Raw genomic sequence first — 72,089 nt, 5'->3', positions numbered from 1 at the left:
GGGCTTCTGAAGTGTTTTCATTTCTTTTTTAACAATAGATCTTGTACAACTCTGGAAAATAAGAACTCAAACTCATCTTCGAACACTTGTATCTTGCAAACTCATCTTGAAAACTCATCATGCAAACACTCACAATTTAAATGGATATCAGAAATTTTTATTTTCAAAATAATTTCTGAAAAACTTTTAGAAATCAATTATTATTACCAGCCTGTAGGTTAGATCTTAAATGCTAGCAACAGAGATTTAAAGGTATGATTCCTTCTTGAACCTCTTCAAAGACTTTCTGCCCTTAGCTATCAACAATTCCTTAAAAGAACTTTACTGGAAATCTCCATTTATTTTGCACAAATGCTGACAGATTTAATCTTGTAAATTAACCCATGTTGTTTCCAGGTAAAGAGCTGTACATATCCTTTTCAGATACAGAATTTTGTTCTGAGTTTTATAATTAAATTCTTGACCAAACATTTTAAAGAGAAGAGAACAAAAACAAACAAACACCAACATGAAAGATCATTTACTCTGCTTATTTCTAGAGTACTTGTTTGTCTGAATCAGCACATACATTTATTACTTTATATGTTGAACACAATCAAATCAGATAGATTGTGTCTTTCATTTTAAGAAAGGGATAACAACCTTTGAAGTCTGGCTTAGTTAGCTTCTGTTTATTTCACAGCAGTGAAACTAATTTCTGCTCGGTTTTTGGAAGGTCTTCATGTGGAAAAAAATCAGTCCAAATTCCAAATAAATATGTAAGAGGCCCAGTTCCTGCAGGTCACATACAAGGAAAAGGGCTTAGGGAGTCTGTAGGCCTCTCTGGCTTTGGTTCTACTTCAAGTCACCAGAGATGAGACTGAAGGCATGGCTGTGCGGAAAGGTACAGTCAAAATTCCCAAAGGATGTGAAATAGCCGTTCTGGCATCTTCAATCTTAACTGCAAGGAGGAGTTCTTACATCCACATATTTGCTTGTCACTCTTGAGATAAACAGGAGAGAAAATTAGCCAGTATTTTACATACACGTGTGTTGGGTTTACTTGGCAAGATTTTGGCAGTGCGAGGGCCTACAGGGGTGGGTTCTGTGAGAAGCTGACAGAAGTGTCCTTCACGTCCGGCAGAGCCAATATCAGACAGCTCCAAGGTGGACCAAACACTGGCCAAAGCCAAGCTACAGTGGTAGCACCTCTGGGATAATGTATTTAACAAGGAAAAGAAAACAAAACCAAAATGGTGCAATGGCAACTGCAGTCAGGAGAGTGGAATGAGAAAAAGTGAGAGAAGCAACTGTGCAGACACCAAGGTCAGTACAGAAGGAGGTGCTCCAGGTGGAGGAGCAGTCTCCTGCAGCCCATGGTGAAGACTGAAGCCCATGGTGGTGAGGCAAGCTGGGCTAAACTTGCCCAGACTGTCTCTAGAATGTGGAGGATTAACTCAATTTAAAATTAGATTTAGAAGTCTAAATCCAACAATAGAGATAGGATTTTTATTGCTACTGCCATGCCACCTCAGCCATCTGACAATCTAGTAGCAATTTTTGTGCATACATCCCTAAAAACTTTGCAGCATTTAGTTAAACATCACAAGAAATAATAGATTTTTCATATTTGAAGAAAACATGCTGACAGAAGATGGAATGATGGTGGTTTTTTGGAAAAAACCAGACATTAACCAAATAGATTGCCACTAACTAGATGAAAGAGTAGGATCCGTATCAGTGAGGAGCACAGGGTGCATTGTTTAACGCAGATTATGGCAGATCACAAGCTTCCTGGATCATTTGTTCTCGTCATAATTTGTCACTCAGTCTATCAGATATGTGGTGTCTTTCCCTATGGCACACTCTGGCTGCTGAACTCCCATTTATAGATTTACAAAAACTAAACATTTCAAACTGCTATTGCCCAGTCATTACCCAAAATCTTGTATCTTACCTTCTAACAGACGTTCTTTGCACCCTCAAATTAACTTCCTGGGGTACAGCCAGATAACTTCAGGAATGTCTGCCCCATCACCCTATCAATCCCTGTGTCCTGCATACAAAGTTACCTCCACAGGATGAGGGGGACCCAGTTCACTTCCATGCAGCTGGCTCTCTAGTTACTTTACTTCAGCTGGAATCCCTGGGATTTCCAAGTAAAAGAATGGGCATCCCTGATCCAGTGTGGCTCCATCTGTATGACCTGCACTGTATAACCTGTGTAGCAGTGCAAATATATGGGAGCAGTTTTGTACAGCAAAATAACTTGTGCTGAAAACCTGACATCCACAGTATATATGCATTAATTTTTGTTGTTTTATTTTGTTTTGTGGGGTAGCTCTAGCCTGGCTCCAGGGACCAAATGTCCGTTTGCAGTCAGAGTGCATTGGATGAGATCCTGGAGCATATCTACTATGTAGATTTTGCAGAGAGGAATTCAGCTCAGGCACCCTGAGGCAGCTCAACACTATGAGTTAAAGTGGGCTCAGCTGAGACATTTGTTTTAAAAGCTTACTAAATATTGAACCTAACTAGAACACATGTAGATCTGCCCTCTCAAATCTACTGAAAACATGACAACAAAGACAGAAGAGCTAAGCTTGTTGCAGGATCCTGAAAGATCACAGATTAAGACTAAACAGGAATCTAGTAGGAGGAAATATTCAAGTTGGTGTGGGTAGACCTGGCAGGTCTATTTTTAAGGACAGGCTTTCTTTCCAGGAAAAGAGGGATCTGTGGTGTTGCAAGCCTTAATCCAACCCTATACAAAACTCAGTGCAGGTATCTCTCTTCACCAGAGAATTTAACACAAATCCTATACCTCTAGCTGTTCTCCCTACATATATGCCAGTCACTTCATTCAGTATAAGATATGTACATAGCATAATTTGTCTCATAATTGTTGATTTTTACTGCAGTATTTATGGTTCTGCAGAACGCAACCTGTAGTATTTTGAACCCTAAACCAGATTTTAAACCCTAGAATCACTCTACACCAGTTACCTAATTCCACTTCAAACTAAATGTTATGCTACATAACCCTGCAGTGAGCAGGTTTTGTTCTCTGACTGTCAACTTTGCCCTATACAGCAATAAATCAAAGTATCAAGTCTGTGATGACATTTTAATCTTTTAATCTCTCAACCTGTACCTGGTGCATGTATAAACCTTACTTTACTGTGGTCCTTAGAAACTATTCTGTAGCCTTTTTACTCAAAACTTTTTAGTATTTTCTTATTTTGTAATGCTTAAGAAAACACTAACATTAATTAAAAAATTAAACACAGCTGATCTATTAGTAATCACGTCCACTTCTCTGCTTAAAGACTCCCTGTGGATCACTAAATGAAGCAGTTTCTTCATCTGAAAGACTGCATTTTGTATCTCTTAAATTATTGTGTTCACACTGCAGAGATCTGAAGACTCAAGCCATGTTCATGCCACAGCCAGGAAGGAATGTATGAGCACCTAGTCATATTCAAGCTGTTGGGCCCAGTCAGTGAGCTAGATTTGGACAGACCTCTGACTTCTGTTTCTACAGAAAGACCATTTCAGATCTTTCTTCCTCTAAAATTTCTAACTTTCAGCTTGTGTATTTTTGAAGGCGTGCAAATATTTTTCCCATTCAGAACTGATTTAGCAATACTACTGTATTTTATTAATGTCTACCATTGAGTACAAAACCATTATCATTTAAAATCTATCTTCAAAGAAAATTTTGTACTTCATACTCTTGGGTAAACTGATCCGGCAACTTCAGAGAAATGTGAATACTTTTGTTATGCTCCATTGGAAAGCATATATATAAGAAAGTGAGTTATTGAAGATCTAGCATGGGCAATTATTAAAAAAAAAAAATCAAAGTATAATCTGGAAGGAAAGACTGGTCCTGATCCTTGTTTTGGGGCCCTCAGAACACAGGGTCTATGGTATCTCTCAAAATCTAGTAGTGAATTTATTACAGAAGATGAGCACTTTCCCCTTGGCAGTGCATGCCTTTACATTCAGTGCTAATCACATGCTATATTCATCACTACATGCAGGCTCCGTCATGTGCTTATATTGCTGGAGAGAGTAATTAAATGCAATGACATTTTGCTTGTGATTTGCTGGAGATTTTTTTGCACATCTTCTCTGCTGCCTTCTTCTATTAGTTGTTACTGTCTTCCAGTGAACATGTAATTTCCCCATAAGGGCAACATTAGACAAGTGAAATGATTTATAAGGACTATTTGAACCTTTGTGTACAGGCACAAACACAAATCAAGACAAATGCAGTGTGTGAGTGCAAGAAAGTGTGTAATACTTAGTGAAAGTTAGTGTTCAGAAATTTCGTGATAAACAAAGCATAATAACCTGAGGAAATTGTGACTAACAAGAATCTTCTTCTTCTCTCTATTTATCTCTTTTTTTTAATTTGTATTTCCTTCAGGCAAAAATGAGTCATGATGATGAGAACATTTGCCTTGGAATCTCCTCTTAAAGTCCACAGCCTAAATGTCAGAGCAGTTATTAAAACAAATCAAAGATTCCCATCTCTAGCGATGCCCAGCATCTGTTGTTTTGTTACAACTCTTGCATTTAGGAAATGCAATTAGAAGAAAATAATGTACTGTTCTGGATTTTCCCAGTAGGATGACAGTATTAAAAATATAATAATTTATTGCATGTTGTTGATTACAATAGCTTTTCTGGTCTTATTACTTGATATATACATGTATATACAAATACAAAAGATAGTACAAGGTATTGTTGACTCTAAACATATTATTAATGCAGCTAGTACAATAAGGTAAGTGATATTTCAGTCAGTCTTGTATCTGTGTTCTTGCATCTAGATGAAATATAAGCATGTTCAAAACCAGAGTATTTGTATGTTTATGGTATTTGTGGTTAATAATATTATTTACCTAGGCAAAATTAAGCACAAATGTGTTTGCAGAATCCCGGCCTTAATAAGCGAGTGTATGCCAGAGGAAGAAGATATGGATCCAGCCCAAAATGCATATTTTGGACATGGATATACAAAATTTTCTTAAACAACTTCATATACATACAGTATCAAAAAAACATATATGTCTCTCGGGCTGCCACGAAACATGTACATCTTATTGTTAGCAATACGACCAAGATTTCTCCAAGTCTGTTAATAAACACAAAATTATTTTGGGATTTCGCATTTTAATGATAATCCTATCACCTCCACATCTGTTTATGCAAAGTATTATTGAGTGGCTGGTGTTTAAATTAACAGTTGACTAGTTCACCAGATGGCAAACCTGAGAGATGTGTGGGGAAAAATACTGCATTTAAGAATGTTAATTGGTCCAATAACTCCTATAAGGTTTTTTTAAAAAATGTTTAAGGTAATATTCTGTTCTCATATCCCCAGGTGTCAGACAAGAGATACCACGCTGACTTCAGTCAATGTGCTTCATGTTTACATTAGTAGTAATCAAGATTGAATCTGTCCCTTTATCTACCCCACTATCTGTCTATCTCCCTATCTCTCTATTCTCCCCGTCTCTCTGTCTCTCTCTGCATAGATCATGATCACCATAGATAGAAAGATAAAATTGCACTAACTAAACATTTCAAGAAACCTTTGAAATTAATTTTTAAATATTGTAACACTATAAAATGCAAAATGAAGGACTATACTTTGTTAGAGAAGATTTTATTAGACATTTCTAATTTTTAAAAAAGGACAAATATTTTAGAAATATCATGGTTAACATTATTATCCTGACTATCTGAGCATCCTTCAAACCTGGGTATTTATATGCAAACTGAGAAAAAATACCTTCTTTTTTCATAAATGCCTTCCACCGCAGGAGAGCTAGTGTGTTGTTTGCTGGTTGCAAGCTGCATCAGGAGCTTATGACTGGTGTCATGGCAGTCCATCCTCATTGTCCACGGTCATTATGGCATACAGTGGCAGTGTCATTCAGTAACTGATCTTATATATGCAATTCAACATTACAGATTGTTCTCATCCAAAAATCAAGTCTCCTTGACGTATATATCATGTTTCCCAACCCCTCTGCATTACCCACTAAGTGTACCCAGATCCTTGAGCAAAAACAATCCCACAGATGGGTTTGCCTTTGCTTGAGGCAGGACTATTCCAGATGGTCTTCCCTAACACATTTCTCATATGTACCATAGGGACTTTATCCCCTTCTACACTAGATGGAGATTTTGATTGGACAGGGCCGGCTCAATTGGTAGAGCCTCTAGAGTTATCTAACCAAGTGGCCTTTGCGAAATGTAGGTCCCAGTGTTTGAAGGTCCCTCCACCCATTGCTTTCAATGTGGTTTTTAACAGTCCACTGTACCACTCAACCTTCCCAGAGGCTGGTGCATGATAGGGGATATGATACACCCACTCAGTACTGTGCTCTCTAGCCCAGGTGTCTATGAAGCTACTTTTGTTGTCCAACTCAGCTCATCTAGTGTGCCATGTCACCACAGGACTTGCTTTTCAAGGCCCAAGATGGTGTCCTGGGCAGTGATGTGAGGCACAGGGTGCGTCTCCAGCCATTTCGTGGTTTCCACAATTGTCAGCACTTGGCACTTGCCTCGGCGGGTTTGTAGGAGTGCAATGTAATCAATGTGCCAGGCCCCCCATATTTATATTTCAACCATGGTCCACCAAAACACAGGGGCTTTACATGCTTGCCCTGCTTGGTTGAGGTGCATTTTTCACAGTCATGGATAACCTGGGAGATAATGTCCATGGTTAAGTCCACTCCTCAGTCACGAGCCTATCTGTATGTCACATCTCTTCCTGATGACCTGAGGTGTCATGCGCCCACTGAGCCAGAAAGAATTCACCCATATGTTGCCAGTCCAGATCCATCTGAGACACTTTACTCTTGGCAGCTGGATCAACCTGTCCATTGTTGCGATGTTCCTCATTAGCCTGACTCTTGGGTACATGAGCATCTACATGATGTACTTTTACAACCATCTCCTCTACCTGGACAGTGATGCCTTGCCACAGTTCAACAGCCCAGATAGGTTTCCCTCTATGCTGCCAATTGGTCTTTTTCCAACATTCCAGCCACCACCATAGAGCATTTGCCACCATCCACGAGTCAGTGTCTACACTGAGTATTGGCCATTTCTCTCATTCAGCAATATCTAAGGCCATCTGGACAGCTTTCAGCACTGCAACCTGACTTGATGTACCTTGTCCCTTGATGGCTTCTGCAACTCCCATGTAGGAGGACTCCATATGGCAGCTTTCCGGTTTTGATTTGTCCCTATAATACTGTAGGAACCATCAGTAAAGCGGGTGTATTGCTTTTCGTTTTCTGGTAGCTGATTGTATGGTGGGGCCTCCTCAGCATGTGTCACCTTTTCCTCCCCCTCTGATGATGATAATCTGAAGTTTTCACCTTTGGCTGGGTTCGTGAGGACTTCCAAGATCCCTGGGTAATTGGAAGTTCCTATTTGAGCTCATTATGTGATCAGCTCACTTCAGCTTCCAATATAGTCAGCTGTAGGGATCTCCCTGTCACCCCAGAAATAGAGATGGACTCTGCCCCTCCATACCTTGATGGCATCAGGGTACATTCTGCACCGGTGTCAACTAGAGCCACCACCACAGAGCATTTGCCACCATCCGCGAGTCAGTGTCTACACTGAGTATTGGCCATTTCTCTCATTCAGCAATTTTACTCTTGTGGATCTGATGTGCTGGGCCACCCAATCGACAGAGTTCAATAGAGCTGATTGTCCCTTTCCCCCACCAGACTGGAGGCAGGGCTCCTCTAGTTCCGATCATGGTACTCATTTCTCACTTGTAATTAGGAACTGAAGGTCCCTTCGACAAGACTGGAAATTACATAAAATAACATAAAATTAACTCTGTCTTGGCCAAAAACAGGACAACAAGATAAAGGGAAGTTTATGGTATTCAGATCTGCTGAATAGCATGAAAGAAAATAGTAGATTAAATTACAGTGTTGTTTCAGTTTATTAGTGAGGTCTTTAATCAAATCTCAGCCTCCACAGTTGTCACATTTTGGAGCCTGATATGGATCGGGGTATGCAAGAGTATAAACTGTATTCCTTTTGGACAAGAAAAAAACCCAAAGCAGCACTTAGACCCAGAAGGAGCTATCATCCACGGAAGCCTGCTAGAACTGATGAAACACCTGAGGAGGGTATGTCAAGTCCTCAGTATCAACCTTCCAACTTTTCTTCCCCTATGGTATTGCAGTCTTTGTGAATTTAGCCAATGAATATAAGTATCCTGCCGAGCATGACCGTATGGATGGTTAACTTATCAAAGCCTAGGGAACGATGTATTGCCATAGAGGACATGTGGGCTGCAGTATTCTGTCTAATTTCTCAGGTCTGAGCAAACTAGGACTAGTTTTTAGATATCATTCAGTTCTTCCATATTATTTAATATTATATTATTTAATGTTATTTTCAAGTATTTTAATATACTTTTAAAATTTACATTTTAATGTAATTTAACTTTGTAATGAAAAACAATTTAGATTATCAGGCATCAAAAAAAAATTAGTATGGGTCAGATCATATACTGGAAAAAGTAAAAGTTATGAATATGTGATGATTATGCCTGATGACATTCTGATCTGTTCAGACTGTAATGTCGCAAAGAAAAAAACAGAAGAAAGGAAGTAAGACTTTGTAGATCAGATGAGAATCCTTAATGTAGGATGTAGAACAAAATGGATGACAATGCCTTAGTCAACTAAACTCTTAGAATTAATAATTTAATCAAAACTGAAATACCACATTCAAGACACTTTTACCATATCCCAATAATAGTACTTAAAATTTCAACACACATTTTCATTTATGGCAAACAGACAAATGCTAGAATGTGTTATACTTTAGTAACAGAGATTATTGAAATACAGAGATACATTCCTGGTTTAAAATTATATTTTCAAATTACTCTCAATAAATGAGAGTATATTCAGACATCTTTTGCCTTGAATCATTTTATGCCTTGAATCAAGCAAGCAATACTTCTGATGAGTATTTTCTTCGGAGGAAGTATATTATGCTGTATCCAATTGCCTAAGAGAGGCAAGGCTGCTGCAACTCCATGATTGTAGGTCCAATCTGTAACAAGGCTGACGATGTATCTGCAAGCACATGGACACAGACCACCCATATACAATGTATATATATACATGTACACAGCCAGTCACGCAGGCCACAGAGAGACATGGAAAACATTTACATGAACAAAGCACATTTACATGACACAGCATCAGTGTCTGTGTTTCTCTTAGACTTGATGTCCTTCAGATTGCACCATGTTAGAATGTATTTTAGAGTGATGACTGCACCTCATATAAAAATGTATATATGTTTTGATGTTTTAAAGTGTTAATGTTATTCACAAAAATCTACTAATAAAAAGAACTCTAAATAAGACTTGAATTATTCTATATTCATGTCTCATTTTACACAGACAAGCAAAATAAACTAGTATTAGACGTGCCATGGAATCCACAAGAAAAGACCCTATTTTTATTGATTACACAAGGTAGATAGGCACTCTGTGACAGAAAGAGCACTTGTTTTAGTTCCTTGTCCACATTTTACTGTATCTTCACTCAATGAACTGTGGGGCTTTTTTTTTAGGAGAGGTGCCTGAATTAAATGATGTATATCTGTCTGCTTTTCCTGATTTCTGTGCTTCTGGTCAGGTGAAAACTTTCAGGGTGAGAGGGACTATACCTACAAGATCTCTGCAGTACTTGTGGTGACAGTCAGTGAATAGGTTGGTGAGAGCCAGAGATAAGTGTGTGAGTCAGAAGCAGGATTGTGTCCCATCACAACAACAAAAAAGACTTTTCAATAATGCAGATCAGAAGTAAATATTGAGTGTTTGAGTAGAGGTTATCCTTGACTCACTATCACAGTCACAAAACACAGGAGAGTGAGCTAAAAATGTGGAGACTGACTTCAGTAGTCTTTTCCTCATGCCCGGTGAGGTAACTAGAAAGACTGAACTGATTAGCACAGAGTTACTTTGGATCTGTTTCAAAGAAAAAAAATAATTGCAATTCATTGACTCAATTTTTGATAATTTCAAAGAAAATCATGCCTAAATGTACACTATTCCCAAGTTAAGTGGTCAAGTTTACCAGCAAGCCATGGTATTATCTGAGAGTTTGAAAACACTGTATTTGCAATGTGTGATGGAAAACACAGCACTTGAAATGCATGGAAGAGATCCTCCTTGTTCACAGAGCAGTTTGGCAGTGCATTGCCTATGCCCCAAAATCGATGCAGTCATATTAAATGACTTTGCTATGTATCTGTATGTACACATATGATGCATTTAGGATTCTTCAAATGTCGCCATTTGCTGACAAAATTAAAAATACTTGCAACAATGATTTTTTAAAATTCTGTCTCTTGACAAGCTGGGAAGAACTGAAAACAACTTCAAAATGTTGCATCTGAAGTTGTTTCCTGGAGCGATATATTGTTAGCATATATTGCAGATAAGATCATCACCAGGGACAGCATAAGGAAATTAAGATGTTGCAAGAGTATTTAGTGGACTAGTGTTTAAATTCCATCTATAGAATGAAATGACTTCTGCTGTTTGACAGCATCTTCAAATAACAAATACTGAGTCCAAGTGATGCTCTGTAGTGATTGGCATACATTGTATGTCATCTGTCTCACCTTGTATTTTGGCACTAATTAATAAGTTGGAAAAATTTATTGATATGTAATACTAAATAGTTGAAAAGCTACTAAGTAGCATTTACAAAACTTTATCTTCTACCCGAGTGCTTAGTTATGTAACAGAATAGAGAAGAGTAGAGAGTCTAATTCTTTATTTAAATCTTCCAAAATCCATTACAACGAGAAATTCATACAGTGTCAAATGTTTTGTTCTATGCTAAATATCCTATTTTCTTTCTGATTTTGGCCAAGAAAGGAAACAAAAAAGCTCTTTCCCGTTTGCCATTAAACTGAAATGAGATCTTTGCTTTGGGCAATGGTTGAAAACAAGCCAAACAAGATCCAAACAGGTCAGTTCTGGCCTGCTACAGCAGGTTTTAAATGAGCTTTATATGAGCTTCTTTCTGAAGAAGGATAGTGCAAGTAACCTGATAATGGCAGTAAGAAGAAAAGAAGCTTCCAGAGAAGCCAAATGGAGATGTTTAGAGGACTAGGCTTTTTTTTCTATAGCTGTCTAGGTCTGTTTTGGGAAAGATCCATCTCACAGAATCACAGAATATGCTGAGTTGGAAGGGATCCAGAAGGATCATCGAAGTCCAACTCCTGAGGAAAGGTACTGACATTGAAGTGTCATGTGAAATAAAAGGTAATGATATACTGCTGTGCTTGCATCTAAGGAGGCATTAGTTGGATTTGGCCACCAAAGGCTTGCAGTGATCAACTAAAAAGCACCCAGATGCACGCTGCATGTTCCCAACACATATGTTTTGCTTCTCTTACTTGGGCTTGTCCCTTCCACCTGAGCAGGTGATCAGAATTATTTAATTGCATAGTTGTCTTACTGTTTCTATTCATAGTCAGTGTATGCCTGCCTCACACACTGATTATACCTGTTCAGTCACAGAATCCCAAAGGTGGCTGCTGGACTTTTTTGGTATTAATTGATACAAATGTCTGTCTCTGTTCTCTTCCCTCCAGTATACCTGATCCCTACCATCAGTGTTAGTGTAGTGACCTTTACAGACTGGACAGCAACAATTTACTTAAAGGGGGGGATCTTAAGAAATTTTGGGTCAAAGTACTGAAGGGTGTTCAACTACCAAATGGAGTGGGTTTTTGTCCCTGAATACATATAAAATGCTCCTGTTTGTACTTTTTTATTCTGCTATATAAAAACAGTCCCAGTAATATACAGAAATAATTTAAAATATTCTACAAATACTCCTGCTAGCTCTTGAATGATTGCAGCAAGCCAGTGCAAAAGCAGCATACACCTAGCAAAAGTAGAGAAAAAGAGTCAGCAAGGGTTGCTAAGCTTTTTCTGCAGTAGCTGCAAAACTCTTCTCCTAACAACCAAAAATGCATTTAGCTTCCATACCAGTTTCATACATCCATAACCATGAAAGCAATTGAATAAGTAGAGGAAGAACTTCTCAACATTATTTATATATTCATGTTACTTGTGATTCCAACAATATTAGTGATTTGACCTTACATAAGGCTTTCACTCCCATTTCCTATATTAACTAAACGGCACATGTTAACCCAGTTATCCATTTGTACTCTTGCATAAAACGTTAGCACGGGTCTTTTGTGTGTTTGCAACAACTATGAACAGACAAAATACCTGGCTGCCATATTCCCCGTTAAGTTGGGCAGTTACTGTACCTCAGCATTGTTGAAGACCTTTGAAGCATTTTGATTTAGGGCCTGCTGTTGGAAGCCAAAGGGCAAATTTTCCTACTGTCATGAGGCTGGTCTCAGAGCACATGGAACCTTGCATTTGCAGTAAACAAAGGGGAAAGTAACGTTCCTTTTTTCTGAAAAAAAATAAGTAGCATTTTCTGCACTTGTGCTGATATCTCTCGGGTAAGGGATTTCCTTGTGTGTGTTTGTGTGTGTGTCTCTGTGTGTGTGTGTGTGTGTGTGTGTACGTGATGTCAATAACTCCTCAATGCTGAATGACATTTGATTAATTACAGCAATTAGCAATCACTTTGCATCAATCACTGGATACTAATGTTGCTATAACCACAAAGTATGGCAAATGCTAGTAACCATCAAATTGCATATCTCATGCTATTTAAGTTCTTTTTGGCTACCATCCAAAATACTCTGTGACTCTTCCGGCAACCAGTATTTGAAAGCAGACCCAAACAGCAATTTAGAAATTACACAATTCAGTGTACCATTCCTCAGTAGTGTAATACATTCAAGATAATCATGCTAAGGATATGATAGTGCCCATTTTCTTCAGGAAATTATTCAAGAAAATAGGAGACCACCTACCTCACCTTTCAAGTGTGGAAGTTTCGTGAAAAAAATGGCCATAACACTACCAGCTACATTATCTAAAGGAATTGACTTTGAAATTGATAATCTGATGTAATGTACAATTTTGCCATGTCCTATGGGAGCATCCAATTAATTACATTAATTAGAACAATTACACTACATGATGGTATACATTGGACTAAGAGAAATAGTTACTAATCCATCCAGATAATTAGAACAGGTCTCTTTGAAACCTTGCACTGTTTTGTACTATGTATTTGCATATTTCTTTGTGGTTATTAAGTTCCTGTTCATGGTGAGAAGTTCAGACACTAGTAAATAATTTACAACTGGCAACTTGTTTCTCTTGGATAAACCTTAGGAGAAAAACTCATCCAAGTCTATGCCTGATCTCCTGGTTTGAGCTGTAAGCAACAGCATCAATGGACTTCATAGCAGTGTGACATTATGTGATTCATAATTGGATGTACTCTGATAAATTTAGGTGAAATATGTCTACAGAGTATTTCCCTGACAAACATAAGGTGCTTCATTTATTTTTGAAAGGGAGGTTTTTTCCTGAATATGTTTGGGTATTTTTTGTTTATCTTTTTAGTGACATTTTAATGAGGTAATTTTTCCTAACATACTGAAAATTCCCATTATAATGATAAATATATAAATAGGAAAAGATGAAGCCGAGTTCTTTATAGATAGTATGGATGTTTCCCCCCTTTGTCCCTGGAGGTCATCCATAAAAGTTTACCTAAAAGTAGATATTCCCTATCAGACATATAGTAAACTGTGTTCAGAGGTGAAGCAAACAGAATGCTTAAAATTAATTTCAAGTTTTACCAGTATAGGGATTTGGAGAAAGGATATGTATCAGGAGTAAAAGCAAAGATATTTCAAGACTTTGCTGGAGTTCTGTTTGTGCTTATCCCTCCATGGATATACCAGCAAATGTGAGACAAATATAAACACATAGGTAAATACATAGATCAAAGACATTGATATTTTAATGTTTACTCTTCCTTCTATGATAGAATTTTTTTTTTTTTAATTTCTAGAATATTTATTCCACTTGAACAGAGTGGCTTTTAGTTTGCAGAGGTAGGTGGAAGCAGGGTGCTCCAGAAGCAGGTGTTTTGCTCACTACAACAAGACAAAGTAGGAAGATCAATTCCAATTCAGAAATGGAATGGGAGTCTTACCATACAAGCTGTGGATTTTTTACTTGAAGCTGTCAGGAAGTGGAACTGTTCAAATTAACCTAAATATAAAAAGAAATATATTGAAAAATGCACACATAATTGTAGGGGAAGGTGGTAAATGGTATCTGCATGCAAGATGCAGGAATAAGAAGTAGAAGGTTTAGTATAAGAATAGAAAAGAATGCTTGTTAAGGATCTGTACTTCTTTAGCACTGGAAATCCATCCTGAAAGTAAAAATTTGGATACAGAGATGCTGATGTGCAGTGTTCTGGGACTAGCTGTTGGCAAAATTGCTGTCTATATGTCAGTCTTGAGTTTGGTTTAAACACTGACAGTCAGAGATGTGGGGAGGCAACTCAAGAGCTAAAGGCATAATAAAGTGCTCCTGGTTTGTGTTAGATAAAATTAAATTGCCTTCAGAAGAAAGGCTTTTTGAGGATTGGTGCTTAGGAAGGTACAAGCTGTAGCCTTTGGAAAGAAAATCTGTATAAAGATCTAATGCTTTTGATGCCAGGCAAGAGAATTTTTTAATGTGCAAGAGAATTCAGTGCAGGAAACAGCCAAAGGTAAAAATGGCTGCCTGAAGCTCTACATTCAGTTCCGACTTTGACAGATTTCCCACTAAGTATCCTTACCCCAACACAATATGTTTATTATGATTTCACTGACTTAATTCAAGACAGGTAAATTTTACTTTCAGTGTTCCAGCAGGGTGCTTAAACACTGACATTTAGATGCAATTTTAGTTATGCTGTGGTTCAACTGTATTAACATGGGAGCATAAAGGTGTGAGAATAAAACACTCCTTGAAGCTCTGCCTATGGCAGATACTTTCCCTGTATGCTCCACACTTCCTGCACTGGTCAGCTGAACTGATGCACCTCAGAGAGGCTGTAATTCATTGCAAGTGAAAGCTGGCAGCATAATCATTGCCTTAGTACTAAACAAAAGCAATAGAAGCTTGTGATCTTAGCCGGCATCGCTGAAGCACCACGAAGATATATTAGTTCATATCATCAGTGCAAGTCTTTCAGCTTGCCATGTCTTGGACTCCCATTCCCCCTCTCTCTGCCCTTCATCCCCTATGGTAACAACACATCTCATATTTGCAGAAAAAAAATCAGCTTATGGCTTCAATATCCACCTTGTGTGTAACATTTTCTACTGGGCAGACCACTAGAGCATGGCAGTGTTGTGTGCCCTGACAGAGGTTGTCCTTCTTCTTGGTGTGCTGGGTTCCATCTGAAAGAGCAAGGATCTGTGGCCATCCCCATACCCTGTAGGCAACAGGCAGCTCTGAAATACCTCTGGCACCTTTCTCTTCCTGACTGGCCATGGGATTTACTGCTTGGGGTCTCGAATGTCAAAATCTAGCTTGGATGAGAAATCCTTTCCTGAACAATGCCACAAAGGATTACAAGGCTATTCAGGCAGTGGAGAAGTTCCTACAGTTATTCTCTGTTCTTTTACTTGTAAAATGCTGCCAGAGGAAACATGTAGAATAGAGGATTCTTTCAGCTTAGCTGGTAATATTAAGAACTTTTAGCAGAATTTTAGTTGGAGATAACAGAACAGCATTGGACTTGATGCAGTTTTTTATGTTTTTGCTTTTCAAAATGAGGGAGGGAGGAGAAGGGAAGATCATCATCATGGCCCCTATCCATATTTTTTTCATTTTTAAAAACACAATTCTAAGTGAAAAAATTTAGTAAGTGAAAATATTTTATTAATAAAAATGTTAGAAAAAATTTTCCAATATTTTTACTCTTTCTGACTGTTGGTATTGACCAAATTCAGTTTCAATTAAGAATAATATTGTTCTTCTGGATAGCTCTTTTTCTATATTTGCAAAACAATTTAATGGTGAACACTTTTTACTCAAGAGCATTGAGCACAACTTGCTTAAATACTTTTTAATGTACATTTGAATTTACTAAACATTGACTTTTTCACATTTAATTTATAGATGCTTATTTATTTTGATTTTATTTGTAATTTGCCTAGATTTATTTCCTAAGATTTTCAGAATTCATGTTTGCTCCATTACCCTTCACTTCCTGCCTTTATTCCTGCCTTTTCTGAATTTGAAAGAGACGTTAACTGAAATGTCAAAATTTCAGAATTCTGGTGAGCCAGAAATTCCAGTTTTTTGTCAGGTCTACTGGTTTTCTTACATTTGTCTGAAATTCTGCTGAAAATAAAGAACATTTGCAGAAGATGGTGTTATGAGCTTTAATTTGACTTCCACATGAATTTCAAGCCTGAATTTATGCCTACTTATTTTCTGTCTGAATTCTCTCTCAGAATTACTTTTCAACTTCATGTAGTGCATTAACAACTATAAGGAGCCCAGTGCCAACCATTGCACCTGTACATGTTCTACTTGACAAAAATTAAATTCAGCAAAGTGGTAATGTCTGTGGGGCTGTGGTTAAATATTGCAATTCTCCACAATGCAGATTCTGAATTTCACATTTTCATTGTTTTTACAAAATATTGTTGCTGCACAAGACATAGCATGAAGTCAAAGAAAACCTGTTAGAAGAAACTGAAAAAATCCTTTTTTTCAATGTTGTGATAGGAAGATAGCCATGGTAAGTTTTAATCAGAAAGGTAAACCCTAAACTAGCCATGTGTTGCTGGGGCTGATGTTACCCAAACTCCATGTTTCAGCTCAGCTGCAGAGACTTAGTGCCAGCCTTCCACGTTTTTTTTCCTGTTGTTTTTTTAAAGCAGAGAAGAAGTAAGGGTTTTACCCATTGTGTGACATAAATGCGGACCAAGATGTGGAAATTACTTCTGAGAATAAGCAGAGGAAACAAGGTGAGCTAACAGAAGGCATGAAGAGGAATCACAAATGTGTCTTAATGGATGACTGTTGAGATCCAGCTGTTGTATAAATATTAGCATTTATCTGAATGATAAAATACCAGAGTGGATCATGCATGTGTGTGCAGTTGTCCCCAAAATCATTGCTATCAGAAGCTTTCTGGAGCTGGGTTTTTGTGAGAAAATATACATGTTTTGTATATATACATGAAGCTAAGTCTGAAATCTAAGATACCACATAGCTAAATATTTGCATTAATCAGTCATTTCCGAAGAAGAAAGAAAATTGTCCTTATGTCAATTATGAAATTACCTAAGCATTCTCAGTCACTCTTTCCTGAAAAGGCCTGGAAGATGTTTTAGGTTTTTGTGTGACTTCATGGACATTAAGATGAACGATATTTCTGTTAGCATGGTGATACATAGTCACAATCAAAGAATTGTCAGAAGTATTCCTGGAAAAGTAAATAGCCAATGACTGCAACAAAAATATCTGTTCAAAGTCCAGAAAAAGACATACTCTTTTGAATCATAGTATGTGAAAGGGAAGTTTCACAGGAGATGTAAGTATTTTCTGCTGCCAAAATTGTCTTACAGCTCATTTTCTTGTTTTAATGATGCGCTTAATATTGCCTTTCCAAATACGATGGCAAGTAAGCAAGTCCCTCTAGTCTCTCTGTATTTAATTACTCCTCAGTTCCATATCTAAACCCAGGCTCCATTACGATCTTTCAGACTAATTTCCTTGCAGTTACTCTGGGAAAACCAACACGTCATTCTTCAAAATCTCTCCTTTCTGAGTGTTTTCTGAACTTCAGAATCAACATGAGAGTCCCGATCGACCTCCAGCATTACCTGATTCACACAGAGATTGGATTTAGCTGCCAGTAGACTGAAAGCTGATATTGTCATCACCTTACTCTCTCAACTTCATATCCATGGTGCAAGTCATTGCTCTTAAACACTAATAACAACAAAAGGAATGAATATGTCATTTAAACAACCTCTCTTGTCACTTCTTTAAATTATTTTGAACAGCTTTGCAGTATCATCCACTTTTAATCAGTTCTACCAGAGTTTTACCCTATTATTTACATTCTGTCTGTCCGTCTATCTGCCTGTCTATCTGTCTGTCTGTCTGTCTATATATCTCAGGGCAGAAAAAGTGAAAAGTAGAAAACCTCTCATTTTGTATTATGCAACTGTCTTCTTCTGGCAGCTGGCTCCAATGTGCACCCCTGTGAAGGTTGCTATGGAGACTCCAATTTAAGAGCAACTGGATTTGAGGAAAATTTCCAGCCCAGCAGCTTGTGAGAAAACAAATGCAGGAATTAAAGCGGTGTATGCCCTTCAGATGGGAGCCAGGCAGGTCTGCTAGACCAGGCTGGAAGTAGGGCTGGAGGGGGAAGGATGTTAATGCATTACGGTCCTTGCTATTCTTCTCTATCATTTTGCTTTCCTCCCCAGCTGTTTTATGAAACAGAATTCATGTTAAATGATAGGGTTTTTTCTGACCAAATGACTGTAGTAATATCCAGTGTGCACACTTTCTACCTTTGCCCTGAAAGTGAGCCCAATATGTGCTCTGCCCTCGGGATGATAATTCACTAAAGCACTGGTTCGTATATCTGATTTTATAAGTATTTGTCTCCTGATGATATCCAAAAATAATTGCCTTTTTCTAGTTCTGTTTTCGAAACAAGCATGCCATGTTGTTTCTAGCCTTTCTCTCACAGAATACTTTGACAAAATTTATTGACTACGAGGATCCAAGAAAAAAAGGCAGTGGGAAAAAGCCTGATAGCATACTAACCTAGGGAGCCAGCACTTAACAATTTTTTTTTTTTGCTAGATTAGGGGTAAACCAGTCCCCTAAAGGTAAATAACTTGCACCAGAAATCCTAATAACCTTTGGCTCAGCATTTCAAAAGAGTAAGTTTATAGGCAAGACTTGTTTGACAATAATCTTTGTGGGAACTTTTTAACATTGATTTGAAGAGGTGTATCTATAAATTTTCCATGTTTTGATTTTTATTATTTTGTTTTGCAACTTAATATCCTGTGAGTTTCATTCCACTTGGTAGATGATTGACAGAGTTTTGGATTAACAACTGCTGTTTTCTCAAACATCGTTATGAAAAATAAGACAAGACTGGAATTTAGTTTAAAAAAATACAAATAACAGAAGAGTTGGTTTTTTCCACTGATACTATTTTGCTGGCATTGACCTTAGTCCTAATTTTTTATGCAGGTCAAACTTCTCTTTGACAAAGTTCTTCTTAAGAAAGGGTGATGACTTATATTGTTGACAGAAAATATTACCTCTTTGAAAGAAATATGCACCAGTGGAAAATGCATATTGTAGGTCATATTGCTGATCAATTAGTTCCATATTGTACCTTCAGGGAACAAATGTACTTTAAATCTTTATTGAGAATACAGTCATGTAGTGGGTTGACCCTGGCTGGGTGCCAGGTACCCACTAAAGCCATCCTCTCACTCTCCCTCTGCAACTGGACAGAGAGAGAAAAAAACAGCTAAGGATTCATGAGTTGAGATGAAAGCTGGGAGAGGTCACTTACTGATTACCTTCATGGGCAAAACAGACTCAAAGTGGGGATAGTACTTAAATGTATTACTGACAGGATAAGAGCCAAAGAGTGAGAAATAAAACAGCCCTAAAAACACCTTCCCCCCCACCCCTCCTTCCTTCCATGTTCTCCCTCCTTCCCCCCAGCAGTGCAGGGAGACAGGGAATGGGAGTTGCGGTCAGTTGTTGTTTCTGCCGCTGCTCAAAGAGAGGAGTCCTTCCCCTGCTCCCGTGGGGTCCCTCCCATGGGAGACAGTCCTTGATGGACCTCTCCAGCGTGAGTCCATCCCATGGGCAAGGTTCTTCCCAAACTGCTGTCCCGTGGGTCACTCCTCCATGGGGTGCAGTCCTTCACGAATGAGCTGTACCAGCATGGGTCCCCCACAGGGGCCACAAGTCCTACATGGGAAAACCTGCTCCTGGGTGGGCTTCCCTCTCCATAGGCTGCAGGTCTCCAGTACTATTTAAGTACTGAACAGGTATATTAGATTGGGTGATAATATCCATTTGAAACTTCATGTAGGATTCTATATTTTGTATTTACTCTGTTCTAGCAGTTGGGGGTATTCTAGAATTTTGTTCTCATTAGAAAGATGCCTTTCTTCTCTTTCTTTGTAATTGTAGAAAAGGCTTAGTGGGAGTCTTGGAGTTTAGAGAAGATTAACATCAGTTATTTGTACCCTGTCATTGGACTGTTAACAGACAGCAGTAGACTTTGCACCATGAGAAGAAAATCTTTCCTGCTGTCTTGACAGAATTGGCTCCTTGCAGCTGTGCCACCAAACCGTGGTAGAGGAGAAACAAATGAGGGAAAACATATGCCAAACCTCATGGCTTCTTGGCATTCCTCCTCAAACAGTGCAATATCAAGCCAATCTTTAGCTTCTGTAACTTTTACTGGCCTCAGCCTCGCATAAAATCTAGGAGAATTAAAAACGCTTTTTATAAAACTGCATGTGTATTTCCCACACTATATAAGTTTTTGAGAGAAAACACTGATTAAACTGGTTAGGTAATGACCAGAGAAGAGTTTATACTAAAACATAAGGTCATATGTGCTTCATGACACAGGAAAGCTCGAATTCCTTTTGCATGTTCTAGGAATATCTGAGGATTGCAAATCATTGTCATGAAACTACACAAGTCTTGAATTAAATCATTACATATATTTAAAACCACAGTAAACAAATATATTTGCAGACCTGCCTACTAGTCACTCATCTATTTACTTCAGTCTACCCACCTAAGCATTAATATTTAATTTAGTGCTTTTTCCAAGAATAGTTTCAAAACTCTTCCTCCCCTAACTCAAAAAATGCAAATGACCCTTGCCTTCAAAAGAAGCAGGAAAGCAGATGAGTGGGAAAAATAAGACAGGAGAGAACTATATAAACTAAGACAAACCACAGTGGTTTTGAATATTAATAAATTGAATTAATATGTTCATAATGACATGAACAAACAGACATGTAGAAAAATATCATCAGTGATTATCAGAGAGCAACTGACTTTAAAATAGATTACATAAAGGAATATGTAAATGAGTACATACATTAGGCAATATCAATCTTTGTTTAATCAAGTTCAGAGCACTTAAATGATAATAATAATTCACAGTTGTTTATAGGCAGTCAGAGGAAAACCTGTGTAACACACATCAATTTGATAGCAAAACATATGTATAATGCTTTTGGAAATATTCATTCAAATCATATGCAGTTAAATGGGTACAAGTATGCAGAGATGGTACAAGAATCCTTCAAAAACTGTTGCAAATTGAAATATACAGAATATATATACAGCATAGCTTTTGGATGAATCACTATTCTCATTAATGGATATAATCGATACAATACTTTCAGAATGCATCTCCATGTTTGTCTATAAACACCATATTTCTTTTTTATGTCTGTTGCAGGGCCAGGATCTATCCAACTCCTGTAGTTCCTGATTGATTGATGTAATTTGTTGGAAAAATAAGATTTCTACTCCTTATATTTTTAATATCCAAATTAATAGGCTTATGAGGTTTGGGAAGGTAAACACACCTTGGGGGGCAGTGATTGTATACGTAGACTAAGATTAGATTTTGTTGCAATCATCATTAAATAAATTGCTATTTCTGTGTGTGGTTTTTTTTCCCATTCTTTCTCTTTAATCAAATAAGTCTTTTCCAACACACAATTCTTTAAAACTATACAATTTGTTCATACATTTATTGTTCGGGTCAACAGTAGAAGAAAAAACTTATTTTGTTAGGTCTTTTCATAAATACCAAAGAAAATCTGTAATAATTAAGAAGAAATTGAAGAAAAAATTGCAGAAAATAGTTTGGAATAAACGTGTTTAACAACAACTTTGTGAAAGAAGGGAAAAAGAGAGCAGTAACAGCAAAGTACATGGAAGGTGAAGTACTGGGAGGAAGCAGAACAAAGAGACAATATAACGAGGACAAAATGATCCGGGAAAACTGAAAAGGAAACAAAGGCATCGGGAGTACATTTTCAATCAGGATCCATGAGTTCAAACATATTACAGATGTAACCAATCCTACAATGGACATAATCTCTTTATAAGGTGGATGTGATAAAATACATAATAACAATGAAAAGGAAAATGAATTCAGTGAATACTTCAGTATGTTGAAGAAGTGAGAATTTATGTTTTCATGTGGTGAAGATGAGGAATTACTCACCATTCAATCACTTGGTGTGGTTCATCAAAACCAAAATTTTTTTGGGATGCATGAATGTGTTTGAAGCTCTTACATGCTGCCTTCGTTTTACATGCTAAATCGATATTTTTGAAAATTAACAAATATGAAAAATTTATTTTCAATAGCTCTTAAAATTTTGTTTGGAACTGGGGAGGGCAGAAAGAAGAGGAGAGGAAGAGGGCAACAGAGCAAGGGGAGAGAAGCGCTCACCACAATTCCTAATAGACTGAAAATTCTCTTCCTATTGCCAGCGTCTAAAGTGGGTTCACAGAGTTGATTATAAATTAGTTATTATGGTTACAATACCAGGTGAAACCACTGAAAAGCTGATAAAGAAGTATATTATTAAAGGGCTTTAAAGGACAGAAACACTTATTATATCAACTTTATTCTGTTTTGTACATTTAGCTTACTGCTCCATAATATATTAACTAAAAAATCACAATACAAAACCAGTCAAATTCAGGCAAATGGCTTAATAATTAGTCAACTGACTTCTCAAAAGTACAGGATCACATTTGAACTGAACTAGCAGGGGCTAGCAGTGACAGAAAGAACAAAACTTAAGCAATGCTGATTTAAAAATGGACATGACAAAAGATGCATCTCTGAATTCAGGATTATTTAAAGGGTTACTAAAATATGGAGACCACTTCTTGTAATACGTACTTCAAAAAGCTGGAATTGAAAATAATGAAAAGAAAAAGTAAATGATGCATTAAAAAAACCATAAGAACACTTTAAGGGCTAAAGAAAATTTAGCTTTATGCCTATTTAGAATGCTAAAATTAAGACCATGAGTTGATTTGATCATACCATATACTTTGCTAGATAAGGCATTAATTCTTCAGTGTTTAGAGACAACACCAAAGATGGTTGAGAGTTTAATCAAACATGCAGAAAAAAGAATAACATTACTTTCCTTATGACTGAATATGAATAAATATCAGAACATCTGAGATGGATTTTCTGTCTTTGACTGTCTCCAAGTCAGATCTTAGCCCTTTTAAAAGCATTAGTTGTTGTGCTCAGGGAAGGAAAAATCTGATGTTATGCAATGCATTAGACTAGGTGTTCTGATAAACATTTTTGTTCTTAGAATATGAGTTTGAGTAAACAAAGGAAAATACTGAAATAATATCATCATCATTAATCAAAGCAGCATAACAGAGAACATGAGACTGCAGTTGATAAGCCCTTCATCGAGTTCCATGACTTGCAGTTAAGATGCCACATACTTTAGTAATCATTCCATTCCTGGGAAAGTCAGCAGTTTAATGGCAGCCTTTTTATCTACATTAAATTGTGGAACTGAAACACAGTCCCAGCTGCTGTGTTTCAGTACATGCCGAATTGCTATCTCATACCCATGCCAGTATCAGACACAGCCAGCAACTGTGTACCCTGAGCAGCCTCAGGTCCCTGTGGCTCCCACCTTTGAAAAGAGCAGGAAGAAAGATGCAGCATCAGCAGCAGTTTGGATAATCAGGTTTCAAGGCGGCAGTGGGAGCTACAAAGCATGCCCTGAACCCAAATCTAGTTGGGAGATTCTGCTTCCAAATCGATTTACTTACCATGCTGCAAACATAGCTTTGCTATCAACTCCACTATGCTGGTCAATATCTTTTACTGCAACTTGATTGATCATCTGCTATTGGTGTTAGTCTTCACATGAAAAATATGGAAGCTGATGTATCTCAGTACTTGAGGCAGCATTGAAATCTGGTGCTGTGATCCACAAACCCAATAGAAATATATCCCTGAGAGCCTGCATTGCCGAACTCCTGGTATACATTCCGCACAGTATATATTTTAACACTTTTAATTTGAAAGATTATTTTCAGTGCTACTTTACATATTTCACTTATGATCATAAACTTTCATCAGCATTTGGTAACAGGATGTCAAGGCAATATGGCATATGCTTTCTAATTGGTATCACTAAATCTTGCATTGAAGTGGAATCTACTTTAGAGACATCTGCCTACTTAGTGTGTTATAAACAGAATATATCCTTTTACCTTCTGCTTGAAGGATTACATAAGTACTTTCTGCTGCTTATATTTAAAGGGCTTAAAATCAATACTTTAGCTGGATGTTTTATGAATATCAACAGAGGAAAAACTTCCCCCACTTAAACCAGACATTATTATTAAATCTAACTTATTGTTCTTCAGATTGCATTCATGATTGATATGCACAAAAAGTTGAAAACATTATTCAAGCTTGTCAACTTCGAAGTCTGTTGTTTTGCTACTGTAGTAACATAAGACCATGACCATTAAAGGCAATTATTTAAAACAGATTTATTTCTAAGAATGTGATATGTTTCTCACCCTGTCTGGCTTAAGATGCCAAACCACAAAAATAAGGAGTTAAACTGAAAAGTGACATTCCACATGCAGGAGCTTAGATTAACTGCCAGGCTATGTCAATACAGTCATAAATTGCCTGCATCAAGGAGTGGACTCAAGTAAGCAGTGAACCCTGATCCACTCTCCATTCATCTTCTCTGACAGCAGTATGTCAGCCTGCACAGGCCGTTCTGTCTTGCTTTACATGACATAAGATGCTTTAGGAAGGACCCTGCCTGCCTGCTGGTGACCAGATGATGTTGCTGCAAGACAAATAGGGTTTTTATGTTGGGAGGAGGCTTGTCTAGGGCAGGAGAGTCATTGTTCCCATCTATATCATGACCAGGTGGTGCTATCAGCTCAGATGTTCTACAGTATGACCCAAACCTGGATGTAATTAAAACCTGGCACTGAAATACTCTGATCGTGAGTCTCGGAGCTCAAGAAAAGTCACAAGCTTCAGACAACACATAGACTACCTTTATATCTTGCTTGCAGACTTGGAAAGCTTGTGCACTTCTGGCATTTAAATAGAGGGCTTGATTTCCAGAGGTGTCAATCATTTAGTGATCTCAGTGTTGTTCACTGAGAGGCTGGTACTCAGAATTTTTAAAAATAAAGGCATTAGTATTCAAGTGGCTAAATGTGAATTTAATAGCTTAACTACAGACAGAAAATGTTTGACTGATCCTTCTTTCATTCTCCCTAATATTAAGGAAAGTAATTTTTTCTCATTTTAATAATGATTTCAGCAACATACCATTAAGACTCAGTCATAGAATTTGTACTCCTGTCATCAGGCATTCAAGTTATCGTATAACATATCACAATTATGGTTACATACACAGTTACACATACTGTGATGTTACATAGCACAGTGCAGTACCATATAGAAACAAGTAGGTAATCTCTAGAGAAGCTGCATTGAGACTGGAAATCAACTGGTCCTTTATCGTTCAGAATTTTATTGTGAGTTTTATATCCTTCATCTGATATGTAGCCTGCATTGTGCTATGTGTATTTATTATTACTACATAACACAAATAGTTCCATGGGTCACTGAGGAAGGACTTTCCCCAATCATTCATTAAAATGATCAGGGGTTGCATCACTGAATTTTATCACAACAGTCTTCTGTGTTTATACTTGCAAACTCATTTCTACTACCACACCAATTCTTTCATCTATTTTAACGTCTAGACTCATTCAAGATAAGCTCCTTGTTAAAAATGTGCATGTACGGTTGCAAGTTTATACTAAGTTCATTATCAGTGTTGCAGAAAAGCCTTTACGTTTTCATCAAAGAACTTCTATATCCTGACCTTCCTAGTCTTGTACGTATTCCTCTTGCTCCACATTGAACTTACACAATGAATAAAAATAAAACTGTTTCAAGATCATTCAAGGGACACAAAGTTTTCTCTGAACATTTTCAATCTTCTAATTTCTATTTCACTTTTAAAACATTTGACTAATGCTGTCTGTAGCATGAAAACATGAGTAGAGTTCTACATGAGTGCCTTTTCAGGCAACATTGCAAGCAACTACAATTAGCACTGGCTAAGGGCCTGTCTGGAAAGACAGACCTTCATGTCACAGACTGGAATTTTTCACATCCAGAACATTCAAGTTGCACTGCCCTTGTTTCCAACATATATAATACCAAATGAAAATAAATTAAAAAATCACTGGCAAGCTGCTGGTAAAGAAAAAATGACATTTGAAAAACAAGAATACCCTTTAAAATTTTACTCAAGAAGTCATCACTGCTGGGAAAACCTTGCTGCCAAGATAATTTTAGAACAAGCCCTTAATATTTCCTGCATAAGAGTATGAACACTGAACATTTAGAGCCTACTCTGCTGTCAAACAATCCAAGGCAAACTATGCAGCACAATTGTTGTTTCTTAAATGCAAGTCTGTAGGAGACAGAAGAGATATTTCAAATCTTCTTTGAAACTATCAAGTCCTCTGACACAAAGAATTTTGAAGAAGAGTGTTAAAAAGTAATTGTATTTTTTCTCTCAGAAAGCCAAATTTCACTCAAGAGAAAAGAGAAAGCATAGAGAGCTTAATATAACTTCTACAGAGATACAGTAAATAGCAGTATACTTGTCATGATGACTACACAGTTACACAGATAGAGATTAAGAAACTAGGAATTCTTTTTTTCAGATCTCTCATATTTGAATGGTAGGATGAAATGTCTCTAGCTAGACTAGTAGTCTAGAAAGGAAAGTCTTGCATTAGGAACTTGGGAAGGATCAGTATGGTTTTGTGTGACAATATGGAAATATCATTGCAAACTATTATCTTTTAAACCTAGAGAAAGATGAGGAGCGGGAAAAGAGATGTGAATTCAGATATTGTCATTAATATTACATACTTTCTTATATCTGCCTTTTAAAGGCAGAAAAGCTAAAGGAATTTGAAAGGGTAACAGAGGTGTACCAAAGATTCTTGCCTAGTCTTTGGCATACAGTCTTTCCATCTTTCTTAATCTACAGAAGTAAGTGATTACAGATTTTTATTCCAGACAAATGTGACAGACTGACCTGCATAAATCTCTCATCTTAGTCTGAGTATTTAAAAGTGGATATGATTGGAAAGGTTTACTGTGTCAGTGAGAATTAATGTATTAATGCTGTAGGGGGATGCATTTTATACAGCTCATTATGAATTTGAATATTTTAAAAAAATATTTTACAATACTTCCTGCCCATAATGACTGTGAATATTAATTATGAATAAAAGAAGTTCATGCATAATACTTGCTCTTTATTAACCTCAGTCCCTGAGCATTTCAATTTTAGAATTAAATTATTGTGCATCTTTTTTTTTGAAGCTGATGTCGTAACAAAAAGCCACTCTAATATATGCATTACTTAAATAAATATCTGTCAAATTCTATTTATTTCTTTTAACATATGTCACTCAGACTTTGTGACAAGTAAAACATTGTTGTAGATTGCAGATTTTCAGATCACAGAGTCCGAAAGTGAATCAGATGGTAGCTCTCAATGTGTTTTTAATGACCATTTTAGCAAATAGTAAGAAAAACAATGACTTTGAACTGTGTCAGCACTTTTTTCTCTTAGACATCTGCACAGTTGAAATCTAATTTGATTTTTTTTTTTCCTAAATGTGAAAGAAAGTACAGGGGAGCTTTGTCTGGCTTGATACTCAGATCACTTTCAAGAGCATTGTAGTCTTAATGTGTTCTGTCAGCTATGACTCACATCTGAGATTTTAACAGTGACCCAGGAATTTTGCTGAAGAATACTTTTATTTTAGGATGGCTTCATTCTCTGGAATATTCTTCCTATAGCTGCTCTTTGTCATTTGACCTATAGTAAGCCAGGCTTTTTCTGAAAAGATAATGGCTGCACAGAACAGCGTACAAATCAAAACTAGCCTAATACTGCATAAACAAATGAAAGTAAAAACAGAAAAGGGAAAAAACAGGAGATGATGATTTCAACTTGCTTATTTAATAGTTTGCTCAAAAATGCTGAGATTCCTCTTATAAATCAGATAACTGGATTAGCTGGATCTTAAAAAATAAGTGACTATAAAGTGAGATCAAAGTCTAACAAACCGGTAAACGAGGGGGTCAGAGTTGAAGAGGTGTCCCAGAATAAAGCAAAGAGGTATCTGTGAAACGGAAGGAGTTGAAGATGATGTAATTGGTGAAGACTGAAGAAAAAGGAAACTTCAAAAAGGAGGTAGCTAAGGGTTACAGACAGAAATGGTGCATGCAGAGCTTAGCGACCAAAGGATATTTTGAAACAGCTGCTCAGAATCGTGCCTGGGCAGTGAACCACCACCTCCCTAAGATCTTGCTTTATGGTGAACTTGCCACCAGCTGCCGCAAAAGAGGAACCCCAAAGAGAAGATTCAAGGACTCTCTGAAACAACATCTCAGCCTTGGCCATATTGATCAACATAACTGATCTACTCTGGCTTCCAATCGGGAGGTCTGGAGACACACCATCTATAACGCTGCTGATGCTTTTGAGAAAGCACACAGGATCACTCTCGAGGAGAAAAGACAATGCAGAAAGAACCGTGTCTTGCAGAATATACCATCTAAGGAGTCTTTCTGCTGTGCCTTTTGTAACCAGACATGTCTATCTCATATTGGTCTTTTTAGCCACCAGCGCGCTTGTGACAAACGTGGGTAAAGCCCTTCCCAAATCTTTGTTTGCGAAGCCCAGCCATGATGATCCATATATTTTCTAGTCCGCTTTCTAGGAATAAAGCTGAACATGCAATCTATAAGTACCTTAACTTACTTTTTTTTCCTTTTGGAAAATAAGCATTACATGAAGAATGAACATAGTGAAGAAACTATTTTCTCTATTAGGGTGAACTGAACTCAAAATGCAGTGCAATAGAATAAGTCAGAAATTCTACATATAAATCAACTACATAAATAAAGAACAGAAAAGGAATGAGTTTTCTGCAGAACAGAATCTGAGCACTGAAAGACTAACATTAGGAGATCTAAGAATACTGCATGATTTCCTTTTAGCATTTAGTGACAATGAATTCGGACCTCAGTGATCTAAAACATAGATTTTTTGTCCATATATACTCTTTCCTGGTCACACATTATTCATTCAGTGAGTCTGTGTCTGCAATTACATTAGCCACAGACTGTGTTTTGTATTTTCTTGTAAAGTCTTGAAAAACGGAATTGAACATGTGATTTTCTTGATATCATCTACCAATAGCTTTCCCCTCTATTGACAGAGGAGCAATGCTTTTCCTGGACTCCTACAACATCGCAAGGCTATTTAGTTTCACTATCCCTGGATAGTTGAATACCTTTTTCTGCCATAATCCATCTAATTTTGTCCTTGCATACTTAGCCATTAGTTTTATTTGTCCTTTAGAATACTTCCTGTGTGATTTGTTCTTGAACTTGAGGTCAGTATCCATTTCATGGACAAATTGTTGTTCTAGTACCATTCTAATCTTTTCTCACCAGTGAGACAGTTTGTAGTTGTGCCCTTGTTAGTGATTCTTCAAAGAAATGCCACATCTTCTTAAATCCCTTTTTCCTGACACTTGCCTCCCAGAAATTCTCTGAGTATAATGGGGTCTGTCTTCCTGAAATCTAGTAGTCCAATTTCCTTCATTAATTTTTAAATCAAAAATATTTTCTAGATCTTCCACGTATTCAAGAACCTGAGAATGTGATTTCTTTTTTCTCCACAATTTTTTTCCTTTAAATAAGGTTCTTATTTGTATCTTATCTAATCGTATCTTCTTTATCGAAAAGACCACAATCAGCAGATCATATAAACATGTTGGAGATAGTTTTTCCTCAGTAGTTTTCTAGAAAATAGTTAGATAAAGTCCTCTATAATCTCTAACTACTGTGCTGTGTATCATTCAGCCAACTGCTCAGTGAAAACCATGTCCTTAAATCTTTAATTTTGGTTTCTATGTCCCCCTTCCAATCCGATATTTATTTTCCTCTTCTTCTCTATCAGAATGCCGTTCATTACTCTTTGACTTTATTTCACCATTTCTCTTTTGCTTTGTCTTCAGTTACCCAATTTCTCCAACATACTCCACTGAATCTGAAAAAAATTGGTTTAAAGAGTAAGATCACATTTCTACTTTAAAGTTCTCTGTGAGAAGTGAACTTTAAAACTCCTTTCTAAACTATTTCTCCTATGCATTAAAAATATTCATACTCCTTTTTTCTATAATAACATTTTTTTTTAAATGATTTCTTTTTTACTTGGTTATCTCATTGATATCTCATGGTTGTATGATAGGTATCACAGCTATATTAGTTTGTTTTGACTCTCTTTCAAACAATGCTCATGCATACATGTTAAAGACATCCATATAACCATATTGGTACCACTATTTGTGATTTAGTTAACGAACTTCATTTTAGAAACTACTATTAATTAGAAGTACTCATCTTGGGTTTAGAATACATAGCAGATGTTCTTTCCGAAATCTCAGAAGAGAAAGCATTGTTGTATGTATGTGATATCTGTATGAGGGTCTTGTGTCCATTACAGACATTAGGAGACAGTCTTCAGAACTGAGCAAGGACAAGGAAAATTATACAAACACCTAATCCTTTTCAGGAGAATCTTTTCTCACTTCCATCTCATTTTCATAAACAAGGGAACTGATGATATAAGCTGCACTGTGGAGACAGTGCTTTTCTTCATAAGTTCAGAGATCCCACACCATCCACTCATCCCATCCTTATTCTTGAGTTTGCCTATGAGGATGTCGTGAAAGACAGTGTGAAAAGCATTGCTGAAGCTGAAGGTAGACAATATCCACTGGTCTCTCCTCATCCCATCCATCCAGTTGTTCCATTGTAGAAGGCAATCAGGCTGGTCAAGTATGATTTCCCTTTACTGAATACATGTTGTATACTCATGTTAACCTTCAGTTCTTCCACATGCTTAGAGATAGCTACCAGAATGAGCCATTCCTTTCCCTTTCCAGGAATTGAGTCTTACTGGCCAGTAGTTCCCTGGGTCCTCTGTCTTTGGAAGTTTTGCTTTCTTTCAGTCCTCAGGTACCTCTTCCAATCACCATAACCATTCAAAGAGGACTGTGAGCAGCTAAGCTATGATGACTCAACACTTGTAGGCACACCCCATCAGGGCCTGTGGACTTGTGGATGTCAAGCTGGACTAAATGTTTTCTAACTCAATACTCCCCAACAGAGAAAGTCTTTCTTTCTCCAGGCCTTTTGCCCGATATCCTGAGTCAGGAACTCCTGAGGGTTGGCCTTGGCAATGAAGACTGAAGCAAGTAAGGCGTTCCATATCTCAACCTTCTCTGTAACCTCTGTTTCAGGAATCTCTGTTCTGCTTAGTGGCAGGCTCTCATTTTCCCTAGTATTCCTTTTGTTATCAATGTATTCGAAGAAGCCTTTCTTTTTATCCTTTACAGGGTAAGCCACATTTAATTCCAAATGGGCCTCGGCCTTCCTCGTTGCAGTTCTGCATACTCTGACAACACCCTTATATTTATCCTGAGTGACCTGTCCCTGCTTTTGACAGGAGTTTCTTGTTCATTCATGCAGATCTCCCTGCCCCTTTTGCCCATTTTCTTGCTCATGGGGATGCACTGTTGTCGAGCCTGAAGGAAGAAATCTTTGAATATTAACAATCTCTCTTGAACGTCTCTTCCTACTAGGATGCATGCCATAGGATTATTCCAAGAATAATCCCTGAAGAGGTCAAAGTTAGCTGCCCTGAAACCCAAGGCTGTGATCCTAGTCATTACCCTGCTTCTTCCTGATCCTGAACTCCACGGTGTTGTGGTCACCATAGCCATGGCTGCCACAAACTTCTACATCTCCAACCAGCCTGTCTGTGTTGGCTATAAGGTACAATAGCACACCTTTCTTCATTGGCTCCTCCACGACTTGTATAAAAAAATCATTGTCAACGTTTTCCAAGAGCCTCTTGGATTTTTTGTGCCTTCAGGCCACCCCTTGCAGACTATTCTGAAGCTCTTTAATCAGTATAAATGAAGTGTTCTGTTTTCCAAAGACTAACAAACTTGTCATTGGAAGAAAGAATAAAATGGCAACATTTGAATAGTAGCAGATGATATCATCCAGAAGGTGTGAGAGCATTGGTATATCTGCTTGAATGTGCATATATAATTAAATCTGTATTCAAATTTAAGGTATTGAGAGATCAAGTATCCTGTTTAAATTTCCAGGTATAGACACAATCCATGGCCATTGTAAAGAGAAAAACTCTACTGAGACTCCCAGTTTGGCTGAGGATCTGGCTCTAAAAGTGAATCTATAATAAACTAATGGAGTTTTTTTGTCTTTTAATTTCTAGCATGAGTTTCTTAGATTTCCAGGAAGCCTTCTTTTGCTTATATATTATATAAACTAGAATTGTTTCTTATAGACTGGAATGAAGACTAGCATCTTTCATGTGTATATACAGTAGAAAATTCTTATGGTTATTACAAGGTATATATCTAGGCAAAATATTCCTCATTTGCTAATATTTAAAGTCCAGGGGCAATTTAGAAGAATAGTATATTGGCTCAAAATGTGCATATTATGAAATCTAATGCACTATTTTACATATTTCTATGAGAGTAAACTCATTAAATGTATTCCTTTTGTTGCAAAGTTCTGAAGCTTGTTTGCAGTTTTCATTATTACTTTGATAACATAAAAATATTCTGTGTATAAAAGCAGTCTTAATAAATAGCACATTGTACTCAATGAAAAATCCATTTCTGTCAGTCAACGCAGATTGTTTAATCTCTACTGAAAAAAGATGGGAGAGAAAAGTCTTTATTTTATCTTATGATTGCTTTGCCTTAACTCTCTGCCCTAAAGCAAAAACTAAAATTCAAAAGAAAAGCAATGAAAAGTAACAATGAAGATTAATCAGCAAATGAGTTATGGTGTAATCACTGATGGAAGAACAGAGACTGATAATGGTGGTAACATTTCACTGTCTTCTTAAAAGAACCTGAAATTAACTGGTAAATACTAAACTGAATCGAAAAGATAAATCTATGATTAGAAATATAGTTACTGTTCCACACAGAAATTTTAGTTTCTGCAGACAAGCATTATATATGGTTGAAAGAAATATTACAGAATATTACATACCAGGAAAGCAGAAACAGCCAAATATCACTCAAAACCATTATGACTGTCTCTCTTTAGGTAGCAACATGGTAAACAAATTTGGCCTCACTGAAGTCAAAGGTATAATTTCTATTCTTAATATGAACTCAAAATCCTTATGGACACTGACATCATGACTCAAACTCACACTTGAAGGTTTGTCATTCCTGTCAGCTAGGGATTCCTGACTTCCCTAAACACAAACTCAGATTAACGCCGAATTCATCACTTAACTTTCCTGCCTCTCCTGAGGTAGTATAGCAAGCAGCAGCACAGAGTAAAGGGATATTGCTCAACTAACAGTAAATATTGCCTGCCCAAAAGTTGGGATCCAAAGATCCTAACTATAGCTTCCTGAACACAAAATATTGCTTTCTGATAACTATGGTTGTGAATTGGTTACAAAAGAAATGTATCAAAATCCTATATTTTGCTTCATGGATTCTTGGCTTGTTTACAACTGTCATGGGAGGGAAGTGACCATTTGAACTTCGCCTGTGACACTCTAATTTCCAGCATAATTCAATTGAATATTGGGATATGGTCATCATTATCTTATCAACGTTAATATTGTCTAGAATAAGAACCTGTAAGTAGCTGAGAGCTTCCCTGTAAATTATCATATACACTTTTTATGATTGGTTATGCATGTTTAAACCAGCCAGCTAATGATACACACAAATATCTGTCTACACCTGAAAACAGTTCTACTTTACAAAATGGATATGAATTTCCATTCTTGTTCTGCACATTATACGCTAAATCTATATGGACCACAAGTTTAACATTTCCAGCATTCTGTGGATGCAAATTTCTTATCTGGCATGCACTATATTCTAGCAGTGTAAAAAGTATGGAATACAGTAGTGTTTCTGTCCTAATTGCTGTGAATGTAATCAAACCTGGGACAATAATAATCAATAATTGAAAATACTGCATAATTATCTTTTTCTTTGATTACCTGGGTGTAGTTAATACCAAACAGCTAAAAATTAAAAGTGTTAATTCAGTTTGCATAAGCAATGAAAAGTATAATTAATTGTACTCCCAAAGTTTTTTTTGTTATAAATAAAGATTTTTTTTTTTTGAAAACAAACTCTGAGGTGAGGCCTCCTTCGTATAATCGTTCCTCAGCTAGATTAAAACCATATCTGACGGAAAACACTGTTTTCGTTCTTTTTTTGGGATTCATCATAAATTTCAAAACAGTTAAAACTCGTATTTTTTTTTTAATCTGGCTTTATTTGTTTATTATTAACACTCTAATCATCTGTTTCAACTGCTGCTGAAATAATACCTTTTAGATTCTCAACATATATATATGTACATAATGTAGTACTGTAACTGGACTAAACAAAGGATCTCTTCATAACCAAATACGATGAGAAAATTATGCATCTTGTACTGTAACACAGGTATCCTTTTACAGGATTATGCTGTACTCTGGAGGGATTACCAAATGATGGAAGCGTAGAATTCTTTTCATCCAGAAAACACTTTGTCTGAAATATAATTATTCTTGTTGTTTTATTTATAATATGCTAATCCAGTTTAGCACAGGTCCCAAAAATTCTCAGACTTTGGTTGTCGACTTACCTAAACCATTCTGTATTTTTTGCACATTTTTTTCCATTATTTTCATCCACTTCTATGGACTCTGTAGGAAAAAAAAATAAACATGAACACTTCAACTATTGGGTTTCAATTTGAATTCCTATTTTATGAATTTCAGCAGTTTCTCATAAAATGTTTTGCACTTGGTAATCAACATACAGACAAAAATATCCTGTCCATACCAGGGCCTGCTAAGGGCAAAAGGGACTGGATATTACAAAAAATCTCTTTTTGGACAGTTTCAAATGTACATCACACTTGTTTCAACCTCCACAGTCACAATTACTCATTTACCTTCAGTCAGACTCCTTTAGGCTCACAGCCACTTACTGACACATAATTATATTTCACTTCACAATACCTCTGATTTGACTCTTGAAATCCAACTGCGTCAAAACGTCTAACTTACAGGCCAATTGTAAGAAATAATTGTGCCAAAAAAAAAAGTTAAGTCTATGTAAATTATAGCTGAAGAAAGCGCTTACAGTCCTCTTTTCTGGATCCCCTATGATTCAACTATGAGTGAGTAACCCTCACAGCTGATCTCACACAAATTTGTGCTCTGAAAAGTTTATCAGGTTATTTACTTTCTTCTTCACACATCTTGTCTCTCCTCCTTCCTCTTCATTGTCTTCTGCATTCCAACTCATAACATGTGGCAAGATACAGAATAAATGCAATTTCAAGTGAAATAAATTAAACATTTTTGAGATTTAAGGGCATTTCATACTGAAATGCTGAAACTGTAAGTAACATGAAGCAGGTGTGCCAATGTGCGTGTGTAGGTGTTACATGGATGAGGGAAATATACAGATCACTGATGCTACAGCGTAATATAGTTTTATGTCACTGTTGGATGAAGGCAGACTTTGACCTGTGATGATAAGTGAGGCTGTTATTTAATGGACTGCATGGTTCAGTGCAAACTATGCTTCATTTTAACTTGTTCTAAAGTCACGATTATGCTTTTTTTCTGGTTCCTAGGAATATTTCATTTTCATTAAATTCTAAGTTGAGTTTCATTGCTGTGTTGGTATGTTACACTATTACAGTAATGGTGACATAGGAACCCAAGAAAGCATGAACAAATTCCATATTTCAAAGACATCCCAAATAAATATCCTATCCCTACTAGGGTCCTCCCAACTCTCAGTTCTTTACAAAGAAGCACAACCAATTTTGGATGAAACGGAGGTATCAGAAACGTGATCCAAATTTTTCAAAACATTCGTGACAGCTTCAGATTCACCATAAAAGGGGGGAGGTGGGGGTTGGGGGGTTTTGTTTGTTTGTTTGTTTGGGTCTTTTTGTTTTGCCTTTTTTTCCCCCCCACTGTACAGAGCTCATAGCATTATTTGAAATCCAGCTACAGGATCAGCCAGCTTCCCAGTGAGAACTCTCTGTAGGTTTCAGGCAGGCAGGAGATCTGAGTCTCCCAGGCTGGTAGGAAAGAAAAGTGTACTGCAGCACAGTCCAGAGATTAAGCAATAACTTTATCATGACTTTTTGCCCTTAGGACAATCAACTTTCATATGCAAATCCAGCTTTAATTTAATAAGATTGGAACTACTGCTTATACAAAATTGCTCATTGCAAACAGTAGGTAATGCAATAGATTTCAGTCCCTGTACTTCCCTGCTTATTCCAAAGGAAGAAAGGGACAATAATGAGAGAATTTAACAGGTAGCTATGATAGAAGATATATGTGAACATTACTGCCCGCATTTCTGAAAGAAGAATGTGTCATGTAAACTCAGCAAAGTCATTATTTCGTGTCTAATGGGACAAATTCTGATTGTGACTTCTAAATCAGCCACTGATTTCTTGTTGGCTGTCCAGAGTTGAAGATTATACAGCACTACACAGAAGTAAAGAAATATTTAAGTAATCTCCTCATGTCATGTACCAGTTTCTAACACTCAGTATGCTTTTGCTTTCTTGAAACAAGTAAGCTAGATAATTGTTAAAATAATTCCTTATTTTGCTAGCATCCAGTGAAATCCAGAGCATACTTAAAATTGTAGCTGTTACTTTACTGAAAGAAGTTATAAAGTGCTTGACATATTTTAAATCATGTAGCTTCACTCAGGGCAAGTCCTGTCTGCCCAACCTTCTATGATGGAGTGACTATATCAATGGATGAACCTCATGAGGTTCAACAAGACAAAGTGTAAGGTCAGGGAAACACCAGAAATCAATACAGGCTGGGGCATGAACAGATCAAGAGAAGCCCAAGAAGGACTTGGGAGTTCTTTTGAATGAGAGACTGGGCATGAGCGGGAAAAGTGCACTTGCAAAATTTTTAACAGGGCCTATTGCAATAGGACAAGAAGGTTGGTTTAGGTTACATAAAGAAGAAATTTTTTACAATGAGGGTGATAAAACACTGGAACAGATTGCCCAGATAAGTGGTGGATACTCCATCCCTGGAAACATTCAAGGCCAGGCTGGATGAGGCTCTGAGCAATCTGATCTAGCAGACAATGTCCCTGCTCATTGTGGCAGTATTGGACTACGTGTCCTTTAAAGGTCCCTTTCAATTCAAACTATTCTATGAATCTATGTATATGATTAAGATTTTTTTCCCTTGCTGCATGCACTTTATATATTTTTAGGCTGCGAAGAGGAGTGACATAATGAAATTACTTTAATCCCCAGGAAATAGTCTCTTAGGTGGCTCTTTACCACCCTCCAAAAGGCTGTGTTAGACAGAATAGAAAATTCTTTAACTTTGTGTTTATTTAGTTGCTTTGTCAGTTACTAAGTGTATTTTGCTTAAGCAGAAGAAAACAGAAAACAAGGTTCATTCTAATTTGAAATTAAATGTTCCACTTGGGTATGAGTCAGACTGTATATCTTCTCTGTTTTAGTCATGACTTACATGGGCATATGCACGTGTCTTCTCTATTCATTTAATTCCATTTAAAATATCATAGTAGAAGTCATGAAGTGTTACTCTTCACACACAATAGCAATTCTGTCATCATATTAAATGGCTGACAAAGGCACTATTGCATTTATTTTTTTATGGATCTGAAAAATCAAAATCTTTCTTTACTACTAATGAAATTTCATAGAAATACAAATGAAACTATTTCAATAAAGCATGCAGTAGTTGGAGAAAGAAGAAAAAAATAAGGACTTAAGTGTCCTTAACACTGGAAATTAAGAAATGACACAGAGAAATGATGGCTATTAGAAACATTTTCTGTGAGAAAAAAATTGGAGCTAGTTATTGTAAAGGAATCAATTTTCACATTGACCCCAAATTGGAAGAGATGTCAAATCAGTCACCAGTTTGCTAAATAAAAGACCCTTGGCCAATGCATTTTAGGATTTTGCAAAAAAAAAACATGCTTAAATGAAGACAGATAAAAATAGTCACACTAAATACAACTCTGGTGCCACAATGACTGGAGCAGTATACCAAGCTTGCAACTAGAAATATAAAATGAAAAAACGTCCTAGGGCTTTTTCAGACTTTGAAAATATCTTGGAAGCTCTAAAATTTCATTTCTGGAGGGTAAGTAACTATGTGCAGCTGATCAAAATAACAACTAAAAGGGGCTTTAGTATATATCCAGGTGGGGACATGACTGTAGTAGATTATGGTTTCCTTCTGGTTCACACTCTTGATCACAGGAAAGAAGATGTGAAGAAGGGATGACTTTTGCCTAGATATCACTTTGAGATAAGGTAGAATGCCGCTAAAGCACTCACCTATACTCAGGACATGAGAAGCACTCATGGATCTCCTAGTTTAGTCGTAACAATAGTTTACTATTTATAGAAAGAGAGGAACAAGAATAGTTCAGTGTGGGGAATATCATTAAAGACTATAAATGGATGTAATGAAGAGAGATATAAAATAGTCAGGACTTCTAAAAATGTCTTTTTTTACTGTCTTGCAGGACAATTTCCAAAGGTCAATGCAGAATATGTTAAATTACTTAGTAGATGTCTTCTGTACCTGGTGCCTTATAGGCATGAAACAAATTTCTTTTTTCCTAAAAATTATACCCATTCATTCATTAAGAGTTACATTACACTAAGATTTCATGCAACAGTTAGTCTCTATATTTTAAAACAATTCTGAAAGGCAATTGGTTTCACTCCTGCACCTACAAAAAACATAGTCTTTAATCTAAAATTACCTCCTCTGGATTGCCAAAATTTGATGACCTTCTGTGTACACAGTCTGATATGAATACTCCAACATGCATTTTTACTAAATCAGATCTATTTTTCAACCAATTTGATTTATATAAAACACTAAGTGCATATAGTCTTTGGGACATTAAGGAAAAAATTTAGACAGGTAATCTATGTTCATTTTAGATTTGTTTTGCAAATGTGTAGTTCCCCAGAAAGGTTGTTAAAAATATTAAGAGTTTGGGACTATGGTTAAATTACATCTTTTTTATCAGATCTGGAAAGAATATTTGAAAGTATCAATTAATTCTTTCAGAAGAGCATGAAAGTACAACTTTCCACTTTTAACTAGAAAGAAGCTTTACATTTTCCAAAGAGGGGGAAAATAATAAGAAAGAAAATTTAAACCTAAGACATAAATATAATCAAAATGAAATTTTGGTGAAAAAAATACCAGAAAAAATTGTTGAGATAAAAGTTATTTTAAAAGGTCAACAATTAAAAAATTATTACAATTGTTGCACCAGTCTTTCTGGGAAAAAATCAACCAACCAACCAAACAAAAAAACCTGTAACACAATGCTTTATGTGGAAAATGTGTCAAAAAATTTGTGTTGAAATAAAGAAAAGATAGCTAGTTGAAAGAAGAGAGTCAAAAAGAAGCTGTACTCAGTAAAAATCAAGATTTTTCACAGTGTTCTTTCTTTTACTAACCTCATTTTCATCAAAGCTCACTTCTAACTGCTTTATGTGACTTTTCATTTATATTGTAGGTCAGACATTTCAAAATTATAGTACTTTCAGAGCCACGTCCTGAAAACAGAGCTGTTGTATACTTTTGTCACTACATAGACGTGTTCCAATGTGACTGGAACCACAGTAAGTAAACCTGAGAACTGACATGTAGTTGTGAGTTTAGTGAGACAGACACAGACACAGAGACTTTTAAAATGATTCAGAAAGACTAGAAGAATAATTGTCATAAAGAAAATGAAATAATTAAATAAATACATTAACAAGAAGTAACAACAATAGAGAAATAGATCAACGTACAGAGATTTACAGATTAATATGCCACAGAAAGAAAAAAAATCTTTAACAAGTTGTAATAGGTACAATAATTGACATATTTCATAATGGTATTCAGTAACCTGCTTAGTATAGACTAGAAATGGGGTAGTTGTGATATGCCTAAGTACAAGGTTCTCATTCAGTTTAGCTAACTCATCAATTTTGCCACATGTGGCAAATACTGTATTTGTACAAATATATTGGGGTTCTTTTTTTTTGTTAGCAATATTTCTCTGTGAAATGGGAAGAAAGGAAGGTGAAAAAAGAAAGGAAGTTGGAAAGATGACAATAAGAATGGTAAAGACAGTTTTGCTGATTAAAAAAAAGGTAAAACAACAATTTTAGGGATGTAGGGAGAAAATTTGTGCAGCCAAAGCTCAACTGGAGTTAAACCTGTCCAGAAATGTGGGAGATAATAAAAAGAGGTTTTTCAAATATGATAATGGCAATAGGCAGTACAGAAATACCATAGGCCTATTAAAGGAAGAAGATGATCACTTCACAAGCAGGGACAGAGACAAGGTACAGTTATTTAATCCTTTCTTTACCTCTATCTTCAATATGGATGACAAACCAAGGGGCTGTCAGTGCCCTGAGCTGGAGGACCATGACTGCGAGAATAATCAACTCCAAATTGACCCCAAAATTCTGCAGAATCTGCTGCTCCAGCTGGGTCCCTACAAATTTATGGGGCCAGATGAGATCCATCCCAGAATCCTCAAAGAGCTGGCTGATGTAATTGCAAAACCTCTCTTGATGATTTCTGTGTGGTATTTGGAATCCAGAGAGGTCCCAGATGACTGGAAGGTAGTGAGCATTGTCCCGACTTTCAAGAAAGACAAGAAGAAGGACCCCAGAAACTATGGGCCTGTGAGTCTCACTTCAGTGCCTGGTAAAGTTATGAAGAAGATTGTTCTGGAAGGTATTGAAAAACACCTGAAAGACCATGCAGTCATTGATCACAGACAGCACGGCTTCATGAGAGGAAAGTCCTGCTTATCCAACCTGATTTCCTTTTATGACAAGGTAACCCACCAACTAGTTGATAATCGCCAGCCAGCCAGGAGGGGATTGTGCACTCTGCACTGGGGAGGCCTCCCCTTGAATATTGTGTGCAGTTTTGGGCACCACGATATGAGAAAGACATAAAGCTATTATAGAGTGTCCAAAGGAGAGCAATAAAGATGGTGAAGGACCTTGAGGGGAAGCTCTATGAGGAGTGGCTGAGGTCACTAGTTCTGTTCAGCCTGGAGAAGAGGAGACTGAGGGGAGACCTCATTGAAGTCTACAACTTCCTTGTGATGGAAGGAGGAGGGGCAGGCACTGATCTCTTGTCTGTAGTGATCAGTGGCAGAACCTGAGGGAATGGTCTGAAGTTGAGTCAGGGGAGGTTTAGGTTGGATATTAGAAAAAGGTTCTTCACCCAGAGGGTGGTTGGGTACTGGAACAGGCTCCCCAGGGAAGTGGTCACAGCACCAAGCCTGACAGAGATCAAGAAGCATTTGGATGATACCCTCAGGCACATGGTGTGACTCTTGGTGATGGCCATGTGCAGGGCCAGGAGTTGGACTCGATGATCCTTGTGGGTCCCTTCCAACTTAGCATATTCTGTGATTCTGTGAAAATACTTCAAGTATACACAAAGCATCTTTTTTCCTTGTGTCAGAAAATAATTTAAGCTGGAAGAGGGAACAGGAGATCATCAGATCCAATCATCTGTTCAGAATAGGATGAGCTCTAAAGTACTTTTCTCTAGAAGAGGGAAAATATGTTAGATGATTCTAGAAAGTGAATGGATTTTTATACAAAGAGAATTAAATTAATGACAAAAAACTGTTGATGTGGAGACCAGATTAATTATCCCTGTTCATGGGTATGAGCTGCTGCTACATGCTCGGGAGAAGAACTTTGAAAAAAAAGGAGGATTCCATTTGAATACGTTGGGTAGAAAATGAAATACACGTTTTTTCTCACAGCTTCAAATTTCCAGCCAGTTAAGGTTTTCTAAGGTTAAATTCAACTGCAGAAATGCTACACTAATTTATTTAAATTACTAAATGCAATAACAGTGTGAGTTTCCAGAGGTAGTACGCTGAAATTTGTTGTAAGGAATTGTCGAGAGTAGTTGTAAAAGCATAGGAAACTCATTTATTTTCTTTAAGATTTTTCTTGCTTTCCTTCTTCCACATCTTTCTCTCTACAGAAGACAATTAAACAATTTTTTTACATTAGATACCTTTCTTTTTTTATCAGATTTTATTTTAAAATCTGTTTTCTGAACTCTTTTTGTAACTGTACAAGAAACTGGGAAAGCATTTTTGCCATTGTATAAAATTTGATATAAATAAATCATGGCATAATCAAGGGACTGTTCTGAGCGTAAACGTGACAGTCACCCAGGGACCGCATGATGACTCACGATCACTGGAGCTGCAGTGATACACAGCCCCAGTAGCTTGTTTAAAGTTAATGTAGTTTCCCTGACATTTTCATCAGGCCTGGCTGACAACTCCAAAAATAGTCATTGGGAAAGAGAATACAAACCTAGAAGAGAAAAGGGAAAACACTGAAAATACAATGTTACAAGTTTATCATGTAGTAAGCAGGATATGATAAACTAGAACTGTCACATAGAAGCGGTGCCATTTGGAGTGAGTGTTATCTGTGAGTGTTTTCCATTATCATTGGCAAAGCCTAAAGTTTTCCTTAAGGTCAGATGCACAAGCTTGTTAGCAGTGTATTATGGCTATCCTCAAGGAATAGCTAGGATTCCCTAGTTTTATCTATAAGTCTCAAAAGCATTCACAGGCCTGATGCTTTTCCTCTAAAGTTGAACTACAAGGAAAGTTGAGAAATAATACCTTTGATAGAAAGCACAGCAGGCTGACAGTCACTTTCTACTATTGGGTTCCACCTTGTTTTTTTAAAGTCAATATTTATATACAAAAATATTATTTATAAATATTATCCAAAAGTATTATACTAAATCATATTGCTATTTCTTATCAGTAAATATTTATATTTTTTTGTTTTATAAATACTTTTGAAAATAATCCACAAACTGGATTTTTTTGTCTTTCTTTATTCATTATAAGAACAAAAGTTTTCAGTAGCTTTGTAATGATAAGCATGGTTCTTCCAAAACACAAAACCTATTTATAATGTCACTACCTTTTACTGTTCTTAGCAAAGTTTAGAAAATGCTGAAACTGTTTTAAAAGGAAAAGTAGTACTGGAGTACATTTTGGACAATTTTTGGTTATTAAATGACCTTAAATACTGTGATGAGTAAATAGCATCTTAACATGGGCTATTTTCTATGTGTTTAATGACAATTTAAAGAAAAATCTAAGTAGTAACTGGTGAATGTTAAAATTCAGAAGTGAAGATTACTAAGAATTTAATGTAATCTGAAAGGGTGTGTTGTGCACTTGCCCTTTTTCACTAGAAATTTTATACCTGAATTCATGTGTTAGCACGTTACACCTCAAAAACTATGAACAGTTTGTGAAGTAATTCCTAAACCACAGTCTCAAAATGCACAAAAATTCTAAGAATTCATGCTCAGAACTTGGCATTATTTTCATCATGCACGAACACTGCTATTCAAAATCCTCTCAGAAAATTGATCCAGTAGCAATTGAACCATAGATGTCTAAGACACTGTTCAATACTACTCATCATAGCTGACATATGAACTTGTTTTCCTTTAAAAATGATTTCTTTCACGTAATAGATATTAAATCAGCAGTATTTCTTCAAAGGAAAAGCTGCAGGAGACACCGTACAAACAAAATATAGCACAAGTTGTGATCATACATTTATTAGAAATGGAAAAAATGTGGCACATACCATGGAGGTATGTTCTGAGATGGCCTATTCTATTTTTAGATTTGGGAAAATACTGGGTACTACACTGTTTTGTTTAGCTTGATAGGTTTGGCAGTTTTTGATTGCTGATCTGACACAAACAGATTCAATTAAGCACCAAGAATTGCATTAGCTAGACACCTGAGACTTTCTGGAATAACAGTTTTGTTTGGTGGGTTTTTTTGTGAAAAACAGATTATTAATAAAATGAAATTAATACAACCTAGTGAAACTATAGTACTTTACATAAAGATGAAGGATAACATGCTTTTCATCTACACTTATTACATTTTTACACCCATTTACCCTTTTAATGTGCAAGTGCAGAATATTAAAACGGGGTAACATTTTTTTAAACTCTTGCTAACTGCCAAATTGTTAAAACTGAAAGAAATCAAAGCACAGTCAGGAGCTTACTGATAATTAGATATTCTTGAATTTAAATCTAACTGTACTTCCACTATAAGTTAGTCCTGAGAAGTCATTGAAACTGAACACCAGAAAAAAAGATGAAAGCATTTAAGTAGGAATAGAAAGTATATTAATTTACCAGGGAAAACTAAATTACTATTAGGTCATATGCTGTTTAACAACTACTAGAGTCACCTTTCTTTATAGATTTACTTTCAATTTTATATTCAGTAACTCAATGATGACTCTTTTATACCAGTGTGATGGGTTACAAAGAATATTTCATACCACTAAATCCATGCAAAAAGGATTTAAATGATCCATTCGGGCAGTTCAACATAATTTTCAGCATTTTGAGAATACTTATTTTGCTGAACATAATCTTGCAGCACTAAGAGAGTGATCTAGCTCATCTGTTACTGACAGAATTCTGTGCTTTTCACAAAAGCATGAAGAAGACATATCATCATCATGGCTGGGCTTTGCAAATGAAGATTTGGGAAGGGCTCTACCCACATTTGTTACAGGCACGTTGGTGGCTAAAAAGACCAATATGAGATAGGCACGTCTGGTTGCAAAAGGCACAGCAGAAAGACTCCTTAGGTGGTAAATTCTGCAAGACACGATTCTTTCTACACTGTCTTTTCTCCTCGAGAGTGATCCTGTGTGCTTTCTCAAAGGCATCAGTAGCATTATAGATGGTGTGTCTCCAGACCCCCCGATTGGAGGCCATCACTAAATAACTTTAAAAAGCCCGTGTCTCTTTCTGGATGTGACAAGCTGATCTGTCCTCAACTGTTGTCAAGAATATTGCTAAATTTTGTTCCATTAGCCCATCTGTAATCATAATTCTTTTGACAGAAATTTTAACTAAAAATGCAGTGTCCATTTTCTCACCCTACTCTGTGGGGTTTTTATTGGAAAAGTGTTGTTAATTGCTTTCCTATCGTCATAACTATGTGTTTTATTTTGCCTTCTGGTGTGACAACCAGAAGTCAGAAAATTGTGGCTCTAAGAGATAGTGAATTACTATCAGAAAAGTTGTCACTCTAAGAGATAGTGAATTACTGTCAGAAAGGATGATGGTATAAATAGGAAGTTCCCTTCCAGAATAACAAGCTACACATCATTATAAGAAGAATACATCATATAGATTGAAAACAAAACAAAACAAAACGAAAACCACATAGTAAAGGATGGTTGGGTTTTGTTGTTGTTTTTTCACTTTAAGGAGACATGATGAGTCAATTCTGAATGCAAAAAAAAGTAGTTTGGTGCCAATAAAAAAGAGATAAAATTGTTTTTTTTTCTGCAAGAAGTTTTCATCCATATTTCTCTAATGACACTTATGAATACTTTTCTTAAGTAGAGAAACCAGAGGACATAATTTGCAAGACAAGAAAATGAGTGCTCTCTCTAAGCAATGTTGTAGACTATAAACTTTTCAACTGTGTTCGTTAAGATGGTTTCATTACAAAATTGTAACTTAAAAGCCATTATGAAGATCATACAACTGCATTTCAAAGAACACAAGAACAGCTTTCAAAGCAAGAACTTTGTTGTCAAGTATGAGGCAGTCAAACATAGTGGCACTGATTTTCACAACCATATGCAATCATGCCACAAACTTTTTATTAATAGAATGTATTAATACTTATAGGAAAGTACAGTGCAAATAAACAAATTTATAATAGTACTCCATTAAAGGAATGAGTTTATTTTGCTCTGCTCTCTGGAGCTATACTTCAGATTTACTCATAAGGAGTTGGGAGAGGACACAGCCAGGACTGCTGATCCCAACTGACCCAAGGGATATCCCATACCATGGCATCATGCTCAGCGTTTAGAGCTGGGAGAAGGTTGGCCATGGGCGCTGCTGTTGGGGGACTGGCTGGGCATTGGTCATTTAGCTGTGAGCAATTGTTTTCAAATGCATCATTTGCCTTTCTTCTGCTTTTATTTTCCTTTTCATTTGAATTTTTACTTTTTTTCTTTCAATTATTAAACTGTTTTTATCTCAATCCATGATTTTTCTCACTCTTGACTCTCTCCTCCATCTCACTGAGTCAGGGGATTGAGGGAGCAGCTGTGTGGTGCTTAGTTTCTAGCTGCAGTAAAATGACAACACCTGTTTTCTGGAGAACAGGCCTCTTAACTAGCATGATTTAGACTTTCTGAGTGTTGAAAATATGAAACTACAACCTTCTGAAGAAGCAGCAGTACCTCCTAGCAAAAATACTGTTATGTGTTTTGAACAAAAATAAAATAGTAAATTGCATTTTTTAAAAGTCAATGTATTACATTTTGGGGAAAAAAAAATCATAAAAAATGGCCAAATAAAATATATTAACATTTCTGAAATGTTTACTCCAGTTCTTAAGCTAAGCTGTCTGACTTTCATTTTGTTCTTCTTTGTACCCTGTTCGTAAAACCACTGTTATTATCACTCTGGTAGGTTTAGTTAGGCAGTGGGTGGAGACATTATAGTAAAAGCAGACGGATCACAAAATCATGAAAATGCAATGCAAAATTATCTCTGATCTTTCTTCCTCTCAGGGCTTTCAATACATCTTTCCACAAAAGTGTTGTGTGAGTTCTAAGAAGCAGACAGAAGAGAAAACTGATTTTCAGGAATTACTGATAAATAGAGAATGTAATATGTTGATCCAACTATGTGGATCCAAAGTGCAGATGTTGTATAGAATCCTGATGAACCTATCTCAAAAAAATACTTACTAAAGCTGGAAAAGCTTTGTAAGAGGGCAGCAAGAATGGCACGCTCAGTTCCCATGGAAGGAATGACTAAACAGACCAGGTTTCATGGGTAGGGAGAGAGACTGCAAGAGACATATAACACGACACCTACAAAATGATGAGTGATAAAGCAAGGGCAAAGAGGGAGTATTAGATCATTGTCTCTTCCATGAATTAGAAGGCATACAAAGAAGTGCTCATATACATGCAGTTTAAAGAAAACAAGAGGAGCTTCCTCATATGTTAGGCAAGTAAACTGTGGATCTCCTTGCTGCAGAAGGCTGTGAATATTAAAACTTTACATAGTTCATTTGGAAACCAGACAAACTTGTGGAAGAGAAATTTGTTGATGATGTTCAAAAGCTTCTAGTTCAGAAAGGCCCTCAGGTGCACATTGCTGGAGACTGAAAGAATATTCAGGACCAGAAACAGTATATTTATAAACTGTTCTTATAGCCTTTGTTAGGCATTCCCTCTTACGCACTGTCAAAGATGATATTAATCTTGCCTTGACTCATTAGAGCTCATTAGAAATGTGCCCACCTCTTATTACTTGTAGCAGCACCAATATACATATAGTACGATATAGCAGAACTTCAGATTATCCTGAAAGTCTAAATGACACTTAGAGAATTGAAATATAAAAGATTGGTATCAGAGAGTTGTCCTCTGCTCTTTTGCCAACTGTGTGACATCCAATGGTTGCAACATCAGTTTATGGGTGAGAAGAGAGGAAAGAACTTTTGTAAAGTAATAACAGCTAGCAATATGTTCTCTCAAAGCAGTTCTCCAGTAACAGTCCTTCACCAGAAACATTAAAACAGGACCATGAAGCTGGGGTGGCACTGAGTCCCTGAGAATATTCGCTTTCCACTGTGCCTCAGTGGAGCTAACAAGAATAAAAGCCAAAAATATTCAAAATAAACTGCATATGTCTGATCACAAAAGACCCAAATGCATTTCTACACTAAATATTCTGTTTCAACAGTCCCTGTTGTGTGATATGATCCCTGAGTACAAAGCAAGAATGATGTCAATGCAAACCAAAATTGTTATTAAGGTTATGCAAGCTGGTCCTGCTATTGCCACAGAGGTGTATGTTTTCTCCTTTGGTGAAATTATTTTTACCATTTATCCAAAACATTAAAGGATGTTTATTAATTTATGCATCAAATATTTGCATAAATTTCTTACTTTCTGTATTTTTTGTAAGGTAGCTCACTTAAAAGGTCTTTAGGAATTGTTAGTACATTTGTACCAAGAGCTATCTGCTACTTATTCCTTTGATTTTTAACTTTCCGTTTTATTTTGTTTTATACATGTGACATTTATCAAGGCATTTTAAATTATTACAAGGCATTCAGTTGTTACATTAGATCATCTGTAGCTGCATCAAACATCTATTTTTTACAATCATGGCAACTATGACAATGTCAAGGTTCAGAAAAAAGCAATAGTAATGAACATTGATATAACTGAGACATTCTGTAAGATTAAATTTGCAAACAGACACCCCTATGAGGTCAGTTTTACCCTTTCTAATGTTTCACAAAAATCTATGAATCTGACCTCTCATCTGCCAAATAAAAGAGTGCTGTTACTGATACTGCTGGGTAAAACAGGATTTCATATTAGTCATCTACCTGGAAAAGATGTTGACTCATTCAGTCAGTGGCTATCAAACTAAGCTTAACACAAGAATCTCCACTTCCCTCAAGACTTCTTTTTTTTTTGTGTGTGTGTGTGTGACAGCTTGCTCATGGTTCCTATATTTATTCAAGTAATAGTGACATTGTAGAACGTCTTTCTTTCAGGTTGCACTAGTAGACTTCTTACTGTTAGAAATTTTAAAATTAATTTGAGCTCAATTCCAGTTTCACACAAGCAAATGTGTAAAACACCCTTTTATCTGTAAATTGATTAAAAAAAAAGTGGTAAGAATAATTGTGAAACGGTTTTTTAGAGGCACAGTTTGTATGATAACCCAAAGCATCACTGTATACTGTATATTTTAAGAAATCTCCTAATAGGATTCGTAAGGTTGACCTACAAGACCAGAAGTCAAAATTAAAAAGGATTGTGTAGCCATCACACACTTAAATAAACTGACACCCAGAAGAAAGAAAACCATCAGTATAATAATTAAAATTAATTAGGATGAAACCAGTCCAACAGTCTAAAAACCAGCATTATCAATCAAGCTTATCCACAAGATGTTTTTGTCTGCTGGGAATAACCAGGTTTCAAAATCACGAGACCTCACTGCAACATGAGTCTAGGAGCCCTGACTGGATATAAAAATCAGTAAAAGAATAAAAAGTCTCTGTTCTATGCATTCTGTGCCAGTGATGAGTACAATTATAGGCCACAGCTGCTTTCTTTTCATCAGAAGGCCTCAAAGTTCAGTCAGCTTTAGGGAAAGATGAAACATATCTCATTGATCAGTATTATTGGTAGTATTCTTAGTAGAGAAAAGGAATAAAGCATGTGTTAAACAAGCATGAACTTTCATAGTAATAGAGAACTGACAGAGAAGTACTGTATTCAGAATGGAAAAAAATGTTAGGTAGCCTTTATCAACACACAAGCCATGCACTCAGAAATCTTTTCTGTGTATGAAAGTCCTCAGTCTTTCAGCCTAACTGTTTAGAGGTACTGGGTCTTTAAAAATTACAGTTCTGAAAAAGAAGTTACTTCCCTAGATGAGAAATAGGCAAAAGAAAAAATACCTAACTAGATAGGAGATGGTGGTATTCCAGCAGTTATTCAGGAGAATAATTTGATATTCTGTGAGGAAAGGCATAATACATTAGCATTTCAAATTATCATTACTAATTACTGTCACTAACAACTTACCACAGAGACAATGGTTTATTATAGTGGAACTATTTAATTCATGCATTAATATGTACACTCTGTTGACCAAAATTTTTTTTCTCCTTAGTGCCCACCTAAGAATTTGTTCCTTCTCAGGGTTAAAATCAGCCCTAGTCCTAAAGCTTCAATAGGTAGGTCAAAAGAAAGAGTTCATTCTCACCTTTGTAAAAGCAAGGGCAGGTGGATTTGAGAGATTGTGAAACTTCTAGATTGCTCCATTCCATTATGACAATTAAAATAATCCAAGCAACAGACCCAATAAACAAAAATGTTATGTTCAGACTAGAAATACATATGACTGAGAGTGTCTTGCTCTGATTTTTAAACTCCTTTGATTTATATTTTGCTCAGTCAGCATGTGAGTTAGGACTCCATAATCATAAGACAACATAGCACAAGGCACATGGTGTGTCATAAGTCCAGAAATGAGTATCACAGAAATACATTAGTGGGGAAAAAAGCTAATTTGGATTAATGTAAAAAAGAACTACTTTTAGTGACACAGTGTGGTTTTATTTTAGTTGTGAGCACACTTAAAAGTTTCTTAGGCACCTATTTTTATACATGACAGTTTGAAAGGAACTGTGTAAGTGTAGCAGGTTCAGGGAGCTACTACACGCATGACAATGTCAGGCCAAGCATGTTCCAGAAAGGGTCATTTGTACATAGTGTAAGAAGCTTCCTTTCCACTAAAGGATGTAATTGGAAGGAAAAGGGGTTTCATGATCACCATAGGTTTCTACATTTTGTCAATACCTTACACTTTGTGTCTAAACTGAAAATTAAATGTCACATTCCAAAACTCCTTCCTTCTTCCAGGTTCAACGTTTGCAAACCTCACATCAGTTCCAAGCATCAAAGCACAAGGAACATCTACAGACCTACAGAAATATATCACGGGAAAAATAACAGACTCAGCAATGTGTCAGCAGTCATCTTCACAGAAACTATTCTACAGGATAGGATAAAGCCATCAAGCTCAGGATGGTTTACTGCATGCATTTCCACATGATGCATTATCCCAGACCATTTAAATCAAACACTCAAGTCCCAGGAGATGGAAAGGAAAGATTAAAAAAAAATAAATAAACAAAACCAAACCAAACCACTCATTCTAAACATTTGAAAAAAAAAAAATCACAAATCCAGATACAATTAAGGTGTAATTTCCTGTTGTGCCTACATTCCTTGTTTCCCCTCATAAATCTCATTAATGTTAACGGTGCTTTGGCTTATGGGACTGTCCATACCAAACTATTTTGTGGCATATTCTGGATAATTGGGTTAACATGAATTCAAAATCCACAGTCACAATGGCCCTTAAGCAACTAATACTGTAGCAGAAATATTGGTACCTGAATAAGCAACTGTAATTAGTATTTCAATTATATTGTGTTCCCTGATTAATTATACATTTTACAAAAATACTACCTCTCCTGAAAGCAAAAGATCAAGGTCTCCTGGGAGAAAGGAGGAGAGAATTGCCCACAGAGAATTCAACATTAAGTTTTCAGATGAGTCTTCACATTCCACCATGCTAAATTTCTCACAAAGCCATGACCATCATTTCAATAGCTTGCCTAATGCTTTCCTGTAACGCATCCCCACAACAACAAGTTCAGCGAACACAATTTGTGCCAGAAGCTTGATGGATATTATGTTAAAGGGTGCATGTTATCTCCGTGTGCACTCAAATTTATTAAGTTGCAGTCTATAACTGTGAGACAGTTTCATGGAGCCTTTGCTTTATGGCAAGAAAAAAAAGACATTAGTGCTCTTCTACAAGACTAAAGAGAGATGGAGTCATTAGTATTTTTACAGCAACCTAGTCAATCCAGTGATTTAGTAACAAGTTTGCACACTCTTTAATTATAAAGTTCACAGAAATATCACATTACCTGAAAACCAAAAGACAAATTCTCTCCTAATGTAGGCCTACTGAGAGCTATTTCCATGGATAATTTGACCCTAAATTCTCAGCTCCACTGACTACGACAAGCTGCCTAATTCATGCAGTTATTTTAAATTAATAGCTATCTGTTTCCAAAACAAGAAGAAAGCGCTGTAAGAATTTTCATGAGGACAATTGCCATCCAGAAAAGCCAGAATAGGCACTTAGTCCCACCTCAACAATTTAGATCTTCATGCAATTCCAGCAGGCATGCAGGAGCTGAGGGGATGCTAAAAGATGTACGATGCACATCTTTTGCTCCAGGACTGAAAAGGAGAGAGACCAGTTGTGTGAGAGAGCTGAAAGAAGAGCTTAGGTAATGTCTTCTTACGGCTCAAAGGAGACAGAGGAAAGCAAAGGGAAAATCGGAAGAACTCAAGTTCTTCCTAGGTTCAGGGATGAGTCTAAGTTATGACTAGGTGACATCTTTTTATTTTATTAGTCTTTGAGAAAAGTTGTTTCTCTTTTAAATACATTTGTGTTAATTTTTAAAGCCTGTTCTGAACGCATGGCCTGCAGATAGATATCAGTTTAGCTTTGACCTGAGAGATGAGAAAATCCAAGCTGAGAACACTTCAGTCAAGCACAGAACTGCAAGGTCTGATGAATTACTTAAAAAAAAGGGAGATCCAATTGGATTTCACAGTGTCAATCAGCAAAAATATCAGCTTTTTAATTAGATGGGAGTTATCGAACACGTATACGTCATTGCATTGCCATAATAACAAAGGAGACAATGAAAATTGACTACTGTTACTTATGTTTTCCAAACATGCAAAGTATTATTTCCTATAAATAATAAAATGTCCTGTCTACTCTGGACACTTAAGTGGCAAGTAGATAATGAAGTAAATGTATGTATATTAAAGTACTAACACCCCCATAAAACTGGAAGAAATGCTTGAAATTCTTGGTTCTTGAGGAAGCTGAAGTTCATTCCTCCTTCTTTTGTTACTTTTTATTCAAAATGCCTGTCTGGGACTCCAGCAAAAATCGGTTGTAGAAACTTTGACAACTTTTTCCTAATTTTCAACATTTCCTCATCCTAAGGACTGCAAAATTATATCTGTTCTAAATTAGCAAAGGAGTGAACACAGAATAATATTATATAATAATTAAAAAATTATAAATCTTGAGCTTGAAGTGATGCTCACTGTATTTTATGTGTTGCCTAACCTTTGAACAAGTCTCTTTGGTTTAAAACATATCTACTCTGTCTTTCTATTTCTGTAATAATATGGGCATTCAATTGGTTTAGGGTTTTGTTTGGTTGATTTTGTTTGTTTTGGTTTTTTTAATGCACCACAGCTAATAAATTCTAGTTAAAGAAACAAGAGCTGGGAATTAAGATCTGAGTATGTCATATTGTCCTTAATTCATGCTGGATGCAAAATTAAGGCAAATATGTGTGCTGCCATATTCTATTGTTATTTGTAGAGTTCTGCAAATCCGCACACAAGTACAGAAAGCTAAGATTTACGAAAGTCATCACCTGCAAAGGCTTTAGTGTAAAGAATTAGTTTCTCCAACCTCATTATACCTATATTTAGGACAGACTGTGTCTCCTTGTCTGTGTGACCCTGATAAGACTTCTGTCAAGGCTTTTGAAGCACATGTTTGTATGCAAGAAGGCATGCCGTGTTACAGTACTCCTCCACAGCACAAGAAATAGAAACAGAACCGTAGAAGTCCTGGAGGGTCCTTTGGCTTCTCTGTTGGTGGCCAGGGCCATCTTTGGACACAGGCAATGTAGGCATTTCCAAGCAATAACTATTTGCAAGTAGACTCCACTTTATTTTGACACTTCAATTTCATTTCAGACAAAGCCTTAGAAAGTCAGGTTAGACCCAGGTGCTGGGAGTGAGTTTGTACAACTACTGCTACATAAAGAGGTCCTATTTATCTTCAGTGGTGAACAACTCTAACTGTTCCTCTAATAGTGGTGGAAATAAGAAACCAAATTTTCCTATACTCATCTCAGCTGCTCTTCTGATCTCTTTTATGAGAATTAGCTTCATCATGGCCACTCATCCTTTGCTGATAACACTCAACTTGGTATGTACCTTTTAAGATTCTGAACGGGTTTTGGCTGTAACACTCAGAATGTGGTTGTGTAGGTTGAAGTCAATTTATTCCCAGAAATGAAGTCAATTAAGTGCTACAACTGGGGAGCTGCAGGCACCAGGACTTTCTTCAGGGCAAAGCCAGCATAGGCAGGGTGCTGTGACAGACCTGTTTTTCATACAGTAATTTAAGGAAGATAAGAGGGCATTTAGCTCACTATTCCTAACAAAAGTTAAAATTGAGTATGGTGCTATTAAGTTTCAGCACTTATTCACAGCTTCAAGATGTGGCATTGGAGAACTGGTTATTTTTAAACAAGACAATCCATATATTCTGCAGAAGTGTTGGCAAATTTTCACAAAATCACAGAATCATGGAGTATGGTGAGTTGGAAGGGACCCACAAGGATCATCGAGTCCATCTCCTGGCCCTGCACAGGACCATCTCCAAGAGTCACACCATGTGTCTGAGGGTATCATCGGATATGCTTCTTGACCTCTGTTGGGTTTCGTGACCTTTGTTGGGCTTTGTGTTATGACCACTTCCCTGGGGACCCTGTTCCAGTACCCAACAACCTGCTAGGTGAAGAACTTTTTTCTAACATCTAACCTAAACCTCCCCTGAAACAACTTCAGGCCATTCCCTCAGGTTCTGCCACTGGCCACCACAGAGAAGAGATCAGTGTCTGCCCCTCTTCTTTGCCTCATGACGAAGTTGTAACTGCAATGAGGTCTCCCCTCAGTCTCCTCAAGGCTGAACAGAACAAGTGACCTCAGCTGCTCCTCATATGGTTTCCCCTCAAGGCCCTTCACCATCTTTGTTGCCCTCCTTTGGACACTCTGTAAAAGCTTAATATCTTTCTTATATCGTGGTGCCCAAAAATGCACACAAAAATGTTCAAGATGAGGCTGCACCAGTGCAGAGCAGAGTGGGACAATCCCCTCCCTTGACCAGCTGGCGATGATCTATCTGATTCCCCCCAGGACATGGTTGGCCCTCCTGGCTGCCAGGGTAGTGCTGACTCATATTCAACTTGACATCTACGAGGACTCCCAGGTCCCTTTCCATGGCACTGCTTTCCAGCATCTCATTCCCCAGTCTGTCTGTACATCCAGGGTTGCCCCATCCCAGGTGCAGAATCCAGCACTTGTTGAACTTCCTGTGGTTGGTGATTGCCCAGTGCTCTCGTTTGCTGAGGTCTCTCTGCAGGGCCTCCCTGCCTTCGAGGGAATCAACAGCTCCTCCCAGTTTTGTATCATCTACAAGCTTGCTTAGTATCCCTTCCAGCCCTGTGTCCATGTCATTTATGAAGATGGTGAAGAGCATAGGGCACAAGATGGAGCCCTGTGGAACCCTGCTAGTGACAGATCACCAGTCTGATGTTACCCCATTCACTGCTACCCTCTGTGCTCGAGCTATGAGCCAACTGCTCACCCACCACCTGATGTGTTTATCCAGCTGTGTGCTGGACAGTTTGTCCAGAAGGATCCTGTGAGAGACAGTATCGAAAGCTTTACTGAAATCTAGAAAGATTACATCAACTGGGTTCCCTTGATCAACAAGGTGGGTTACCTTGTCATAAAAGGAAATCAGGTTGGATAACCAGGACTTTCCTCTCATGAAGCCATGCTGTCTGTGATCAATGACTGCATGGTCTTTCAGGTGTTTTTCAATACCTTCCAGAACAATCTTCTTCATAACTTTACCAGGCACTGAAGTGAGACTCACAGGCCCATAGTTTCTGGGGTCCTTCTTCTTGTCTTTCTTGAAAATCAGGACAATGCTCACTACCTTCCAGTCATCTGGGACCTCTCTGGATTCCAAATACCACACAGAAATCATCAAGAGAGGTTTTGCCATTACGTCAGCCAGCTCTTTGAGGATTCTGGGATGGATCTCATCTGGCCCCATAAATTTGTAGGGATCCAGCTGGAGCAGCAGATCCCACACAATTTCAGAGTCAACTGGAATGTGATCATTCTCGCAGCCATGGTCCTCCAGCTCAGGACACTGACATCCCCTTCATTTGTCATCTATGTTGAAGACAGAGGCAAAGAAAGCATTAAACACCTCTGACTTGTCTCTGTCCATGTTTGTGAAGTGACCTTCCTCATCCTGTTATTAGCTGAGGATATACTGCCTATTGCCATTATCATATTTGAAAAACCTCTTTTTATTGTCTCCCAAATTTCTGGCCATCTTCAACCACAGGTGAGCTTTGGCTGCACAGATTTTCTCCCTGCAGTGACAAGCAGTATCTTCTGAATTCTTCCTGTCACTAGATCTTGCTTTCACTAGGCATACACTTTCTTTTTTTGCCCTATTTCCAAGAAAAGATTTCTGTTCAACCAAGCTGTCCTGTCTTGTCAGCTTGGTTTCCAACATTTGGGAATTGCCTGCTACTGTACCCTTAGGAGATGATGTTTGAAAAGTGCGTGGCACTGATGGACTCCAGCACCTGCAAAACATATTTTCAGGGGACCTCACTTACTAATTCCCTGAGCAGCCTGAAGTCTGCTTCCTCATGTCTAGAGCTGAGGTTTTACTGGCACTTTTCCTCCTGCCAACAGGCATTTTGAACTTGATCACTTTTTGATTACTGTGGTCAAAAGGCCACCAATCTCCACTTCGTTCATGAGATCCACTCTGTTGACAACCAGCAGATTAAGGAGGGCATCCTTCCGAGTCAGCTCCCTTAGTTCCTCAAAGGATAATTTGTCGTCCTCAGCATCCTGGCCAGGAGGTCTATAGCAGAGTCCCATGATGACATCTGGGTTACTTGTTTGTCCCTTGATTTTTACCCAGAGGCTCCCAACTGTGCCATACCAACTGTGAGCTACACACATTCTAATCCTTCTATTGCATACAGTGCCACCCCTCTGCCTCTTCTGCCCTGCCTGTCCCTCCTGAAAAGCCTGTAAGTATCCAACAGGGCACTCCAGTCACAGGATTCAGTCCACCAGGTTTCACTTATGCCAGTGAGGTCAAACCTCTGGGACTGGGCCAAAGCTTCGAACTCCTCATTTGTTCCTCATGCTGTGTGCATTGGTGTAGAAGCATTTCAGGTGTAGCATGGTGTAGCCAACATCTCATGAAGCAGATTGAGGGATCCCATTAGTGCTGGTTTCTTCAAGTTTTGGCACACGATCCCATTGCTCATCACTGGTTTTGATTTTTTTTATGTTGTACCATGGTCAAGGAAAGTTTTCTAGCATTGATAACTATACAACTGCTGACTTTCCCTTACTCTGTATGGATTTGTGTACTTATAATGTAACAAAAAAAGTAGGAAATGAGTACTGCCATAACACTATCAATGCAGACAAAATCTAATTTCCTATACTTCTTTTTCAAATGAAAGCACACAGTCAGATATACACCACAGTGAATCCATCACGCATGAGGGATTTTCAAAGAGTTTCTGACCACCAAAAGAATCCCTTTACCTGGCAACCTTTGTTTAAACTTAAATTTTCTTGAAAAAAGTCTGTTCCTACTTCCTAACAACTTCTTTCCAAGGATCTTGCTGATTGATAAGAGAAAGCATTATAAGTTCTATATTAAACCTACTGCATAGATGTTCATGTATATCTAAAAAATACTTGCTTGCATGTTTAATGGTGTCACATGTCTTTCAATTCACTGTCATACTTACATATCTCAGCATATGAGAGCATTTTTCTAGTTCAGTAAAGTAAACAAGGCTTAAATTATTTGTAGATGAACAGACTGAGACGAGCCCAGGGTAGGACCCATGCCTATGAGGTTTCTGAAGGAGTCCCTTGTATCCTCCACTGCTGGAGTTATGTGACAAAATAGAATTATTTTGTAAAGTGTTTCGGCTAAGTTGAACTATACTGAACACTTCAAGGCACTTATAATACCTGAAATTACAGATACACTGTTTCACTGATTATATGTTTTTTCTGCAGTATCTGCAATATATAAATAAGGGTTGTTCAAAATCCCTGTCTGAATTATTGGATGTAAAATTGATTTCAACTAAAGAATTCTTTTCCTTTTGTTCTGTCAAGGTTGCTTTTTTTGTGTGTGTGAGAATTTTTTTTTTGAAGCTGAAGTGTCAGCACAAAGACCAAACATTTCCACTATGTTTGAATTCCATAGTGCTTCATCATAATAACTGTTTTCTTTCTGTCATCATTTACCCCCCTTGCTATGAATGACCCTCCCCACTGGTTTGCTTCTCCTGAGAGCATTGTACGATCACTGTGATTCAGCTGCTCTCTTCTGCTCTGCTCTCACTGGAGTGGTTGTGATAGACTGAAATGTTCATGTCTTAAACACTGTCAAAATCATAGAAAGACTTTTTGTCAAACTGCAAAGAAGCAACTACCTGTCTGGGACCACCAAAGCACTGCCTCCTCTGGAATATGCTTCCTGACTGGAATTTGGACCATGAAGGGGAACTTGATATAAGACTATTGTCCAGTTATCTCAGGTCTCATGAGAAGTAAACAAGGCTCAGGGCAGAAGAATGTGTCTGTGTTAAGAATCAGCCCTAGCTGGGCTTGGTGAGTGGAGAGTGGCGAGGAAGGGTTTTGGGTGTGTGACGGCGAAATCTCTCCACACCAAACAGAAGGAGTAAACCCCACCCCCCTCCTGGAAGACCACAGACGCATGGGACATTCACATTGGAGACAGCTGAGGAGGGGTCATAAAGCATAAGAGATCCCCTCAACTCATTCCTGAGGCCTTCTACCGCCAGAGGACTGCACAGGATCCAAGTGCTGCAACAAATCCAGAGCCTGTTGCACAGAGCTTGTCACAAGAGACTGCAAAGCTCCCCAGGGGAGGTACCTCAGCATCTCCTGAACTCCATTGGACTCTATATTTTGTGGGACCCTCACCACCGAGAAGACCAGAAGAAATGGACCTACAGGATGCTGCTAGGTTCCACAGAGTGGTGATACATTTTCTATTTAATCTCTCTCTGTCACTCTCTTTCTCCTCCACCCTCCCTCTCCTTTTTTCCTATTTCTTTCTCTCTCTCTCTCTACCTCACATTTACTGTTAAATAAAATTCATACTATTGACTTTGTTGTATGGTTTCATTTGCACCTTAATTTGGGCAGAGGCATTTCTAGTAATTTTAATAACCCAGTCATAATAGTGGTGACCACAGCACACCAACTGAACCACTTTTGGAACCTATCACAGGCAAAAAGAGGGAGCAGGAAGTCGTCCCAAATCTCACATTTCATGTGTTTGCCTGTGCATTTTTTTCTTTCAAACTTTTGCACAAACAGAAAAGTTTTCTTATAGACAACACTTGCATTTCAAACCAGCTCCCAAACCCAGGCTATCAGAACAGTACAGATTTCAAGCCTCTGTAATGCAGGGGTGAATGTCACCACTGTACTCCTACATTCATCATATATGGGTGCTGCCTGCTGAGTTGGCTGCTTTCCTTCTCAGGGGAAAACTGGGTTATGGAATATGAGCCCTCTTTTATTTCTTAAAAAAAAAAACAAGTGGTATGCAACAACACTGCAAAATTATACAAATTACCTTGTCACACATATTAGACTGACAGTTATATATATATATCCAGTTCTACAGGGAACTGGAAATTGGCAAAAGAATTCTACCTCCAGGCAGACAATGCCATTACAGTATGGCTGATATCCATAAGACCCTGCTAAGAATTCACTTTCCTTAGACCGCCACTTGCACTGTTATTTCAAATAGGCATATTCAGCTTTGAGGGCTTTTTTGGTTTTGGCTTTGTTTTTTTAAAATTTTATTCTACATATGGCATGTAGTGTTTAGAATTGTAGGCAATGGCATGAAAAACAGTCTAAATTAACTAGAAGTGACGTACCATTAAAATTGTTAGTCTGGGCTGCAGGTCATGGCACAGATGGGCTGCCAAATATTTGTCACAACATGTGGCCAATCACCACAGTGTATTCCAGGCAGAATTACTGAATTAAAATAACAAGACAAGCTATTTCAGAATGCTAAATTAAATAATATTTACTCCTTGCGAGTAGAGGATGTAAGCTCAGGCTAACCTCATTCTTATGTTATCTACAAAAAGCACCCCCATTATTCAACTTTAACTGATCCCCTCTATTCTCTACATTTAAGGAGTGTTCTCCAAAGAGCTGTGGCATGTATATTTCAGAGCTCTAAGGAAAATGAGACATATTGAAATATTAGATAATATAATGAATCACATCATAGTTACAATTCTACACAGACTTTTGATTATTGACAATTATAATTTGACTTCCCCTTTGCTTTGGAGGGAAGACAGGACTGTAAGTGAACAAAAGAACATAGCAGCAGGTCTCACCTGTATGTTGGGCAGAGGTAGAAAACAGCAAAGTCTTCCCGCATGGAAAAAAGTTTTCTGTGTAATATGCTCTGGCGATATTTCACAGCAGCAAAATATATGGGAAAAATTTATGCTCATAATTAAATTTATTGAAGAAATTAATATTTTATAAGTTGTCATGTGATCCCAGGTTGGAAGTTTGTGGGGGCTAAATATATCTCTATATATCTATGATCTAGAACTACATCTATATCATCTGTATCTATCTATATCTGTATAAATGTAAACTAATCACTGTGATATATCAATGTAAGCTTTAGCATCTTAGGTAAGATTTAGCATTCAAGCTGTATTGATGGGTCAAGGCCAATTTTATGAAGTTTAATAAGGCAAAGTCCTGGGTCCTGAACTTGGGTTACAACAACCCCATGTAGTGCTACAGGCTGGAGGAGGAGTGGCTGGAGAGCTGCCCAGCAGTAAAGGACCTTGAGATCCTGGTCAACAGCCAGCTGAACATGAGCCAGCAGTGTGCCCAGGTGGCCAAGAAGGCCAAGGGCATCCTGGGCTGTATCAAAACCAGTGGGGCCAGCAGAATCAGGGCAGTGATCACCCCCCGTACTTGGCACTGGTAAGGCCACACTTTGAGTGCTGTGTCCAGTTCTGGGCCCCTCAGTACAAGAAGGACATTGAGCTGCTGAAGCAAGTGTAGAGAAGGGCAATGGAGCTGTGAAGTGTCCAGAGAATAAGTCTCACAAGGAGCAGCTGGGAGAGCTGAGTTGTTTAGTCTGGAGAAGCAGAGGCTCATCACTCTCTACAACTGCCTGAAAGGAGGTTGTAATAAGATGGGAGTTGGTCTCTTCTCTCAGGTGACTAGTGACAGGATGAGAGGACATAGCCTCAAGATGTGCCAGGGGAGGTTCAGGTTGGACATCAAGAATTTCTTCATAGAAAGAGTTGGTAAGAGTTGGAACAGTGTGCCCAGTGAAGTGGTGGAGTCACCATCCCTGAAGGTGCTCAAGAAATGACTGGGCATGGCACTTAGTGCCATTGTCTAGATCACAAAGTGTTGATCAGCCAAAACTTGGACTCGACGATCTTGGACATCTTTTCCAACCTAAATGATTCTGTGATTCTGTAAATTAGACTTCTGTTCAATATGACAAAATGAAGCAAAGCAAAACAAAACAAAACTGATGATTTCATTAAGGCCTGCAGCAGGATAGTTAACTTACTCTATGAAAGGATGCAGAAAACTCATTTGTCAATTTGAAAGCAGCAGTATTACACTACACACACAAAAATGCCTGAGTGAAAATCTAAGCTGTAAGCTATAGGTAGAAGTAATGAAAAGAAAGTAAAATAATGAAGCAATTGAACCTGAAAATCTGATTCACATTTTCATCATGTTGAAATGTTATTTTCTTCACTGAAACATTTATGTCTGTATTGATGATTGAGACAGAGTTTTGCAGAAGCTACATTTTTAGACTACTTTCTGCTGATAGTGCTCTATTACTGCTATCATCTTTGTTTAATCATTAGGTAGAGTAAAAAAATGTTAGTTTCAGTGAGAGATAATGCATGGGTTCTTTCGCTGACAAAGCTGAAATGTTTCTGGTTTTCAGCTGTATCTCGCTGTGACAGGCAGTTTTAAGGCAAGGTGACTTGCTCTGCTGACTCTGTCTTTTATATTTTATTTCTTTTACAACAAAAAAAGAAACTCACCTAGGTAGCCTGACTAAAGTATTCCCAAGAGTATCTTCAGCCAGAGAACTGATAAACAGCTGGGAAACTAAATTTGTCATTTAAGTTTTTATTGTAAAGAGCAAACTGAACTTGTGTTTACTTGTATAAAACTTTCGTAAGTTCAGTTTCCACTACAATAACAATTCTTACAGCTGCTGGTGGGACAGTACCTGTGATCAGCAAAGGGCTGCATGCCCATACTGTGAGAAGGGTTAAGGTACAGCACCTGCTGAGAGACCGAGTCCCTCTCTGATCCCACAAGGGAGTGACACCTGGCAGCTGCACCAGGCTGAAGGCAGCTTCATTCACCTATTGAAACCAAACATTGCTTCACAGGCTTTTCCTTTTCCCTACCTCATTTATTTAAATGCTTCCCCCCCCCCGCCCCATTTCTTCTCCACACTGATGCCTGTGTCTCTACCACACTTCGGCACGAGATAGAGCCCCAGGGTGCCAACGTAGCAATTTCAGAATGATACCATGGTGAAGAGCAAATCTGCCTGCAGAGGAAAGGGAGTGCCCTTGCAGAGACTGAGATGCACAACACCAACAGCAAGCTCAGGGCTAAGAGGGCTGCTTTCATGGCTGGCAGCACAGGGAGCAGCTGACAGAAGAGTGTGCATGGGACTCCTCACCCACACTTTGCTTGATTTTCCATGCTGTTATTTAGCTCAATTTCATTCCTCCGTGTCCCATTCTTGTCCTCACTGCTCTCCCCAAAATTGCCCTCAGATGCTACTGTCATAAGAGTGAGAGTGTGGACTTCAGACTATCACAGTTTATAGCACTGGATTACTTTCCTCACTCTTTATTAATGTAAGAGAATAAACTGGGAACCAGGTAGTAACTGGTAATATCTAAGATTCAGATTCACCTTATGACTTGGACATGGCTCAAGCCATCCAAACTAAAGCATTAGATAATAAACATTAGATAATAAGCAAAATCTTCCTGCAAAATACAGATACTGCACTGCAACTGAGGTTTTCTAGTTAGAAGGTTAAAAAGAAAAAAAAAGAGATAAAGAACCCATGAGTCTCAGGGGCCCCATGCTTGCCTGAAACTGTTGCAGTACATTTATCATTGTTACATAACCTTAAAAGGTTTTGTTGGCTCCATTTTCACTAGTATGAACATTTTAAATGAAAATTAATACATGCGTATGTAGATCAATCCACTACACGTAGCTACCTGGTGGGTAATTCCCAGATGGGGATTTCTTTTCCTCTACACTGGCTTATTTCTTTTCTCTTCTTATTTTTCTTTTTCTTAATAGCTCAAAAATAGCATGTGAGTTATATAACCAAAAAATGAAACCAGAGACAAATCCTAGCCTTAGGCAGCACACAGAAGAGATGGTAACTGTCAGCCTTGACTCCCAGTTGTCAAATACTGAATAGAACACTAACTCCTGAACAATACACAAGCTTGGAAATGTCACAAATATGGGTGAGTCAGGGCTATTATCCTGATCCACAATAAAAACATCTCTGTGGTAGCCAAGTATTTTATTTGTACAAATTAATGTATGCATTTAAATAAGGCACTGTAAGTCATTGCTAAGGCGCTTTGTAGCAATTAGCAAGGGAACAGGCTGCTGCTCCATCATTTTGCACAAACTGTGCAGAAACTTCAGAAGGAAAGATTGCTTGGCCATCAGGAGACCTCCTACTGCCAATTCCAGTTCAGGAGGTATTCTCAGGGCTGTTTCCCTGCTACAGAACAATTTCTTACCACTGTTCTCCTTTGCACTTGTTTTGGATCCCAAGGTTGCTCAACTCAGGGTTAAATTTAGAGAAGCTGATGTGTATATCATAATAATTATGATACATTCAGAGGTTCATAAGGTAGAAAACATTGCTTTCCTTGGAGGACGAGCTCTGAATACCATGAATACCATCCTTTACCCTTGGAAAATAAGGGAGAATTTAAGAATTTGCTGAAGGATAATATGATTGAGTCAAAAAACTACTGAGGATATTTTCTAATCTGTCATGGAGGAAGGAAAACACTCTATTGCATCACCAAATTCTTTGAGCACAACATCTAATTTATTCTTGGAGGTATCCCATACAATTTCTGACTGCTTACAGGCTGCTTTAAGTTGAAACATCCAAGAGAAATCTGTGAGATAGCTTGGCTGAAGGCCAGTGTATTTATGCCAAAGATAAATTTGCATATGAAAGGTGCAAAAGCAGTAAGGAAGACAGAAGACAAAGGCAATGAAGACAAATTAGATAATTAATCTTGAAGTAATCATTCTCAGCCTCAGTCTTACTGTGTATAAAAGTGAATACTTCTAGCTCGGCATAACTGGAAAGATACATTTGAAGATTTTTTTTACTTGGAACACCAAATAAATCTCTGATGCTTTAAATTGAGTAACATAAAACCTAAGACAGTAGCTCTAAAAAGAACAGCAAAAAATTTAAAATGTGTGTTAATTAATTGCAGTTAATGCTAGTTGTATTGGTGGAAAGCAATTTGTAACTGCTATACTTCTAAGACTAGACTTCACTTCTAAGTGAATTAATGAAGGACTTGGCTGCATTTGCATGCCTTTGTCCACTATCAAGTAAAATCTGATTGCAAAACTTAGAAATTGGTATCAGCCAATATTTTCTTTCCCGTGGTATTGTTGTAAATGACAGAAGGAATTTTACGCGGTTCTCAGATCTAACTGAATCTTCAAAGCTGGGAGATACATATTCAATACATATGCAGAGAAAACTGGACAAGAAAATGACAAAATGAGTATTGCATCCTCACAATGTCATTCCTTAAGTCCCAACACTGACTGTAACCACCTGTGAGTTACACCTTACCCAGAGACAAATTCAGTGTTTGCAGGAAACTTTTGGCTCAATAAAAAATACCTGAGTAGCATCTCAGAAGTGTTCCCTGCATTATTCTTAGTCATTGTTGTATGGTGGCTTTTCTTTTACATAGAAGAAGCCCAATGGAGCATGGGCTTCTTCTGCAATCAGCAGAGAAATATTTTGAGCCCACAGGCAGTTAAATTTCAGAGTTGCCTCACTTTGTTTCCCAGACATCACCCACTTATTCCTAAGTCATTAAGTTAAGATTTCAAAGGCAATATAGTGACATCAAGGAGAAGAAAGAGAAGGTAATACATTTTAATCAATACAAAAATCTTCTTCCTATGATGTATCTTTCAAACATGGGCACTCAGAAGCAGTTATAAAATTGTTTTGAATCCTCTGTTTATTTTTGGAAACAAAGGATGGTCATATGTTTCAGTATGCTGAAATTTGTAGAATCAAATTAATTTGGGGAGGATATTTGGCTACTTTTGGAATAAATATCTGAAAACTTAGTAACAAAGGCACTTCTCAAAGCATGAGCCATAAAGGGAGCATAACAGGGACATTTGCAGCCCCCCTGAGCAGGTTGGCCTGTCTTGTGTTTGAACTCTCCACACAGAGCAGCCTACATTTTCGCTGGATTACCCAGTGGTATCTATAGAAACTGTGCACTTGCATCCTCAAATCCAAAAATAAACAAGTAGGGCTACTGGTTTTCACCTGTCCCTTTAAAGAACAGGCAAGAAATAGCTCTCTCCTTCCCCTAAAAATAAAACCCCAAACATTCCTGAACATTCTCAAATGTTCAGTAAGATTAAAAGAGGACAGTTGCAGTTCATCATAGAGCACTTATGAAAGTGTCCCTCATGGTTTATATGACAGAAAGAGCTAGTTTAATTTTTTCAGAATTGAAAATCTTTTTCTTCATTATATTTATTATAATTTCCTATTGAACTAAAAAACACTTTCTTAATTCAACAATGATTTAGTCAGAAATTTGTAATTTTGAAAATGAGCAAATGTGATTCTCTTTAATTCTCTTATATTCATACCATCATTAAGTCATTAGAATAAGATTATTAAACAGTAAAACTCCTGTGGACATTGGAATGAGACCCAAGTGACTAAAAGACATAGGACAGATCAAAATAAGAATCATTTACTTACTTAATCATAATCAGCTGAAAACAATGGGATTGGGGGAAAAAAAAACCAACAGAGCTTGTTTCTAAGCTCCACTACTTCCTTAATAGTTTGGAGTTTTGCTTGATGCCACAGAAAGAGCTCCTATCTGTACTATGATAGAAGAGAGTAGAGTTCCTTACTCTTGCAATCAAGCCATTCTCTCAGAAAATATTTTCTCTTGCCTGTAGGGATCAATTTCAATAGCTACTATCAGCCTAATCCAATAGACTCTCATCTTGTATTACAACACACAGAAAATCCTCAAATCAAGATTTTCATTTTCAGTTGCTCTGCATCCCCCACATACAATTCTGTGTCCTTATTTTAATCTTCTCTCCCACATCCTTTCACAGAGTAAGCCTTGCTATAATGCAGTGTGAACTGTGGTGTTCAGATACTTAAATGATCTGATGCTATGTGACTAAAGAATGGGAGATAAAACAGTGGGGAGAGTATGTAGTCCTGTGAGAAGGTGTTTGATGCATTATAGCCAACAGCTATTTCATCTACAATATAAAAACAAGATATATGCAGATGTCACAGTTACTGAAAGCTGGGCTTTGGTAAGAATGACAGCATAAGCTGCTCAGCCCTGTGAAGTTTTGGCACTTCTGCACCTATGCAGAAAGAAATCTTCAGGTGCATGAGAAACTTCAAATGTACATGCAGTGTTACTGTTGGCTCTTATGTGACCCTGGCTTTAGACAGCCACAGCCTAGACCATTGGTCTGCACCACCAGGCTTAGATGTTTTATTCTATCTAAAGTCTCTGCCTTTTCCATAGAAGAGCAGAAGTCCTTAGCACCTTCAGTCCTGCTCTCTGTTAATAACCACAAAGGACCTATTTGAGCTCTCCTTTTAGGACCAGGCCCTTGAGTTTCTTTCCCATGGAAACCAAGGTGATGGAATCGGAGGAGGGCACGTATGTAGATTTCATCCTGATACTGGGTTAGGATACAGCCTAATCAGGTCAAAATCCAGATTCAGGAGGTGAGAAATGCTAAGGGCTCTCATTAAGCAGAAACCTTTAGTTCCTTAAGTTATCTGGGCATGGCCCGTATAGTTTCTGAAAATCCTACTTGGTGCCTATAAATAAGTATTCTCTAATTACTATCCTGAAAGTCAGTGTTCAGATTAACTGACTCACTTATTGGAATGATAAATGAGTCAGCTCTAAGCATCTACGGAGGAGGCAGAGACTGAGGAAAAAAAAAGAACAGAGAGATTAAGCCCCGGTGCAGGACAACATAGAATGGCTGTGGGAACTGAAATAACATGGGGGAACAACAAAATAAAATAGGTTTTTCTTTTCCAGAAAAGGATATTTGTGAGTTTAAGGTTTTTGTGCAGAAATGTGACCATTACAGGGAAGGGGAGGGGGTTTTTTGCTTTGTTTTGTTTTGTTTGTTTGTTGTTTTGTTTGTGTGTTGTTGTTATTGTTGGTTTTAATTGTCAAAAGAAGTTCACAGGCTTTGTATTTTAGCAATAATTTAACTTCTTTTCCTGTTTATTTCTGGAACTCTAGTGTACATATTTACTTATGTGACTAGTCAAGCAGGGGTGGATGCTCTTTCAGGATCATCTAAAGGGCAAAGTTTGAACGAAAATGCCAGTTTTATACAGATGTGGATCTCCCCTGTGAGCTATAAGTTTTTGGGACAAGAGCTATCTCAAATGATGCCTCCAACTCTGTCATTTGAAATAATGAGCCATTTTAAAGCTTTCAACATAAGACAATATGAAAGAAAAGTTAATCACAGAAATTACTAATGTAATATGTGGTTGTAAAAGAAAAAAAATACTTTTGTTCAAACACTTGATGAATAAGGATTTCAACATTGAAATACTCTGTTTGGATTATAAGTTTTTCTTGTTCTCAACATGACAGAGCAGTGTATAAGTCTGTGAAGCAGCACTAAAAATGTTGTCTTTATCAAACAATTAAAAAGCCGTACCTTTTCATATGGCAAGTGCCAGAATTTCTAAAAGTAATTTCTAGAGAAAACATTAACATTTCCTATTTTCTGAATGTACAGAAACATCCCCCAGACATATGTTGTCCTCTGACACTAATTCTGTGTTATGGGCATACCTATTAAATATAAGATTCTTTATTGTGTTAATTTTCATGTCATCTTGCAACCTCACAGATACTATTGAATATTCTTTCCCACCACACCTTGAAGGTGACAAAAACACTCAGTTAAAAACAAAGAAACTTGGAATATTTTTGTGAAGGTGGAGGTTATACACATGTGACAGGTTTAAGGGAGAAAGCACCAAGCTGCTGAGAAGAGGGGAAGAAGTCCAAGGAATCTGGTGGTAAGGCTGCCACCAAAGCTTGTTACCCTCTGTTCAGGGAAATTACCAACATTTTAGCCTGTACTTTTTCCTAACCTTCTCTGGCAATCAGAAGAGTGATAGAGTCCTCTTCTCTCCATAGTCCCTGCTTTCTTTTATGTCCCACTCCAATCGCACCCTTATCTAATTTTAAACCACAGTTTTCAAAGTGTCTGAAACTATATCTATATAAAAGCTTTCACTGTTTTACCAATACTTGCTACTATGACTCATCACTACTTTGGCAAGTAAAGTGCCAAATATTGTTCTAGTTTGTTCAGGCTTTTAAAGTATGTACATAAATAATCAGAAGGATATCAACAAACATATCAGAATAATTTCAGACAGAAATTAGACACTTTGAGATATACCTGATATTGATGCTGACATTTTTTGCTGTCAATTCAGCCACCTTTTGGATTCTATCCAAGCAGGAGGAGAGAATAACTTTTGCAAAGTAAAGACCCAAATTCCTTTCAAGGACAAGAGTAAGAAGAGTCGAGGACCTTTCAAGGGAGATTAAGACAAGCTATGGGACTCTTCTCACCTGTGGCTGGATTGGGACTGATAGGGACTTTCAAACAGCTACATCCATATGAACTAGGAAACCTAAAGCTCCAAACCACCCTCAGAGGACAAGTACCTCAAAAATATACAAGGCTCGAAAAAAATAAAAAGAGAGAGAGACCGAAGCCCTTTCCTCGAAACAGGTCCAAAAGTTTAAAATAATGGGAAATATCAAGTGTAAACTGTTATATGTGTATAAAGTTTAAACAACTGTAAGAATAATTTGCACTCCGAAGTGAAAAGACTGAGTCACACAATGATTTAGAAGAACTGTCAGGCATCCTAACTTCAATATAATTAGACGGGTATGCTTTCACAAGCATTCCTGAGTAGCTGCAGCCAACAGTTATGAACTGAATATTACATGGGTGTTCAGAGGACTACATTGCATTTTGCAGAGTCTGTTGTCACTTCCATCTCTTCTATTCTGAAATACAATATTTGTTTTCCTATCCCATACACCTATGGAAGAGATGTTAATAGAATAATTATCACTGGGATTTGATTTACTTGGATAATTTTGTAGCTTTACATTTATAAAAACATTTGAATATACAGAAATTTTCCTGTCACAGTACAGTCTGATATGTCATACATCTGATCCTTTTGTACAGGGGATAAGAAAGCAATGGAAGATGGAAAAAATTGTCCATGCTGCATTATTAAGACTTCTCTAAACCAAGTAAGTCAGAATACTTTGAAAGAGCTTGTATTTTGTAGAATATGCCATAGAAATGTTGGACACATGAGCAACAAGTGGCATATTGAATTTTAACATGGTTTTGAATGGTAAATATTCATATTTGCCTAAACTGTGCCAGAACAGAAATTCAAAAGCTCATAGTGTTTTGATTTGATGCCTTTGAAGAAGTTTGATTCCCTGCCCGAAGAAACAGCCATGCTGTTCATGTTTGAAAACATCTTACTCGAAAAGATAAAAGTACTTCTAAACTGTTATTTGTATACATAGGCAAAGGGAGGTGCAACAATTGAAAGACTTAGTTTGGGCTTTGATAAATTTAACTTCCTTTGTGAATTAACTTGGCAACATTGAGTCTATTATTTTAGTAGAAAGAAGAATTTGACAAAATTATATCTCTATAAAAGCTTAATAGGTTTTGATGACTTTAGTTTATTCAACACATTAATGACATTCTAGATACCCTTAAAGAAGGATCAACAAATTGTAATGTAACATTTGGGCAATCTAAAGGTAAAGCAACAAACAAAACAGAAAAGATGGTGGTCTGATATGTAACAAGACAGCTGTACCATCCTTTTGGAGTATAAAAACCCAATAGTTTTGACAGAAATATCCACAAAACTAAATTCCTCTTACCTCATGGATGAATCTGTTAATTAATGAAACATGCTTTCTATTGAAAGATGTTTTCCTTGGTTATGTCTCATACTATTTCTTCTGCTCAAATTAGCAGAAAGAGAAGCAGAATTCAGCAGGGAATCTGACCAGAGAAATAGTTTTGCAGCATTCCATTATATTACTCTAAGGAGAAATGAGTTTTTGCAATCAAATTCTTAAGAATTTTATTTTTTGTTTGAGAGTCCTGCTGCAGGCAGGAGGACTGTGGCAAGAAAAGTCAGTGAATGAGGAATTGTGTGTCTCTGCCAAGGTAGAAAATTGTCTGCATAGTTCTAGAAAGATCAGTACGTTACAATGCAAAAATATGAGAATTAAAGACCTAAGCTCACCATATTTCCATTGCAGATGCCATACTACAGATCTCTTTAGAACAGTTAATTAAATCAATACGCTGTTGGCCCTTCGTACCTCACTAATTCTCTCTGTGGTACATGTCCCTAAAAGCATCATGATAGTCTCAAGACAGAAAATACATTAGAAGATGCTGCAGCTCCCTTCTTCTGCGGATTTGTGCATCATGCCCCCATCCCAGAGCAGACTGCAGAGACGGCTGGTGTACCTCTGTAACCAGTTTCTCAGCACAGAAACAATTCAGCTTTCCAAGGCAGGTTACATTGTCAACGGTTGGCCTTTCTAACAAAGCCAGAAACTTCCTGATAACTAATTGAGTCTAGTGGGGCTAGCATAGTCATCAAGGAGCAACACAGGTCTGACGACTGCAAAAAGTTACAGTTTCTGATTAATAAAATACTCAGAGTCAGACAAATATATTCATTCCCTCCTTCTTCAGGAAATGCTTTATTATTTTGCAAACTATCCTGAATATAGGCTGTGTTTTGGTGGTACTTCTATTCTGAGTATAATCTTTTTTATCGATTTCAGAAGTGCACCAATTGCTTTGCACATACAAAAGCTCATACATACACATTCCTACTAATAATAGCAGCATTCTTTAGAGCTAGCCAGATATTATGCATGCAAATATTTTTTTTTGTTCATCAGAAATGGACAGCTGTTCAAATCCAAGGTTTTAGGGAAATAATTTTCTGTACAATTTCTTTTAAAAGTAAATTTTGCAACTTTCTGTTTTGAATTTTGCAAACACAAACCCTCTCTTTGTCTTTCTATAATGCTTTTTACAGATTACTACATGGTAAGAAATTAGAGAAATGAAAATAATTTCACTGAATTTTGTATATCAATCTAAATACAGTTATTTGTAAAGGTTGAATTCATAGACAGTTGTCTCTGAGCTCTGATTTTCAGGTTCAGGCATGACTAACCAAGCAGAGAATTTGTATGTACAGCCAAACATTTCTGCTAGCTATGTCAGCAAGAGTGACATGGAATGAATTTTTGCATAACGTTGTCTAATTGCCTCTTAATGTGCATTTTCTAATTGCGTTGGTTACATGATTTTACAAAATGAATTAAAAATATATCCTTTCCATTACTTTGCCTAGGCTTTTATGAAGACTTTTCAGTCTTTTCCACATTAAGAAAAGTTTTGAAGAAAAAAAATGGATAAGACAATAAAACCATAAAATCAAATATTGCCAGTTCTACAGAGAATATATTTTCTGCTGCGAATTCATTTTAATTGAAAATTTATGATTAAATTCTGCTATTTTATGAGACAGAAACTAATGTAATTTTAGAT

Source organism: Chiroxiphia lanceolata, chromosome 4 (assembly GCF_009829145.1).
Source record: "Chiroxiphia lanceolata isolate bChiLan1 chromosome 4, bChiLan1.pri, whole genome shotgun sequence".
Classification (NCBI taxonomy): domain Eukaryota; kingdom Metazoa; phylum Chordata; class Aves; order Passeriformes; family Pipridae; genus Chiroxiphia; species Chiroxiphia lanceolata.
The sequence above is the reverse complement of the archived record's forward strand: the minus strand, read 5'-3'. Positions refer to the sequence as shown.